The sequence below is a fragment of the Brassica napus genome, chromosome A6 (assembly GCF_020379485.1).
Source record: "Brassica napus cultivar Da-Ae chromosome A6, Da-Ae, whole genome shotgun sequence".
Lineage (NCBI taxonomy): Eukaryota > Viridiplantae > Streptophyta > Magnoliopsida > Brassicales > Brassicaceae > Brassica > Brassica napus.
Window position 1 is genome coordinate 15,842,055 of NC_063439.1, and position 72,089 is coordinate 15,914,143.

Sequence of the window (72,089 nt, forward strand, 5' to 3'; positions counted from 1 at the left end):
CGCGGATACGTCCGCTTCTGGAGTGTGGAGATTGGTGCCACTGCCTCCGTTAAGAGGAGTCTGCACTTATCCGCGTCGTTAGTTGACATGTCTGATTGAGCGTGATGTGGCTTTTGCGGGTTAGATTGATCCGTATCCCCCTCCTTCTAGCGCTAAACTGTGGGAACCGAAATTCGCACTGTCGATTTTCGTTTAAATAAGGAATCTAGGAAAACCCTAATTTCCCAGAGGACCCGGATATCTGCTAATACCACACGTCAAGCAATCAGAACACGAGAATAACAACGATAAAAATAAGAAATCGAAAAAAGAGAGCAAAGAAGATCTTATTCCGAATTTGCGTATAAGCGTTTACAACGACGTATAAGCCTGGGATCGAGAGCTGTCGGCGAGATTCCTAGTTCTAGCAACCCTAAGACGGCTAAACCTAATTGAGTCGCAGCTCGAAATAACAAAAACGGAAAATTGCCTAAATTGCTCTAAGTTCTAAGTTTTCTCTGAAAAATCGTCTCTCCACGCTCCTCGCCTAGGACTCCTTATATACTAGCTCCAAGGTCGGTTTACGCTTTTACTCTTCTGCCCTTAAGCCGTCATAGCATAAAAATGGAGATATTCCATTTTCCCGATCTTCACAATTATCTTCAAAACTTCCGTATTTATCCACGGAAATTTGACATTTATCCTTCCTTGTGGACCAAGCGTAAACCGTGCTGTGGTTTACGGGTTTTGGTTAAGAAATCATAGGATGGGCCTCGAGTCGTGTTTTAGGTCCCTTTGGACCGTCTTCCGACTCGAAGCGTTTACTACGATTTCTTTCGATAAGGAACGAACTTTCCACGGTATTAATCCGCAAAGTTTGATCGATGATTTAGAATAGCGGAAAAACTAGACTGAGCTCGCTATGGTCTTCAGGAGATAGCATTGAAGGTTTGACGAGAATACATGGACTGGTGTCGTCTCGACGTTTCGGAAGAGCTCGGTCGCTATGCAGCACCGAACTTTGGCTCGAGCCCGGTTGCTACGTAGCTATCGAGCGGGACGAACGTTCGGTCGCTACGTAGCGACCGAGCGGGACGTAGCGACCGAGCGAGACGGACGCTCGGTCGCTACGTAGGGACCGAGCTTTGGCTCGAGCTCGGTGGCTATGTAGCGACCGAGCGGGATGATAAAAACTTCGTATTGGTTATTTTTTTTACGAAAAATTATATTTTTCTTTTTATTATCTTTTTCGAAAATGCGATTTCTGAGGGTTTTCAGGTGATAATTCCGTCGTGACCGTTTTTGACCCCAACAGAAATGTGGTTTGCATATATGGATGATGCAGGTTTTTGATGTACTTAACGGTAGTTTATGCAATTTCACATATGGGTTTGGAGGATATGATGACTATGAAAAGATTAATGTGATACCTTTCTGTAGCTTACAATCCAACCATAATCTGAGATTTACTAAAAACCGACAAGGGGGTGTTAGAGGGATCCATGTCATAAGTGACGGTTCGAACCTTTGTACGGGGAGTTTTCCCATGGTTAATTTTTTTTCCAGCTTGGTTTATTGATGGTAACTTGGATGGAAGTCAATTATCGCACAAAACTAATAGAGGAAGGTTATAAAAATTAAATAAAATTTTGTTATGAAAATTCTAAGTTGGAATTGTCGTGGAATGGGGAGCAAGTATATAATTAGTTATTTGAGGGAAATTTGGCACAAACATAGACCTGCGTTTCTCTTTTTATCGGAAACAAAACAATGCTTTAACTTTGTTCAGAATTTTCAGTTTCATTTCGGGTACAAATATTTGCACACAGTGGATCCTAATGGAAGAAGTGGTGGATTGGCTCTTTATCATAGTCATGACTCTCCGGTTACAATACTTTATTCGAGCAATCGGGTTATAGATATTGAAACAAGTTATAAAGGAAAACATATTTTTATTTCTTTTGTATATGGGGAGCCGGTTCAGGGTCTGCACGATTATGTTTGGGAACGCCTTACAAGAATTGGTATAACCAGAGTGGAGCCATGGTTTGTTATTGGAGATCTCAATGAAATAACGGGTAACCATGAGAAGGATGGGGGAGCGATTCGCCATGCATCAACCTTTCTTCAATTTAATAATATGATCGAAAATTGTGGTCTCCTGGAATTTCCTTCAAAAGGAAATACTTTATCATGGAGTGGCAAGAGACAAGGACAAACGGTTCGGTGTAGATTAGATCGGGCTTTAGGAAATGTCGAATGGCATAATTTGTTCCTGTCATCTTTTGTGGAATACTTAGGAATGATTGGTTCTGATCACAGGCCCATTGTTGCAAGTTTAGATGAGAAATTAATCAAAACAAGGAAGCAATTCCGCTTTGATAAGCAATGGATTGGGATGGACGGGCTTATGGATTCCATTGCACAGGGGTGGTCCATGGAAAATCCACGGTATAATTCGGGTAGTTAATTGTCTACACGAAATATCAGTTTGGAGGAAAAATAATCCTCCATAAGGTAAGGAAAAAGTAAATTCGTTGCAGAAGGCTTTGGAGGAAATTCAGGGTGACAATACTAAAACGTATGAGGAGGTACTAGAGGTATACAGGAAATTAAAAGAAGCTTATAGGGATGAAGAACTTTATTGGGAACAGAAAAGAAGAACGACTTGGCATGCCAAAGGGGATCGTAATACTAAATTTTACCATGCGCTTACTAAACAGAGGCAAATACAGAATAAAATTGTGGGATTACATAATAGTGGGGGTGACTGGGTTACATCGGAAGAGGAAATAGAAGGAGTTGCGGTTGATTATTTTAACGATTTGTTCTCAACGACATCACCAGTGGGTTATGAAGAATTTTTAAATGCGGTACCTACTCTGATCACAGAGAATCAGAATATAATTTTAACTTCCTGGGCATCAGAGGAGGAAGTGAGATCAGCTTTATTCATGATGCACCCAGAGAATGCCCCTGGACCGGATGGTATGACAGCATTGTTCTTTCAACAGGCATGGTCGATTATCAAAAAAGATATTATTGATATGGTTAATGAGTTTTTCAGGACTGGATTTCTGGATGAAAGAATAAATATGACCAATATTTATCTTATTCCAAAGACTTTGCGGCCAAGTAGAATGACGGAACTACGACCCATCAGTTTATGTAATGTAGGGTATAAAATTATTTCGAAGGTGTTGTGTCAAAGGTTGAAGGGTTTATTACCTCACCTGATCTCGGAAACACAATCTGCTTTTGTTTCTGGGAGATTGATCTCTGATAATATTTTAATTGCACAAGAGATGTTTCATGGGTTGAAAACAAATAATTCATGTAAAGAGAAATTTCTGGCTATAAAAACGGATATGAGTAAGGCATATGATAGAGTTGAATGGCCTTTCATTGAGGCTGTTTTACTAAAGCTGGGTTTTGCACAACGATGGGTTTCTCGGATAATGTCTTGCATTTCTTCGGTACAGTACAAAGTTTTGATCAATGGTCAACCAAAAGGACATATTATACCAAATAGAGGTTTGAGACAAGGGGATCCTTTGTCGCCTTATTTATTTATTTTGTGTACTGAAGCATTGATTGCAAATATTAGAAAGAAAGAAGAGGAAAAATTACTCACTGGGTTAAAAATTGCACGTGGAAGTCCGACAATCTCTCATTTATTATTTGCGGATGACAGTCTATTTTTCTGTAAAGCAGATAGGCAAAAGTGTGAGGTCATTCTACAGATTTTGAAAGACTATGAATGTGCATCATGACAACAGATTAATTTTTCGAAATCATCCATACAGTTTGGACATAAGGTCCCTGAAGTAGCACGGCTGGAGGTACAACATATATTGGGTATAACTACACAAGGTGGTATGGGAACATATTTGGGATTCCAGAGAGTCTTGGTGGCTCTAAAATACAGATTTTTGGTTTTCTTAATGAAAGGGTTAATAATAAGGTTAACCATTGGACTCTTCGATTCATCACTAAGGGTTGCAAGGAGGTTTTAATTAAATCAGTGGCATCTCCTATGCCAACCCATGTGATGTCTTGTTTTCGTTTACCGAAAACGGTGACGAAGAAAATTACGAGTACAGTTGCTCATTTTTGGTGGGGTGGCAGCGGCAATTCCAAAGGTATGCATTTGTTTTCGTGGGAAAAGTTGTGTAAGGATAAAGCTGAAGGGGACATCGGTTTTAGAGATATTCAAAATTTTAATACGGCTTTTTGCAAGAGTTTTCAAAGGACGATATTATCGGAAGTCCGATCCTTTGCATCCAATCAGATCATACTCTCCCTCGTATGGGTGGAGAAGTATTACATCCGCTAGATCTCTGGTTAATAAAGGGCTAATGAAAAGAGTGGGAACAGGTTCAAGCATTTCAGTATGGAATGATCATTGGATCTCCGCTCCTCTCCCGAGGTCAGCAACCTCAAAATTTTCAAATCAATTCCTGAATCCATTACTTAAGGTGGAGGATCTCATTAATCGAGTTGATCTATCTTGGAACCTGGATTTACTCAATGCATATGTCCGCCAGGACGATGTGAGTACTATACTGAGTTTAGCTATCAGTAGGAATCCTAAGCCAGATTCTTATGGTTGGCATTTTACGGACCATGGTAGATATACAGTGTAATCTGGATATCGTACTGCGAAATCATATCCTGACATGGGTGAACCAATTAATGATATGGGACCAAATACCAAACCTTTATTGGCACAGTCTTGAAAACTGCAGTGTTCACCAAAATTGCAACACTTTGTCTGGCAAATAATTTCCGGTTGCTTACCAGTGTATAAGAATCTACACTCACGTAGTATTAATTGTGATACCCAATGTCAGTTGTGTGGAGCTGAAGTAGAATCTATTAATCATGTCTTTTTTGAATGCCCTTTCGCACTTCAAATTTGGGCGTTGTCTAATGTTTTGTCTTGCCCAGGGATTTTCCCGACCTCATCTATTTTTACAAATATGGATTATCTATTTTGGCGGCTACCAAAAGAACCAGATTCGAGCTGCTTTCCCTGGATTTTATGGTTTATTTGGAAAAACCGGAATGGAAAAATTTATAAGAATCAGACAAGGGATCCTTTTGAGCTCCTCCGAACTGCGGAAATAGAAAGTGTTATGTGGGCGGATTCACAGACCAAGGAATCTCCAAATGAGGGGTCGTCATATATGATATAAGTAGGTGTCATATAGATGGAGCATGGAGGGCACAAGACGTGTGCACAGGACAACGATGGGTTTATAAAACAGGTGGATCAACTGATACTATGATGGGTGCCATGTCTATTCGCAAAATTTTATCACATTTACATGCTGAATGTGAAGCGTTGATATGGGCGATGGAGTGCATGAAGACCCTACGAATATCAGAAGTGGTGTTTGCAACCGACTGCTCTCAACTGGTGAAGATGGTGTCTACACCAACAGAATGGCCGGCGTTCACTACACATATGGAGGAGTTTCTGCGATGTAAGGAATTTTTTCATCCCTTTACTATTCAGCATATTCCGAGGGCACAAAACACAATGGCAGACAAGCTAGCACGAGGTGCTAGAAATCAGCCTGCAGCTATGGTTTATGTTGATTCGATTCCCCCGAGGTGGCTCTTGGATCAGGAATCTACTTAGTTTCTCTTTAGCCTTTTGTTGTAAAAAAAAAAACTAAAAAAAATTTGATAGTGATATTCAACATATAAATATATGCAAAAATACCCTTGTAAACATCCGATTAACCTTTTTTTTTTCTTTTCTTCTTTCTCCTTCCTCACAAGTCCATGCTCTGTTATGACGAACAAATAAATCCGTGTTTTTCCTTTTGCTTATATTTTTGCCACTAATATTTCTGTGTTATCATCTTCTCCAATGGTGTTTATCTGATCGTAACAGTTCTATGAAAGCCAAAGAGCAATTACCTTCATATTTTGTGAAGTAGTGTTTCAGCTGTTGGAAAGCTTTTTTGCATTCTTCGGTCCACTCGAATTTCTTATTCCCCTTCAATTTGTCGTAGAAAGGTAAACACTTATCCGTTGACCGCGAGATAAAGCGATTGATCGTCGCGACTCTCCCGGTCAATCTTTGTACCTCTCGCTTCGTTCTCGGGGATGCCATCTTGATCAGCGCGGTGATTTGTTTAGGATTGGTCTCGATTCCTCGTAAAGTAACGAGATACCCTAGGAATTCTCCCGATGTTACTGCAAACCGACATTTTACGGGATTAAGTTTCATATTATGCAGGTTTAGCCTTTCGAAGCATTCTTGGAGGTGAGTGATATGATCCTGCACTTTGACGGATTTCACGAGCATGTCATCAATATACACAGCCATTGTTTTTCCGAGTTATTCGGAGAACATACGGTTGACGAGTCATTGATAAGTCGTGCCAGCACTCTTAAGACCGAACGACATTACCCTGTAGCAGTAAGTGTTGCGGTCAGTAATAAATGCAGTTTTCTCTTGATCATCAGGGTTCATCATGATTTGATTATACCCGAAGAATGCGTCCATGAAGGACATGAGTTTGTTCCCGGCCGTTGCTTCGACCAAGCGATCGAGGTGTGGCAGTGGGAAGCTATCCTTTGGACATGCCTTATTGAGATCGGTGAAGTCGACGCACACTTGCCACTTTCCATTTTTCTTTTTGACAACGACTGGGTTAGCGAGCCAGTCAGGATATCTCACCTTTGTTATGGATCCGACTTTGAGGAATTTTTTTACCTCGTCCCTAACCGCACCTGCGCGTTCGGGTCCCAACTTTCGTTTTTTTGTTTGACAGGTTTGAAAGTCGGGTCGACGTTCAGCTCGTGGCATGTTAGCTTGATGTCAATCCCCAGCATGTCTTATGCGCCCCATGCGAACGTGTGCAAGTTCTTTTCCAGACAAGCTATGAGCTCCGTTTTTACAGATTCGCTCAGGTTTGCGCCGATTTCCATGCAGCGATCTGGGAATGCTTCGTCTAAGCATACTCAGATTACGGGCTCGCATGTCAGCTCGTTTTTTGCTTCCAAAGCTTTTGCTGACCGTGATTGCCAAAAGATTTTGGTTTTATCTTATTCTAGAGCGTTGTCAACGACAGACAATTTCTTTTTCTTTTGAGGCGGAAACTCGGCCGATGAGTTTTTTCGCTTTAATTCTGCAGCGAAGCAGACTTTTGAGATTCTTTGATCTCCCCAGATGGTCTAAATCCCGCGAGGGGTTGGGAATTTGAGGTACATATGGTATGTTGACAGGACTTCTTGCATGGAATTCAGCCATGGAGTTCCTACGATCGCGTTATACGATGTGGGTCGATCAATGACCAAGAACTCCACGATTTTCGTCATGCTGCCGGCTTTAACCGAGAGGTTGATTGTGCCGAGAGTCATGGTAGCTTCCCTCGAGAGTCCTACTATCGGGTTTGGATCTTCCGCGATTTCGGAGGGATTTATTTCCACTCTTTCGAGGGTGTTTTTGAAGATGATATCAACCGAGCTTCCGGTGTCAACCAATATCTTTGCGACATCGATATTCTGTATTGTCAGCTCAGTTACGAGGAGATCGTTGAGAGGTTTAATCGGATCAATCGTTGCTCTTTCCTTGAAGGCGATGACATAGCTACCCGTTTGATTAGGCATATCGTGTCTCAGTTGTTCGGTGATTTTAGAGTTAGAGAATCCGACCCCCCACCCCTCCTTCTAGCGCCAAACTGTGGGAACCAAAATCTACACTGTCAATTTTCTGTAAAATAAGGAAAGTTAGGAAACCCCTAATTTTCCAGAGGTCCCGGATTATCTGCGAAAACACACGAAAAATGAAAGAGACAAGGACAATAGAATATTGAAAGTAAAATGCACAGAGGGGTAGAATTGATTGATAAGAACAAAGTTACAGGATTTTTGAGAGACAAGACGGACAGAGTTTTGCTAGCTAAGTCAGTCCCAGAACAAAGACGAAAAGAGTCTAAGTAAAAATCGAGCCGCCTAAATTCTAAGTTTTCTAAGCTAGCCGCGTTTTTTCTAGGTCTAAGAATCTCTCTCTCTCTCGCGCCCTTCGCCTTGGCTCCTCTTATATATGCCTTCTAAGTCGGTTTTCACTTCCTTTTCTGCCCCTAGGTCGAGTTTATCTCTTCACGAAAATATTCCTTTTCTTTCTGATCTTCATCATTATCCTGGAAACTTCACATTATCTTCCGATTTCGTGAGATTTATCTTCCTCTGCAAGTAAAGATAGGCCGTTATAGTATCGTTGGGCTTGGCTTTGTTTACGAAATCATAAGTGAGCCTTTAGCTGTGTTGTAGGCCTCTTTGGGCCGTTTTCCGACTTTAAGTATTTTTTACGATTTCTTCGAAAGAACGGTTCTTGACGCGACGTCGGTTTTCTGAAGAAGTTCACACTCCTCGTAAGTTAAACGAGTATATTGTTAAGCCAACCGTCGTCTTTTATATGAGAGCCGTAAACTTTATTCGGAAAACGAGTTCTCACGGTTCTTATTATAAAGCTCCAATGGTAACTCCGATCGATACGAAACGAATGATTGATCTAACGAGGCTCGGTAAAGGGCATGAGGTCCAGTCCACGGCAACAAGAATTGATCCAACTCGCCAAATGGGCGAACTGGATGGTGTGATGGATCCAAATCGCCCATTTGACGAGTTGAATGGTGTGATGGATCCAACTCGCCCATTTGGCGAGTTGGACGGTATGGCCGATCCAACTCTCCCATTTGGAGAGTTGGACTGCTCGTCTGATTCCGAGATCCACTTTTTCTTGATTCTTTTGCTTCGAGAACTTCTGTTGAGAGTTTGTCGAGAAAGCTTTCGTACAAGAATCCAGTTTTAGACGTTGATTTCGAGATAACCGTTTTTTACCCCAACAATAAGACTCATGAAATAAATCAATATCAGTAAACCTTCCTCCCCCCCCCCCCACACTTAAACTACATTGTCCCCAGTGTAAATTCAGTCGGAGGGATGGTAATACCTAAAGCAAATGGACTCAATTTAACAAGTAAGAACGATATACTAGACCGGAATATATGTCGATCGATATTCGTGGCAATTGTCTACTCGGATCTGTTTTTTGTTTTCTTTTACCAGAAAAAAAATTCAAAAACTAACATAAGTACTAAACTAATCAAAACCAATAAAAATTACCTAATAGTGAGTTGCCTCCCATTCATCGTTTTGTTATAGTCATTTAGCTTGACTTTGGAGGGGATTTTTCTAGTAATGTGGAAAGCATGTACTTTCTGGTAAGCAAGTCTCTATCTCTTCTATGCTCTTGTGGAACCATGTATCAGTGAAGTCACTCATTACCTTGTCTCCTATGTGCCATTTGTCTTTTATTGTTGTAGTTGTATTCTCTATCTTCTGCAATCTGTCTCCAAGACATTCAAGTTTGAACTGATGTCTTACAAGTGTGGAGTATGTTTCATCTAAGAGCTCGTCTTCATGGTTGATTGTATCAGATATATATGATGTAACTTTTGTTACTAACTTTCCTCGGTCTGTTGGTGTGGCTTCGTCAATTGATGTTCTACTGTGACTGTCGATCGATAGTTTGATGCGTATGTCAATCGATGTCGATGCCTCTGGATGACTCGCGATGCATCTCGGAATCTACACTATCTCCCTCTGCATTGGTTCTGTCTGAGAAGTCAAAGAACTGATGGTGATGTCCCAAGGGAAATAGATGTCATCACATCTCCTGTCAAGGGTGTCTTCTGATTCTCCCAGAGTCCCGTAGATTTTTTCCACCATCTGATCAATCTCTGCTATGGTGTAAAAATCAGGTTTAGACTTCGTCGGATTGATGGTGATTGGTCATCGTCGATCGACGATGAGATGTTTTTGTCGATTGATGCTGGTGTAGTTGCTTCGGCCACATAATGTGTCTGCATTCTAGCTATGTCTTGCCTCAGCTCATGCATGAATGTAGTCAACCAACTAATGTTATCATTCAATGGGTAGTAGACACCATCAAGCTTCATCTGTAAGTCATCTTCGTTCTTTCCCTAAGCTCCACAGATTCCATAAAGCATCCTTGGTGTAGATCTCTGGTAGTAGCTTGTCTGTGTGATTGACCTTGCATTCTCTGGAAGACATATGTATTTGTGCTCATCCATTGAGGCTCTTTCCATAAGATTTCTGATATCATCCTTGGATACATGGATGATGTGTCCATCTACACCTCGTGCACGTCCGTTTTTATCTCTGTAGACTCCATACTCATCCTTCTGTTCCCAGTAGAATCTCCTTATTCTATCACGGTCGTAGGCTATTTTTCCAAACTCCAGACGTTTGTCGATCGCTGGTAACTCTCATGTCGATCGATGATCGAGTATGTTGACGATACTTTGGCTTGAAACGATCATCTACTCCACCAGCTGTGTCATAGAACTCGTTTGTAACTCTCTGCTGGTGCTCTGAAGTGTTGCGTTGTTGCATGAAGAGATTTTATGCTCCGTTAGCCATCTAAAGGATGTCTGCAATGTCCTCTCTGGATATTTGTAGAAGTCGTCCATCCATTGCTCTTGCATGGCCTTCTTGGTCCCCAAACTCATCCGGTGTTCGATAGTCATTATTTTGTTTAGCTTTTTCACTTACTTTGGATGGTGGTTTTGGAAGTTGTCGATCGATGGGCGTTTAGCTCTGGTGAGGGGACGATAGAAACGAGTGCCTTTTCCACAAGCTTCTGCAGAGAGTGAATCTGTATCTGAACGTTCTCAGTGGTTGAACAGTTCCTCGGTAGTGAAGCCTTCATGCAACTCATCTGCTCGTGGCTCATGTATTATTATTTCTACTGCATAGCTCTCGTGATATTGATCATCTGCCCAACTTCCAGTTGAATAGTTTTCTTCTTGTGCATGGTCAACTCCATTGTCGATCGATGTGTAGTTGGCGATGTCGGTTGATGCTCGTGTACGGTTTCTCTGGTGATAATGAGTGTCGATCGATGTGGTTTAACCTCTGTCGATCAACGTTGCATTCCTTATCCTATAGGAATGGTGGAGAAGTCTATATTCTTCTGTAAGAAGAGCATGATACTCTATAGCTCATTCCTCCTCGTAATCCTCATCATACTCCTTTGTCTGCAGATTATCTATGTCTGACGGTGTTGCAGTGTCTACTGCAAAAAAGGGATTGTAATAGTCATTCTCCTAACTGTCAATAGAACCTTCTGGAAATCTTCTATGACATCGTCTGAACTACTATTGATCGATTCTTCGAGGTGATTGTCGATCGATTTATGATGGTTGAAACTGTCGATCGATGTTGTGGTGTGAGTCTCGATCGATTCTCAGTACGATGTTTCATACTCAGCTCCACAATGACATGCTGCTCTGAGTCATGGATCATCTTCGATTCTTCTGGAGGATTTATGTGGCTTTATAATTGGAATTGGATCATAGTAGAAGTGCGGGTCTATGAGCGTCAGGCACAACTGGTTGGTTTGGATGTTGCATACTGCTCCTACTGTTGACAAGAAATCTCTTCCAAGTAATAAAGAAGAGTTCTAGTTCAGCTTGATATCCAAGATATGGAAATCTACTGAAACTATGGCATTACCAATCTGGCACCTCAAAGTCTCTAATAATTCCTCATGAGTTCTTCTGAGAACAATCCACAAAAGTGAATGATTCCTTGGAAGGCTCTACCTTCAGACCTAGCTGGTCTGCCATAACCCTAGGTAGAATGCTGACTGATGCTCATGTGTCATATAATGCATGTGGAAACTCAATACCTTTCACCAGACATGGTATTGCAAACTTCACAGGATCACTCTTCTTCTTCAGTGTAGTCCTATTCTTCATCTTATCTTTGACCTGATGGAACATTCTGTACTCTTCAGCCTCCTTGGTCTCTCTGAAGAACATCCACAGTATGTTGGTAACGTAAGCTTCCTCGAAAGGTTTCTCCAGTAGAATCCTAAGGACTCTCTTAAGAAAACTTTCCATCTCTTTCTCATTAGCTCTCCTCTTTAGATGCTTAGCAACCTTTTCCTTTCGTTTCCTCAAGGTTCTCCCCATAGTAGCCTTATCAACTTGCATAGGTTCTGGTGCATCTTCTGAATGTGTACTGGTGGTCTCTGGTAGGTTAGCTAAAGGTTTTGGTTGTGGCCTGAGTGCATTGATTCGTGCGATGTTGATCTTTGGCAACTGCACTCGGAATGTGAGAGCCGCTCGTGATTGATGGGTGCTGAAGTTTGTCGATCTGTGGTGGTCTCTCGATTGATGGCTGCCTCATTATGCTGATTGATGTTGACATGAAAAGGGCTGGGTGGATGTGGGTGTCTTGCTGCGAACTCCTCGTGGGTCACGATGCAATCGACTTTGTAGGTTTCGTCGATCGATGCTCTGGAAAGCTTGTCGATCGGTTCTGGTTGTGAAGTCCGTCGATCGATGTTCGAAGTCTAATGTCGATCGAAGCGATCCGCCAAAACTCATCGAACTTTCTACTTCAAAATCTCCTTCTTCCAGCCTCTCATGCTTCACCACTTGCCAAAAATCATCATCTATGATGGCATTCACGTGGTGTTTCATTGCATCATCTCATGTCCCCCTTGCTAATGCTTCTTGCCACTTAACAACTTCTCATGTTTGAACAACCTGCATCTCCAGCTTCTTCACATGAGTGCTCAATGTCTCAAACTTTGTGTTCAGATTTTTGTAGAGAGAATCAATCTTCTCATTGAAATCCACCGTCAGGTTCTGCTGTCCTTCAAGGACCCGATCAATCATTGCTAATATATTGCTCTCCTGAGTTTGTGGTGGTGGTTTCTAGTAAGATGAGTTTCCATTACTTATGTTGTTGTTGCTACTGTAGTTTTGGTTGTAGGGTTTCTGGTACTGCGAACTCTGGTTGAATTTACTCATCTATCCATTTCCATAGAAGTTTTTCGTTTCCACTCTGGTTTCCAGACCTCTGGAATCCAGTTCCACTGATGAAGTTCACATCCTCCTCTACTTCTGCTTTATCCTCTGTATCTACAGCATATGCATCCTCTACTAAGCAAACCTTCTTCCTGAGAAGCTTGTGAACACTGTCCAATGTTGCTTTCACCTCGTCCATCTGCTCCTTCTCAAGGATAGCTGCAGATTTCCTTCTCTCAAAATCAGTGTTTTTGATGCTATTGATGGATGCCAAGTTCTCAATAAGTCTCACAACCTCATATGGATTCTTAGTGTTGAAGTTCCCTTCGTTAGACGCATCAAGATCCATCTGATATTGCACTGTGATGCCTCTGAAGAAAGTGCTGAGCAGCTGCACTTCATTGAATCCATGGTGTGGACAATCTCTTTGGTAAGACTTGAATCAGATCCAGGAGCTTCTGAATGACTATGTAGGCTCCTGCGTACAACATGTTCCTCATCAAAGAATTTATGCATGAATGTGTTCTTGATGTCGGCCCATGATGTAAAAGATCCAGGTGGCAACTGCTTAAGCCAATGTGAAGCCTCTCCAGCAAGTGAGTACTTGAAGAGCTTGCAGAACAGGTAGTCCTCAGGGACTCCATTGACCTTGATAGCAGATATAAGATTCTCGTACCTCTCCAGATGGGTCATAAGATGCTCGTAAGATAACCCATAGTAAGGTGTCTGTCCCACGAGTGTGTAGTATTGCGGCTTCAACTCGAAATCGCCTCTCTGGATAGCTGGAGGACGAATAGCTAATTTGTTGGCATAAAACTGATCTGGACGGTTATAATCAGCCAACGTTCTTGGTCGAGCAGCCTCATCTACAAGGATTACAGTCCCATGAGCATCTATCCTCTGGCCTGCTGCATTACGCAGATGGCCTTCATGGTCATGCAGGTCTCCATTCACATCTTGTACAAGAACAAAATTCGCAGCCATTACTCGAGGCTCGGTATCGATCGATGTTCGGGATGAAGTATCGATCAATGTCGGATGGAAGATATCGGTCGACGGAAGATTAGCTTCGGTCGATGGTGGTGAGCGAGTGTGGATCAACAAAATTTGTGTCTGGGTCGACGGTGGTTGGCAAGTGTCGATCGACAAACTATTGTTGTTGTCGATCGATGAGGAGCGTCTTCCTTTACGGATCGAACGTTGCACGCTTGCATGATCTGTTGAGAATAGTAGTGGTGTTTCTTTGTTACTTTTGGTATTGCTGGGCATACACTTGAAAGACAAGAAAAAAAATTTATGTCAGAAAGAGGTTTAAAGAAGTAACCTAGACTAAATCAGACTAGATCCATAGGCGATCAAAGCTCCCCGGCAACAGCGCCAAATTTGATCTCACTCAAATTACCCTAAGGAGTGAACTACTGTCTCAAATAATATGTTCAATTGTAGTACTTAGGGATCGAATCAAGAAGGAGCTAGGGAACCTAATAAATCTAATCAGAGTGATTAAGCTAGGTTGATTATGTTTAAATGTAAATAGCAAGCTGTGAGCAAAGTAGTTGCTCGGTTGGTTTGTTTGGGTTTTTGACACTTAAATGAAATAGCTAGACTTCGGGTTTCTATTCAGGTAATCATGATTATAATCCTACAGATGCTTAATAGTTGTATTCATGATATAATAGAGCTCAATCAGTTGAGAACAAACCGATCAGCGTTCGCTTTCTAGGTTTGTCTATTGACCAGATCTAATGGTCTCAACAGTAGGTCGGACCAATTAGAAAGTGTCGATCGATGATTCTAGAAGAATATCGATTGATATACCTTTTGCACCGTCGATCGATTATTCTATAAGAATATCGATCAACGCACTCTTAGTCAAGCTTTACGCGCGATTTGAATAGTGCTCACTAGGCTTACTAGATCAGCTTTCGCCTTACTCTAACAATCCTACCTCAACTAGGACGGATTCAGGGTGAAATTTGTACCTACAATGCCTACATCAAAGTTCTAGCTAGCTAAACCAAAAACATGCATTAATGACAATCCTATTGATGAATATCACAACTAGCAATCTATAGTTGGGGCTAATCCCTCATAACCTATTTGAACCCAAAAACCTAACAGTAGAACTACTCAGACATAGCTAAGCAATTCATAGAAACAATAAGGTATAAAAACTGCATAGATATAGAATAGATAATAATGGAATTCCAATCACAAATCTCTTTGGATCTTCTCTCCAACTATACTAAATCCTAGAAAACCTTTTGTTGTGAAAACAAGAGAACAAGAAAACACACTTTGCCTAAAAACATATTGGCAAGCTATAAATATTAGGTTAACAACTCGTCAGGAGCAATCTTGTAATTTGGTGAAGTCTTGGACTCTACGTCGGTTGTAACCAAATGGGTTTATGCGCGCTTCGCTATCAATCGATGTCACAAGACATGCATCGATCGATTATTTTCTCTGAATGTCGACCTCTGGTCTTGCTCGATGGTCAGCTTGGATGTTCAAACAATTGGTCACAGAACCAAATTATTAGGGTTTGCGCCATTAATCAAACAATTTTAGACGCTCTCTACCTATGAAAAAACAAAAGTAAAGCGCAGCTAGGTCCTAGATGAATTATATAATTTTTATGTCGTTACTATTCAAATTTGACAACAGCAAATTAAAATACTCTACCCTAATAACATCCATGTAAGTTTCTAAGAAATTGTGTTTAAGAAATTGTGTTGCCAATTTCTTGTGACTTACCTAGAAATCAAACGGCAAAGCTGGTTGGTTTGCGTCAAATCAAACCCATGATATTTTACACGTGATTTTGACTTGTATTTTTTTATTATAAATACATAGAAATTTACAGGAAACTTTCACTTGTTCTTTTAAAAATAATATTCACTAGTTCACAGAAAATACTCTTAATAATATCGACACACACTTGTCAATACTGAAAAAAATATTTCAAGTTCAACAATGGAGGCTTCTTGTCTGAATAGAACTTCAAACAAAAATTTGTCTTCTTTGAACAAAAAAAAAAATTCTCTTCTAAACAGTTAATTTTTACTTCTGTAATTCTACACAATTATTTTCTTGGTTGGTTACAATCGAGTGAACTTTTTTTTTTTTGTCAACTTATTTTCCATTAAAACCCATAAAGGGTACAATTTGGTTTGGTACAAATTGGTTTGGCTAAACCACAAACAACATAACGATATAACAAAATAGAGATGATAAGTTCGAGTTTTATCAGTTGCGTAAAGAGAATTTAGCAACTAATTTTTGTTTCTGGCTTTTTTGAATTAAAAAGAAAACTTATAAAATAAAATCAGTGAGAGATGTCGTAACATTAACGTCCATCACTTTAAGATATCTCGTCTGTAATAACATTGTTCGTTTAATTTATATTCTCCTAATGACCACGTGAAAACAAATTTTAATTGTTCGTTTAATTTCATTGTATATTACAAATTTCACACAAAAAGAAATTCTAATTTAATAAACTTATTGGTGCGTTTACTTTATGTTCGATGAATCATGCATCTTCGGTGGGTGACATGGACCATGGCGTCATATCCATGGGGTAACTTCCCAGCACCCTTAGGAAAGACGTGTACTCCTGAACCTCTGAAAGCGCGTTCTGTGCACGCGTTTCCGCCATGGACGCCTCGAAATCAACGTAGAACATATACTCAAAGTTCTTCGCCGTCCCGAAGCTCCCGTCTCCGACAACCCTGAGAGGGCGGTTGTGGTGCGGCCGCGACTCGATCTTGGTCAAGCTGATGTTTCGGAAAGCGAAGGCGGAGAGGACTTTGAAGAGGACACTGGTTCCTTTGTGTTCTTGAGCCGCAAAGACGATGCTAGTTTTGAAAGGCCTGTCTGTGCGTGGTATAATTGGTTCACGCGCCAACATCAGGAACCGCGTGACGTTTCCCGTGTCGTCTTGTATTCCGTCAGCTAAAATCTGGAGGTTGTAGAGCTCCGCGGCGCGTGTATTGAGTAATATATAAGGGACTTGGGCCAATCCACTAATCGCCAATTAGTTTTAAGTTGGAAGTCCAAGAAACTTATCATGGTATCAGAGCGGGCCCAATACCCTGACCCATTAATCCGGCCCGGACAGTGGCCCGATCATCCCATTAGCTGATGGCCCATAGAAGGCTCAGTTCCGCCGAGATCGCTAGAAAATAAAAGCATGATTTCGGAGGGGGTATGATGGATTCTGCGAGATTAATGGTTATACGCACCATTATCTCGAGGGAGGGTATTGGAGAGAAGATCCCACATCAAATATATGAAAGGGACTTGAGTAATATATAAGTGACTTGGATCAATCCACTAATTGCCAATTGGTTTTAAGTTGGAAGCCCAGGAAACTTATCATGGTATCAGAGCGGGCCCAATACCCTGACCCATTAATCCGGCCCGGACAGTGGCCCGATCATCCCATTAGCTGATGGCCCATAGAAGGCTCAGTTCCGCCGAGATCGCTAGAAAATAAAGCATGATTTCGGAGGGGGTATGATGGATTCAGCGAGATTAATGGTTATACGCACCATTATCTCGAGGGAGGGTATTGGAGAGAAGATCCCACATCGAATATATGAAAGGGACTTGAGTAATATATAAGTGACTTGGGTCAATCCACTAATTGCCAATTGGTTTTGAGTTGGAAGCCCATAATAAACCCAAATTTATCATGGTATCAGAGCAGGCCCAATACCCTGACCCATTAATCCGGCCCGGACAGTGGCCAGATCATCCCATTAGCTGATGGCCCATAGAAGGCTCAGTTCCGCCGAGATCGCTCGAAAATAAAGCATGATTTCGGAGGGGGTATGATGGATTCTGCGAGATTAATGGTTATACGCACCATTATCTCGAGGGAGGGTATTGAGTAATATATAAGGAAACTTTTTAAGACAGTTATACTCGGTCGAGCGAGTCAATTACGACCTATATACCCGGTCGGGTAGGGTTAATATTAATTAGGGGTTTAACTTATTAGGATCTGGGCTCTGATACCATGATAAATTTGGGTTTATTATGGGCTTCCAACTCAAAACCAATTGGCAATTAGTGGATTGACCCAAGTCACTTATATATTACTCAAGTCCCTTTCATATATTCGATGTGGGATCTTCTCTCCAATAGCGTGCGCTCGCCACAGCTGCAGTGTCATGGAGGTTGTTAGCGGCTATATACTCTGCTGCAGCCGCCGTATCGTGGAAGGCCTCACGTGCCGCGCGTGGGGTGAGGTTGTCGAGTGATCGTTCTGTCTGAGCCAGCGCCTGTGGGTGAGATATCACTCGCGAGACGCAGTCTGTTCGGACACCCGGAAGCGCGAGGAGACAATGGTGGACTGGAATCTGAACTTCGCCGACGATGTGGAGACGGTGACGGAGGAGGAGATCGTAATTCCTGTGGATTGAACCACCGAGTGAATTCTCCACGGGAAGAACGGCTCTATCGGCAATCCAAAGCTCCACCGCCTGAAAAGCGACGTCGAATTGGTCGCATGGAATGGCTTCGCAATTTGGATATGCTTTTCCGGCGGCTGCCTCCGAGTAAGCTCCGGGAACTCCTTGATAAGCTACTCGGAGGTTAGACCCATGCAACGGAGCCGGAGATAGATCGGTGATCGTTAACGGTTGAACCTGGGATAGTTTTCCGTTGGTTGTCTCGACGGGAACGAGGCTGAGATCGACGGAGCCGTTCTTGTGACCATTAACGACGGCGATTTTGTCAGCTAAACCACCGGGATCTTCTACAGAAGCAACTTTGCTTGATAAAATGGCGCTTGAGCTTTGCCAATCTGCTCGGCTCACGGAGACGCCGTTGCGGAAGCTGAACGGCATCGACCTGTAACCGCATAGGACATTCACGCGCTTTGACATCCCGTTGGTGGGACGTGCAGTACTAGCCGTCAGATTTGTTGATCGGAACTTGAGATCACACGACGTAGCGGCTTGCATTTTGTTAATGATGGTAAGATGATAATATGAATTTAAGAGTAAACTGACGGCGCATTAACGATATTAAGTTTTGAAGCTTTGAGTTCTTTCGTATGAAAGAGAAGCCCAAGCTGAGAGAGAGTTGAGAAGATGATTGGTGGTCTTATAACATTTAAAACTAATTGAAGAAACTTTTTTGTTTAGAAAAAAAAAGTCTTGAAGCATTGTTGAGGAAATTCCGTAAAATTCTTCACCTACCACAAGGGCTGTTTAATCGAATTGCACACCTTATCGAATTCCGTAAAATTCCTGAGAATTTTAGGCCCTGAAACCTAATTAAGGACAAGCGCGGAGGTGTGGATAAAGTTCTTGTTTCATCTCAATATTTGTTCGGGTTATTGTAGTTATGAATTTTACGTTTTGGGTTGATCATTGTTTTTCAAGTTTTTTTTATTGTTATAGGGTTAGAGTATGATGATGAACGGTGTATGCATTGTTCTTCACTTATGAAGGACTAAACTGTGTTAATAATCATGTGATTGATATAGTTCGTGATGTTGCTTGCTGTGTCACTGAGACTTATTATTTGTTTGTCTTTTTAATTTGTTTATTGTACTATTAAGAGTACATAAATTATATTAAGGTTTTTGAGAGTACCTTTTGTTAAAAAAATACATGTCAACGCATAAATAATCTTTAATTGGCCACTCATAAGCAGTCGAATATATTTCATTGCAGAAGGTCTAGGCTGCATACTTCCATAAACAATGATCACATCTCCGCTTTGTTTTTGATCCATCTGTGGAGACTACAAACACATGTTCTTCTATTTTGGAGCACCAGCAAGCAAATGAGAAGAGACGTTAGCATCTATTCTTTCAAATAGAGACCAAAACATCCCATATTTATCGTGATCCCAATAGCCTGATACTTCCTGAGTAGTGATCATGTGAGATATCTGATCAACATGTTCACGAGTAAAACCAGAATAGTTGTGAACCAATCATCTATGATCAATGCTAAATGCTAAGTTCATCATACCATCTACATATTTGGCCGACGTCGCAGATATTGTTTGCTACTACCTCGGAGAGAATCTGATGAATGATCGAAGGAGGGAGGGAAGCCAAATTCAAGTTCTCCATGTGTCTTCCTAAACTGTAATGAACAGAGAAAATAAAATGATTATTAGTGAGAGATATATAAGTTAATTTATTTGGAGGAGGTGATAAAACCTTTGATTTAGTGATCCTCTAACATACAAAACTTTTCTCCAGAACAGTCGCCTCTTTTGGAGATAATTATGATTACATTTGTCTATATCTTCTGCCTGTAATGTTTAGTCAAGTCACTAAATTTAAACTCCACTCCATTTAATCCTCTCCTTCTCTCCCATTACATATATACAGTTTGCTCTCTCCCACTAACATTTCTTTGCAAAACATAACACATAATTCACCGAAAAGCAAAGAAACGACACATAATCTCTCAGGTTTCTAACAATATGGCACACTACAATATGCTTGCTAATGTTGTGTATAACACTAGCATCACGTCATGGCATTTTAGAGTTAAAATACTCAGGATCCATTCTTTCAGATCCTATGTTTCTGGTTGTGGATCCAATTGGAGTTATATACTAGTGGATGAGGCTGTATCTGTAAAATCATTCTCTTAATTTTCTAATAAAATGCAACAATGCAAACTAAAACTTGATTATGCAGGGAACCAAGATGGAGATGACCGTTTATTCTGGTAGTGCATATAGATTTAGAGACCTAGAGAACCAAGAGGGATACTGGGTTGAAATATTCGGGTAGAAATTGATCATGTCTATCAAGGTTTCAATACAACAAACTCACGATTCAAACTATCGGCTACGCCTGATAATAAATTACACATCATCGATCCTCTGAAAAATCATCATTACATGGAATTCAAATGTATTCATGATATCCCTCATATCAAGAACATAAACTATCCCTTGGGTACTAACGCCAACTACAAAAATATATTTCAGATAATATATATGTAAGTAACATAAGCGAAAACACCTATCTTGTAGATATAATGGGAGTGGTCTTCAACACGGAAGTCCATTTCGATGACTCTGCAGGACCAAAGATGGTATTTTATATAAGGGACAACATGTAAATAGAAAGTAACATATGATCACGACCAAATTTTTACATTAGTATAATTGACATACAATGTTTTATTCATAATAGCGAGAGTGAGATAAAATGTGTGGCAACTGGCGGTCATGCTAATGCCTTCCAGGATGGGTTTGAAAACATGAGGGGTCGTGGAGAGGTGATTTTGGTCCTCAAGATGTGGAGAATCCGGAGGTTTATAAGTAAGTGTATTATATTATGTGTTTAGTTTTAATTGAATAAAAATTTTCCTAAACTTATATATACAAAATATTTTGATGATGATGATAAATGGCTTGAGACCAAAGGTAGATTATCTGACTTCAGGTTCAACCCGTGTTTGCCGGAGGTTGAGGAGTTCAGGCAATCACTACTTAACAGTGACCCTTATGTTCGGAGGCATGGGGGCTATGAGGCCTTTGTAAAACTTGTTGTTCTCTATTTTTTTTTTGTTGTGTTTTATGTGAATATATTTTTTTACACTTAAAATAAAACTATAATGAAATCTAAATCAATATCTTTGTTGGGCAGGATTTTAAATCTTATGAGATTGCATTGATTTATTTTTTGGTTCAAGGTGTATAATCATATGATATGTTATGAATAATAGTCAATGGCTCAAACATGTATTATAACATTGAACTTAGTGAGACAGAATGATACATAGAGATTGAGAGAGAATTACTACATACTTATACACTAAAAATAATACATATATATGCAATATATGAATCATGTTAATGCCCCGCACATGCGTGCATGCGGTCTACCTAGTTATCTATATATTTGGCCCAGTACTCAGAACAATTTCTAGAGTTCATGTAGTTTTTTTTAATTTTTAATTTTACAAAATTTATCCAAAATGATGTTGTTTGATAAATTAATGGATGATTAACACATTTGACGGTCAATATATATAAGAGCATGATTTTGAGAGTTCACCTAGTATTTAAAATTTGTTAATTTTAGATAATTTATCCAAAATAACGTTGTTTGATAAATTAACATATGACTAACACCCTTGACGGTCAATATATATAAGAGCACGAATTTGAGAGTATATGTAGTATTTAAATTTTTTTAACATTACATAATTTATCCAAAATAACACCGTTTGATAAATTAGCAGATGACTAACACCTTTGACGGTCAATATACATAAAAACATGACTTTAAGAGTTCACGTGGTATTTTTAATTTTTTTTAAAATTTTACTATGGAATATGCACTAATATAAAGTTTAGGAATGAAAAGACACAACGCTTAAAGTTCATGTCATATTTTTTTAAACTTTTGATTAGTTCAGTATGGCATACCCAGTACTACAAAGTTCTGGAAGCAAAAGACACGACGCGTATACTTCAAGTTAAAATACAGCTTTTTCCTGTACAAATACACACAAGTATTTGCAAAGCCTAAAAGCATTTCTACAAAAGACTCCAAACATATCTTTTCAATGCTTGTTATTTTTGTTAAATATAAAAGTAGACTTCACAAGTCACAATACCCAACTAGAGTTTATCACACAAACCTAACATGGTTTTCTTCATTCAAAAAACTAAAAAGAAAGCTTAAAGAAGAATTTTTTTTCAAAGTTCACCGTCCGTGCCCATGGAAAATCGAGTGAGTTACAAATGTAGAGTCGTTGCCTGAGGAAGAAGAGTAAGAGGACGTAGAGAAGGTGTTGGTAGTGTGAGAAGGAAGGAGGAGGTTAGATCCAATAATGAACGGAGCAAAGGACCCAATACCAGGAGAGTTTACGGAGATATCAGGCAGCTTTAGGCTTTCATTCAAGTATTGCACAACTTCTTCCATCGAAGGTCTCATTTCCGCCAAAGCATTCGTGCAAAGCAACCCAACTTTCAGTACCATTTCGACTTCCTCAGATGAGATTTCACCTCTCATTCTAAGATCTCTTGCTCCGAGCAAAGACGCCATTTTCCAGCATTGGCAGACCCACTTAACTAAATACCGTCTTTCCTCTGGCAACGCAGGGTCAACTGGTCTCCTCCCACATGTTAACTCAAGTAAAAAGGCACCAAAGCTATAAACGTCGGTTGCAGTGGAAGCTCTCACTGTAGAAAGCTCCGGGGCCATGTAGCCAATGGTTCCCACAGCGGCAGTTGTAGCTGTGTCTGCCCAATCATCATGGAACCTTGCCATACCAAAGTCTCCTAACCTTCCGTTGAATTCAGCGTCTAACATAACGTTAGAAGCCTTGATATCCCGGTGGAGAACAACTTGGGGAGCTCCTGTATGCATGTAACTGAGAGCTGAAGCTATGTCCTTGATTATTGCAAATCTTCGACGCCATGAGAAGGGCGGTTTATCGTCATGGAATAAGTATTGGTCAAGACTACCATTGGGCATGTATTCAGATACCAGAAATAACTCACCTTTTCTTCTACAGTAGCCAAGAAGTGGGACAATATTCTTGTGTTTTAGATTACCCATGCTCACGATTTCAGCCACAAACTGCTTCATTCCTTCATCCGCGCTGTGGGACACTCTCTTCACAGCTATTTGTCCATTGCAAGGCAGAGTTCCTTTGTACACTTCTCCAAAACCTCCTTTTCCAAGAAGTTCATCCTCGTGAAACCCTTTGGTCGCATTGTACAGAGTTTTATAGGAGAAGCGGTGTGGACCATATTCTTCTTCCCATTCCTCTCTTACTTCAGCGTATTTCCTTCTCCTGTAGACAAAAGCTGCTACAAGAACAACCAAAACTATGACCGCCAGTAATATGAAGAGGAATATTAGCAGCTTCGATGGTCTCTCTGTTCTACATTTATGAGGAGGAACTCGAGGGAGTTTAGTAGCATCCAGGCGCTGCAATGACACACTGTTTCCACTAAAGCTCCATCCTAGTATGTATTGGTAGCTTATCAGTGTCCCTGTGGCTCCAGAGAACCCAATAAATATTTTTCTATCCGGGAAAATTTCTGAAAGGTTGATAGAGCTTGATAGAAGAGGCTGACTTGGCTTCTGATTCTTAAGAGGTGCCATCGAAACATTAAGCACGTTTCCTCTGTAGTCTACCCAGACTTGAATAGGATCTCCACTCGAAAGCTCTATGCTCTCGTTTTTACCTTTAATATCGGAAAAGTAAGCAGCGGGGGCAGATTCGATAGAGAAAAGGCTATTGACATTGATACCAACATGATTAGCATTTTTGTCATCAAACTCAGCGCTGAGGGCAGTATCTAGCTCAACAGCAACTAGGTGAGAAGAGGAGTTTCCTTGAGTCGAGATGTTAAAAAGTCCCAAGTACTGCGTAGCATCTGCATGCGAGAGATCTATGGAGGCAGATAAAACAAAGGCGATGCCATGACCACCAGATCCTGGCTTAGGAACCAGAGCACAGACAAATTGTGTTGAGAAAGAGAGTGATTCAGCTGTGAACTCAAAAGGTTTCTTGAAGAAAGCATGACCCATGCTCTGTCCGGATCCGTTGGTTAACTGCAACTGTCCTTCGGGAAGAACTTTGGCAACCCCATCAGTATAAAGCTCTGCTTGGTGAAAGCCGTTATAGATAAACCTCGTCTCCGGTTGGCTTGAGATGCAAATAAGATGAACACAAAGGATCATCCATATCATAGGCAATACGTGAGGCATGTGACAACAACAGATAATCTGACAATCTTGAACGAATCTTGTGTTCTGCAACAATGTCGCCTGATAGACTATATCTCCTACTGCAAAACAAGTTCAACTCAGATCTTCATAATATTAATTCCAATCTTTTTCACTGTAATATTTCCGAGTTGAAACAACAATTACAACGCATTTTCATTTTCTAAGAGACATCACATGTTAAAATAAATATTTACCACTAGTCCCTATGATCAATGCCAAGCCTAGTAACATGGAGTCTCTAGTTAATAAAATTTACAGGTCTAAATAAATACTTTCAACAGAGAAACATTTTGTACGAAATATTATATATATATGAATATATATGAATGGATATTTCTTTCTCATGATGTGGTCTTATGGTAATCTATTTTTTTTATTGAAATGGTTAAACTTAATGACACTTGGTAACCAATAAAATTTGTAAATAAAGGAGTTTATTTCCTAATGTTTTAACTAAAGTATAAGTGGCAAATGTTCTAGAAGAGAAAAGTGACTTGAAAGACAAGTCTAATGGAAAATGCTTAAGAGAACAAGTTCAATATATGAATCTAATGTTCTAAAACACTTCACACTTGTCTTATCCTAATGAAATGAGTCACCTTAAGCAAAACATTTGTCACTTACTCAACTTTGATGGATGGTTGAGATTAAAGGATAGACTTCCAAGAAAGTAAGAAAAACTTGGTGAAAAAGTTATCAAAACTTGATGAAGAAGCTAGGTCCCTTTCCCTACCTATAAATACATGTCTTTGCTCCATCCTAAAGCATCACAACAAAAACTAAGAGAAACACATAAAGAAAGGTGTAGGCAAGGGGAGAGAAGGCTTAACTCCAACTTAAAGATCAAGAGATCATCTTATGGAGAGAAGATCTAACTCCAACTTAAAGATCAAGCAATCATATTCCATGATCAAAACCGTTCAAGAAGATTTCCACAACAATGAATGGAGGTACTCCATAATCTCTCTTATAGTTATATTATGTGCTTAGTCTAGATGTTAAAGATCTTAGGGTTCATGTAAAATCAAGTTTACATGTGGTATCAGAGCTAATGGTTATAAACATCTAGCTAATCCGGAAAGTGTAATAGATTTATGATTTATAGAATTAAAGTAGATCTATACTTAAGTAATGAATTTTAGATCTAAATAATGTTTAAGTTTCGGTATAAAACCGATGAGATTTTTAAGAAATCTTGAACCATACATTATATGTATGTATTTTATTTCGATCTCTGAAATAAGAATTAATCAATGCATAAATATTTCTATACATCAATCGTATAGAAATTAAATTAAGTAATTTGTGCATGATTTTTATAAAATAATATTTTTCATAGAAAGAGCAAAATTAGAGTTAAAGATATCACCACAATGACTTTACTCTAAAATGATTTGAGAAATAAATCTTCAAGTAAGTATTTAATATTTTTAGTAATAAGTAGTTACCCACATGTAGATTATGTACACAAAATATGATAAAATACTTATAGAGTGTTTGTATTGTGTAGATTAAGTATATCCACATATAGCTTAATCTGAGTAATTCAATAAATCACTCGTAAATGTTATTGAATACTATGATTATTGATGAAAATATGGTTGCTACCCACAGGAGCACCATAATTTCTTGCCATAAGTATTTAATAAATATATGTGTTGATTATGTTTAAAAGCCTAATACAAACTTGAATATCTCAAAACTATAAGTTTTTTGCCTGAAAGATTGTCATATAAAGTCTTGTCTATTCTAGTCCTTAATGGTAACGACTTCTCATAATGAAAAGAGAAAGTTGAGTTCATATTGAGAGTACTATACTTGAATTTGACACTCCTCAGTGATGAGTCAAATTCACTAATAGTAGATAGTACTTCAGACGAAAATAATTTCCATAAAGTATAGGTGAAATTGAAATGACTGAGAATTATGATCTTAAGATGACAATAATTAGGAACATTAAAAAATTTCATATGACGGTTGAAAAAACTAAAAATATCTTAAATATATAGAAGAACGGTTTAAGACTGCAACCAAATCCTTAGTTGGGACACTTATGGCAAATCTTACAAACATAAATGAATAATGACATAAGGTCTATGCATGCATATTGCATTGAAATGACCTATCTTTCGGCTAAATTAAAGAATTCAGGAATGAATGTGGAAGACTAATTTCTTGTCCAGTTTATCCTGAATTTGTTCCTTCTTAGTATGAAGCATTCCCAATTAATAATAACACCATGTATGTAAGATGGATGTTGAATGAATCAGCTAATAAAATGGTTCAATAGGAGGATAAGCTTGTCCGTAAAGGTATTAAAGTTGTCTATATGTTCAAGGAGCTAGACCTAAGTAAGTCATAAAAGCCACCACCCATAATGTATATCAAGTAAATGAGAAGAAAAAGGCAAAGAAAGATGACAAATGAAAAGGTCTGAACTCTTTCAGAAAGATTGCGATAAAAGAACAAATAGTTCGAAAAAGGTAACCTCTTAAATTCCATAAGGTTTTTCGAATCTATTCTTATAATATTTCTTCTAAAACTTGGTGGATGGATAATGGTGATAATGTACATGTAATTAATTTCGTGCATGATTTATTTATTATCAAAACCCGTAATTTCAAGTGTAAACTAATTACTTATGGGAATTAGAGGCAAAGTGCTAGCTGGAACTATTTGCACTCCTCATTATGAATAGTAGATTTTGTTTGGATTTATTCCAAACACTTTATGTTCTATCTATTTTCCATAAGTTTTAGTTTCATTAAGAAAACTTGATAACTGGGTTTTAGAATTGACTTAAAGAGATGATTTTTTAATTTATTCTTGAACCCTAATTGAATAAGTTCAATAATATTAGTTGATGGCCTATATTAGCTAACACTGGCTCATCAATCTCTTAAAACATATCTGATTCTGCACATTAAAGGAAAATTAAAGTATAAAACATGTATTAATGATAAATATCTCTTGTGGTATAAAAGAGGTGAATAAATTTCTAATAAAAGAATTTAAAGGTATGTTGATCCATGTATATACCTCAAGATCAGTGGGAGTAAGCTCATATTTTTGGTTATGTATGTTGATGATAACTTATTGGCCATAAGTGATCTTGGTCTATTAAATGAGACCAAGAATTATCTCTCCTAAACTTTGCAATGAAAGATATGGACGAAGCAACTTTTGTGATTGAGATTGAAATTTTCCGTGACAGATCACTTGAAAGTTTAGAGTTGTATCAGAAAGCATATATTGACAAAGTTCTTGAGAGATATGGCATAATAATGTGTTCTTCTAGTATTGTTTTTATGCAGAAAGGTAATAAGCCTGATCTTAAGCGATGTCCGCATAATGAAGTGGAGCTTAAAGAAACGAAAAGTTTAAAATAAATTTTGAGATATCTAAAGAAAACAAGAAATCACTTGCTCACATATAAGAAATCAACACACCCACAGGTGGTTTGATTTTCAAACTCAGATTTTAATGGATACAATAGTTCTAAGCATTACAATTTTAGCAATGTGTATCTCATCAAATGAGATACCTTATTAAGGAAAGGCTTATAATTGTAATTGCTTTAAACGTCCAATAAGGCTGAGTGTGTGGCAATTTTAGGATGCTTCTATAAAGTTAATTATGATCGCATAAAAATCTTCGAGCTTGAGACTGTAAGTGTTCAACTCTTTATGTGATAATGAAATAGGCAATCATATTTGTAAGTAAGACATGATATCTAAACGATCCAAGTATGTATATGGACATTAAGATTGATATATGTCATAAAAGTAAGATTCTAAAAGAGAAAGGTTTGTCATTATGCATATATGCACTAAACTTATGGTCACAAACATATTTACGAAAGCTTTACATCCAAAGACATTAAAGAACATCTATAAATTATGGGTCTAATGGATAGCTATTAAAGTTGTTTAATTATGTTTAGCATATATTTGACAATATATGAGTTCTTAATGACTTTTGAATCTTGTAGATTCTGTTTTCAAAGTGTGTAAACACTATCGTTGTTGGACTACTGATAAAAGAAAAAGTCTTTAAACAAGACATAAAAAGGACCATTATGATAACTCCTACTTATGGTCTAACTATGATAGTAAAAAATTTAGTAGTGTATGGAAGGAATCATGTTGCAAAATAATATATGCCCGCCATGACTCTTATTGTTTGCTAGATTAGCTAAGACAATTATGATGACCAAATAAAAGCAAAGATTTAACAAATAAAATCGACCTTATGATTTTCAATAAGAAATCTTAAGAGATTTTACTAACGACCAAGTGGGAGAATGTAAGAAATTATATATATGAATGTATATGAATGAATATTTCTTTCTCATGATGTGGTCTTATAGTAATCTATTTCTTATTGAAATTGTTAAACTTAGTGACACTTGGTAACCAATAAAATTGGTAAATAAAAGAGTTTATTTCCTAATGTTTTAACTAAAGTATAAGTGGCAAATGTTCTAGAAGAGAAGAGTGACTTGAACGACAAGTCTAATGGAAGATGCTTAAGAGAACAAGTTCAATGTGTGAACCTAATGTTCTAGAACACTTTACACTTGTCTTATCCTAATGAAACGAGTCACCTTAAGCAAAGCATTTGTCAATTACTCAACTTTGATGGATGGTTGAGATTAAAGGATAAACTTGCCAAGAAAGTAAGAAAAACTTGATGAGAAAGTTATCAAAACTTGATGAAGAAGCTAGGTCCCTCTCCTCACCTATAAATACCTGTATTTGCTCCATCTAAAGCATCACAACAAAAACTAAGAGAAACACATAAAGAAAGGTGTAGGCAAGGGGAGAGAAGGCTTAACTCCAACTTAAAGATCAAGCAATCATATTCCATGATCAAAACCGTTCAAGAAGATTTCCGCAATAATGAATGGAGTTACTCCATAATCTCTCTTATAGTTATATTATATGATTAGTCTAGATGTTAAAGATCTTAGGGTTCATGTAAAATCAAGTTTACACATTTCAAAAGTTAAGGATAAAATTTCACAATGATCTATAATGGCTTTCACCAACCAACTATATTGGAGAGAAGATCCCACATCGGAAATATAAAAGGGACTTGAGTAATATATAAGAGACTTGGGCCAATCCACTAATCGCCAATTGGTTTTAAGTTGGAAGCCCAAGAAACTTATCATGGTATCAGAGCGGGCCCAATACCCTGACCCTTTAATCCGGCCCGGACAGTGGCCCGATCATCCCATTAGCTGATGACCCATAGAAGGCTCAGTTCCGCCGAGATCGCTAGAAAATAAAGCATGATTTCGGAGGGGGTATGATGGATTCTGCGAGATTAATGGTTATACGCACCATTATCTCGAGGGAGAGTATTGGAGAGAAGATCCCACATCGGAAATATAAAAGGGACTTGAGTAATATATAAGGGACTTAGGCCAATCCACTAATCGCCAATTGGTTTTAAGTTGGAAGCCCAAGAAACTTATCAAACTACTCTAGTGTTCATGAAACCAAGTAGAATTTAAGTGCAAGTTCATCATATTAATACGAACAAGAACGAACAGTCTTGATTAGATATATTGTAAAATCCTATTACTGAAGTATACTTGACATTCAGTTTTCTTCTTCGTCAAACAAAACAGTTATTAGTTATACATGGTTATAATACCGGAACTAAACGAGAAAATACCTGAATATCACGTGGAAGCAGTTCAAAAGTACAGGGCTGGTGCATCTCATTTGCTGAATTTTTGGAGAAGAACAACCATATATATATGTCGATGCAGGTCCATGAAACTGGGGAAATTCTATCAGAGTGAGGACTATTCTAACTAAGGAATTGTTCAACATGGTATATAGTCAAAGGGAATAATAGCATTTAATATTTCGAAGCAAAAAGACCTAAGCGAAGATTCCTTCGCCCCACCAGGTACGCACAATGAAGTCTAGTTGAGTGGAAATAAGCGCAGTCGCTATGCGTGGAAACAAACTGTGACATCATCTCGGACTGATTTGAATGGCAGAGATCGATTGGTGTAGTTTTCTATAGCATGTGGCTACGTTTAGTTTCATTGATTTAGGAATTTTTTTCTAAATATTTATATAATCTTCGGATAGGAAAATCAATAATAAGTGAAAGTAGACGATAACCCGTGCGCATAGGCGAATGTATTTTTTATACTAATGTTTATTCATTAAATTGTTTTAACATTTTGCAACACTATTATCTTTATCGATTAAAAATGACAAATACAAATGTTGGTCTCTTAAATGTATTATTATTGTTGAAGAGTTAACATAATACAGCTCATTTTAGTTATTTTCATTATTTCATATGCACAAAAAAAAAATTATGTTTTACGGCTGACCTGAATTACTAAAACCAGATAGGCAACATCGATTGTAAAATAACGAAGAGGGATTAGGTTTTCTTCTCTTGATTTGTTTACTATCAGTGATTTCATTTTCTACCTCTATAAAATTGTGCTTTTGTTCTTGTATTTGTTTCACCGATATGAGTTATGTTTCTTTTTTAAAAAAAATTCTTCTGTGAATTTGATGAATTACATAAGTGTTAATTTAAAAAGATGGACATTTGTAATCATTATTTCCACTCCGGATACATATTTAAAAATCAAATTTTTGAAAAAAATCACCGGCAAACTCTATTCACAGGTTAGTGTTCAAATCTAATATACCAAACTATTTTAGAATATAAGTGCATACTCGGAATATAAATGTCTGTCTATTATATATTCACAAGTTCGGTCTGAAATCATATAATTATATATCAACAAAATAAATTAGTTATTTTATTAACATACGCTTTTGAAGTTTAGTTACTTGATAGTATACCGATAAAAACTATATATAATATTTTACCATTCTAGTATATGTAAACTATGTATAAACTAAAAACTGTTTGATTTATTAAATGATAAAAGAGAAAACTGATAATAAATAGGTCAAATTTCTCATTCTTATAAACAAATATTAGACGAATTATCAAATCTCTTATTCTTCAAACAAAATCAAAAGTAGGTTATTGAAATCTTGTCATAATATTTCATTAAAAGCTTTTTAGGAAAAAATCAAGACTAAATTATTTAATCTGAATGAAAGAATATATATATATATATAGTGCTTCTAATATTAAAAATCACTTCGATTTGAAAAAGTGTATTTCTGGAATTATCAGGATAAAATAACATATTAAAAATTATTTTTATCTATAAAAGTATATACATTAGAGTAAACACATAAATCAAAACTAATGCTTTTTTTGTTTATTTACAATCATGATTTTGGTAAATAAATCAAAACTCATTTTATTTATTTTATATGGTGTATAATTAAAATTTAGTGATATGTACATATATATATAGTACATTTTAATATAAATATTTATTATTGACACTTCCTACTCATATGATTTTATTAACATTTGTGTATTCTCTGTAACAAAAATTTAAACTGTTAATTACAAAAATTTTAATGTGAGAATTTTCAAAAGAAATTTTAAAATTAAAATATTAAGATCTCAATAATTTTTCAATGCAAATTTGATATTAACATATTTTTATATAGTACAGAATTTATTTTAAATGATATATATATATATATATATATATGAATATTTATTAATGAAACTTCATATTCATACGATTTATGATCATTTTTATTTTACTTGAACAAAAAAAAGTCAAACCATCGATCAAAAAATTTTCAATGTGGCCCTTTTACCATTTATAGTAATTTAGAGTCGTTTTAAAAAAAATTCAAAAATATAACAAATAAGAAAAAATCTAATTTATTTATTATATGATTAATGTGATTGTTTAAGTACATTTGATAATATACACTAAATAAAAAAGAGAGAGAATAAAAAAATTGTTATCAAATATGTATTATCTATAATCATTAATTATCATATATATGTTAATCATATTAGATAATTTCATAGCTTTTATTTAAGGAAATAATTGAAAATATTCTTTTGTACACTTCTAATCAATTTGATAGTTAGTTTTAATAAAAAATATTAAATATATTTATATTGACCAATTTATTTTTCTAAGTATTCTAAGAATTATCTTAGTGATGACACGTGGCTACGAAATCATGTTGTAATGCTCCATGGTTAATATATAGGGGATAAGAGAGTAAAATCTAATTCCAAACCGAGAAACTTTCTTTTATTAATACTATTGAAACAAAACCACAACTTTGGACTTAACTTTGATTTTCTGTGGAATATTTTAGAAAACTATATACTAACATATTTTTGCCTACCACATAAATATTTATAATTTTAGCAAGACTTAACATATTTTGCCACTAATCACTAAAATCAGGAATCGTCTTCTCTCTTGGACAAGTTAGGCAATTTCTTACGCGGGAAGATTACAGCTCATCAAATCAGTTATCCCAAGCATCACTAACTTATGGTGTGCTGCGTTCTGCCTCCCTCAACTCTGCATTGACGAGATTGAAAGTATGTGCTCGGCGTTCTTATGGAGTGGTTCCCCAAATAACACTTCTATGTCTAAGGTTGCTTGGACTGATGTCTGCTGTCCCTTTGATGAGGGAGGTGTAGGCTTGGGGGATGTTCATGAAGTAAGTACATTATTTACACTGAAACTCATATAGTGGCTGTCTGCTCAATCCTATTCGCTGTGGGGAACTTTGGTGAGACAATACCTGCTTCGGTGAGACTTTATGGGACGTGAAGGAGACGGGGTTATGATCTTGGGTCTGGTGGAAGATCTTGAGTTTTCGGTTTCTGGATAAGCAGTTCATGCGCATTGTCATCAGGAATGGTCAACCAGTGAGTTCCTGGTTGGATCTTTGGCATCCTGCAGGGAGATTAATTGATCTTATGAGAGAAATTGGAACTCAAAAGCTAGGCATTGCAATGAATGCAAGAATCTGTGATATTTGTTAATAATTGGAGGATTCGGGTCTGTCGTAGTCGACAGTTGCAGCGTCTGTTGCAGGAGATAAATCGCTTCCCATTATTGCTGACTGTTAATGTTCCTGATGGGATCTTGTAGAAGAATGGACCCGACGACTATGGAGGCAAGTTCATATCATCTGGAACATGGCAACAAATCATGCAGCTTAAGGATAAAGTGCTCGACAGGCCTGGAACGTCGCGGGAACGTCCTCCTCTATTTGCATGCTGCGATGATTGCCAGCATTTTTTTATGGAACGTCCTCTGCTGCTACAGTAACTCCCAATTTTCTGCTACAGAGTCGATCGATTTGTTTGCTACAGTGTCGATCGATGCTACAGTGCGGTTGCTACAGTACCATCGTTACTGTTCATCCGTTTTTTTTAAACCTGAAATCATTAGAAAACAAAAAATCAATAATAAATGAAAATAAAACTAAATTTAAAACAAACCTAACAATGGGTTGCCTCCCACTCATCACTTATTTTAAGTCATTAGCTTGACTTTGGAGATCTGATTTAGTCCGGAAGAGAATGAGAACATGCTCCAAAACAAGTCTCAATGTCTGGTCTTTGAAGCTTTATCATTCTTGTGTGAAAGCCTCCTCCATAGACTTCTCTCCTTTGTCTATCATCTCAGCAAGAAGGAGTGCTCGAAGCTTTGCAAATGGATGTGAGAAGCATCTGCTGCGCACTCTGGATTTCCTGACACAATCTGAGAAGTGAGGAGTCAATGATACCTGAAGACCATCCTTGATCATTTTTCTCTTCTTCCAATTCCACATATTCTTTCCCCCAGACTTGTCTGATCGCGTGGTGGTATCTACATCCCTAAGATTTCCACACACATAGAACTCCTTATGCTCTGATACGCGTCCAGTGTCGATCGACGATAAAGCGGTCGTGTCGATCGATGTTGAAGTGGTAGTGTCAATTGATGTTTGTTCGTTGGTGTCGATCGATGGTATCCGGTTGGTGTCGATCGATACTGGTTCTGCTGGACCCTTATAGACTTCATCTCAAAATCGCAACCCTCTCTGAGAAGCTTCTATGTGCTGATGATCATCCAATATCCCACTGTAGGAATCTAGATGCACACTTCTATCTGGTGGAATAGGAGATTCAGCTTCAAATAAAGCACATGGAACCACAATCTTCACAGGATCATGTATCCTCTTCACTCTTTTGTGAAACCCAACAACTTCTTCTGTCCAAATAGGTGGTCTTTGATGTTTGGGGACAGCAAGGTGTGAGGCCTTAGACATGTACATCCTCTCCTTAATCGGTTCCATCTCAATTATGCAACCTGGCGGAACGTCTAGCAGTGGGCATCGATCGATATTATGTGGGTGGTGACGATCGATAAGTGGTTGGCGGTGTCGATCGATGTCGGGTGGGTGTAGATCGATGATGTGGGGTGGTTGTCGATTGATCTCATCAGGTTGGTGTCGATTGATGCTAGCCTTTGAAGTTTCCAGATCCTTTTCTGAAGTGTGCTGATAGTCATCAAGCTTCTTCTCCAAGTTGTGATCCAGACTCTCAGGTTGTGCCTCATCCTCTAGCTTCAAGAAATCTTCCATAGTGCTCTCTCTGTCTAAATTTGGGACAATATCACAACTTGATGTGCTCTTCTGTGGTGACCCATCGATCGATGTTGAGGTCTTGTCATCGGTCAACGTTGTGGTCGTACTGTCGATCGACATTGAGGTCGTGATATCGATCGACGTTGAGGTCGTATCTTCAGTACACGCTTCCTCTACTCTGCTCAGCCCTCCAGACACATGTTGTTCATCCCTTTTTGCAATAAAATCGTTGAGCAGCTGTACTGGAATCATATACTCAGCATCTAACGATGCCAAGAATCTGTCCCATCTATCATTTTTCTCCTTTTCTCGAGTTGCTTCAGCATCATCAAGAAATTTGTAAGGGGAGACTCTTTCAATGTCATCCCAGTTGGTTAGAGATCCTGGTTGCAGTTGACTGAACCATCTGGATGCATCCCCAAAGATAGAATAAGGGAAGATCTTGCAGAGCATGTGGTATTCAGATACTTCATTATGCTCACTCCTTAACACGAGATCCTCCAGTTCTTCGATGTGTTTTCTGGGATCTTGGTGAGGAAGACTCTGGAAGGGGTCTTGACCTACCCAATCATACCACTCTCGGCTCAGGTGAAAGTCATTCATCTCAGCAACAACAATCACATCAGTGATCACAACACCCTGAGCATTAATCAACTGTCATGCGCTGTTGCGAGTGCGACCTTCTTCATCTCTTAACATCTCGTTCTCATCAACTTTAAGTATGAGCACTTCTATCATCTCTGTCTCCCCGCAAATGGTGTTGTTTTTCACCGGATGAACAGTGTTGGGGTAAACAGTGTTGGGGTAAAAAGTGTTCGGATGAACAATGTCACGATGAACAGTGTTCAGACGAACAGTGTCGATCGACACGGGATGACCAGTCGATCGACGGGGACTGAACAGTGTCGATCGACGTCGGATGAACAGTGTCGAGGTGAACAGTACCTCGATGAACAATACCAGGATGAACAGTACCTAGATGAACAGTACCGGGATGAACAGTGTTTTTCGATACATGTTGAATAGTATCAATCGACGTAGGTTGAACAGTGTCGATCGACATCGGGTGTATAGTATCGATCGACGAGGGATGAATAGTGTCGATCGACGCTTGGATTTCTACGCTGCCAATCGCTGCTTGGAGGGTGTCGACTGCCCTCTTAGACTTATGGATCACGCGTTCCAAATCCAGTGGCTCTACTAGTAAGAGCCCTATTCCCTTGCTGCTTCTGGTACTCATATGTATGTACCTGAAACAGAAAAAAAAATTTTATCAGTTTTTTCGAACAATAGTAAAACCTAGACTAAATCTAACTAAATAAGATCTAATGGCGATCAAAGCTCTCCGGCAACGGTACCAAATTTGATATCACTCATATTACCCTAAGGAGTGATTTATACTCTCTCAAATAAGAGGTCGAGTTGTAGTACTTAGGGATCGAATTCACAGGGAGCTAGGGAACCAATTAGATTTAATAGTTTATGATTAAGCTAGGCTAATAGGTTATAAAGCAGTAAATATAGATAGCAAAGCAGTAAACAGTAAACAAGTTGAACAAGACTATTGTTCAGCTTGGCAGGGAGTTGTTTGATGGAAGGATGGTTACTAGATTTAGGGTTTCATTCATGCTATTAGAACACTAAACTATATATGCTAAGGATTGATTCTAGAACTCGATATCTAATGCAAAACACAACCAGCTCTCACTGTGAGTCTAATCTATTGACTAAGTTTAGTGTTTTAGCTCTCGCATGTTAACACAGATCAAGCGTCGGTCGATGCTATGGATTGAGTGTCGATCGATGCTACGGATTGAGTGTCGATCGATGCTATGGTATAAGCGTCGATCGACACTGCCTTAGGCAAGCGTTATCAATCTTATTGATTATGTTCAACTAGATTCCTACACCAACTCTCGTATGCGTCTAGGTATCTAATCCAGCAGGATTCGGATTCCGCTAATTAATTGCACTCTCGTGCCTCTCAATTATCCTATGATTCTAGGTTCAAGCAATTAGTCACACTCTCGTGGTTTTCCAACTACTCTAGATCCTAGTATTACAAGCTATCCTGATGTAGAGATCTTTAGATATCCTAGCAATCATATAGTTCAGAAATTCATTCAAAACCCTAGAAATTTATAAACCTCGCAGGTGGATCTACTCATGCATGATGTTTGTCATAGAAATCATAGATGAATAACATAAAATATAAATAAAACCAAAACAATGGAGTTCCAAGAGGATTCTGAAGGAGTTCTTCTCTTCTCTCCTAACCTAGAACTATGAATAAAATAAAGTTTAGCCGTCAACAATGAGTTAGAAAAAACATAAATAGGGTTTCTGGTCGTCCAAGGGTGTCTTGGTAATTTGTGGTTACTTCTGGGCTTCAGTTGTTCATAATATATGCTCGGCCCGCATTATGGGATCAGTATCGATTGATTTGCCTTTATCATCTCGACAGCTTCCTCTCGCGAGGCAGACTGACCTCTCTTCAGTAAAACGGGCATAACTTCTACTACATGATTCTGATTGACCTCAACCCGGTGGAATTGGAAAGCTAACTGAAATCTATATCTTGTTTCAAAAGATGAGCTCAATATAACAGTCGGAAGGTCTCCATCCACAGCTAGACATCTGACACGTCTGTGTAGTTCTGCACCTCAAAAGACTCCAAAATCACCATATTTCTCCAGAATGTACCTGAACCTGTAAATACTCTAGATATACTCCATATAGTAGTAAATATATATTAAAACACTTATAGACCATGGATAAAAGTGGTTAAAATCCATGGTCTATCACCCAAGCCAAAAGAGGATTAGTTAGAGGCAGAACGCAATGCATCAAAGTTTAATGCAAAGGCGTTGTCAGTAATCTTTGGAACCGTTGAAGCAGAATAGTTCAAGTTGATACAAGGGAGTACTTAGGCTAAAGAGGTGTGGGAGATCCTGCTGAATTCATTTGAAGGAAATGAGTGTCAAGAGGACACGTCTGGGTCATCTTGGGTCGCAGTTTGAGAATCTTAGGTGGTCTGATAGTGATTATGTTGCAAGCTTCAGTGCCAAACTCAGTGCTATGGTGTATGAAGCATGTGTACTTGGGAAGAAGTAAAAGGAGACGAAGCTGGTAAAGAAGTTACTACGTTTTCTTCCAGCAAAGTTTGTAGTTCACAAGTTGGTCTGAATATGACCACAAACTCGGATGAGCGCAAGTTTGACAAACTTGTGGGTATGCTGAAAGCAGAAGAGATGGAGACAGACAATAACTTGCTAAATATTTCAAATTTATACAATAAACTTGCGGCTGGCTCCATCTACGAGTATGGTGACCTGTAGAAAGTCCGTTACGGAAAGCTAACCAGATGATAAAAGCATAGCGAGGTACACCTTGGGAGAACCATATGATCTTACTCCATTGCGGAGTTGTGAAGTCAAGTTTTCCTCCGCGGATTTTCGTAGATCCGCAAAGGAGGACTGCATGGGTTCTTTCCGTTGAGGTTTTGACCTTTTTCGTCAAGGTATCCACGAGTTTGTCTTGTTCTTCCGACCTATTTTCGTAGGCAGAAAACATCTTTTTGAACTCCTCGAACGTCACAGCGTTAGCTGTTGTGTTGGCTGCAGAAACGGCAGCTTCTGGAGTGTTTTCATTGTCGTTGCTTCCTCCGTTGAGAGGAGTGCAAGTTATTCGTGTCGTTAGTTGTCTTGTCTAGTTGAGCGTATTGTGGCTGAGAGAGTTAGACTGATCTATACCCCCCGTCCTTCTAGCGCCAAACTGTAGGAATCAAAATTCACACTATCGATTTCCGTTTAAATAAAGAAAGTTAGGAAAACCCTAATTTTCCAGAGGTTCTGGATATATGCTAAACCACACGCCAAGCAATCAGAACACGAAATAAAGACGAGAAAGAGAAGAAATCGAAAAGAGAGCAAAATAGATCTTATTCCGAATTCGCGTTTGAGCGTTACAACAAGGTAAGAGCCTGGGCTACAAGAGCTGTCAGCGAGTTTCCTAGTTCTAAAACCCTAAGACTGCAAGACCTAATTGAGTCGTAGCTTGAATAACAAAAACGAAATGTTGCCTAAAATTGCTCTAAGTGCTAAGTTTGCTCTGAAAAAGTTCTCCCCATGTGCCTCTCACCTAGGACTCCTTATATACTCCTCCAAGGTCGGTTTTCGCTTTTCCCTTCCTGCCCTTAAGCCGTCTTAAGTGAAAAATGGAGATATTTCATTTTTTCCGATCTTCATGTTTATCCGCAGAAACTTAACATTTTTTCTGCGGAAACTTATCTTTATATTTGTTTTTATAAAATAAAAACATAAACCGCCACAGTATCTACGAGCTCATTCTTAAAGAATCGTAAGTGGGCTTGTAATCGCGTTTTAGACCTCGTTGGGCCGTCTTTCGACATGAAACGTTTGTTACAATTTTCTTTTCGACAAAAACAAGTTCTCGCGTTTTTTATCGTAAAGTTTCAACAGTAACTTTGATCGGAATGATGTGAGAAATGATATGGCCGTGGTACATGGGAGATAGCATTGAGAACATACGAGAATGCACGGATTTGGGTCATACCCGTTAATCGATGTCCGAGACAGTTCGATCACTATGTAGCGACCTGGTCCCACCTGGATCGGTTGCTACGTAGCGACCGAACGAACGGTTTGGTCGGTCGCTACGTAGCGACCGGCTCGTTTGTGGACCGGTTACTACGTTGCAACCTTGTTTGGATCCTTTTATGACGTTTTATGAACGTGTTCTTGGACTATGGGTGTTTAGTTTCGATGAATCAACCGAGATTAGTGCAAGATTTCACCGCAAATTTCTTCGTAAAGATTTCTTTACGAGGATTACTTTTCATAAAAGCATTCATGCTGATTTTTACGGATATTTGGATGTTAACTTCGTCGTGTTCGTTTTTGACCCCAACAGTCAGCAAGTACGTCGGGACGTACGACAAGAGTACGGCAGAAAGTTCTACAGCGCGTAGTTGTGAGTAACAAGCCGAAGGGAGTACATTAGTGCAGAAACATGAAGGTCAGACAAGAGGTTATGAATAAGGGTTGTGCAGCTGGTACAAGGAAGGAGACTGATCGGTGCATCAGCAACTGTGTCAGGCAAAACAAGAAGTAACATCGGATGTGCTGTTGGTTCTATGGGAAGTCTGGACACAAGAAGGTGGAGTGTTTTGATCGTGAGAAGAGCAGATACATGGCCAAGAAGGTGAACAAGACGTTCATTAAACCCAAGAGGGTTGAAGAGGTGCTCTTAGCCAAGAGTGGCTTACTTGATGAGGTCAAGGAAGAGACGTTAGAAGAAGGGTGCAGTTCTGTTAAGTGTGATCTTGAGGATGATCAAGAAGCATCAAATCTGGATCAAGGACACGAGGTTATTTGTGGCACAAAGGAGAAAGAGATCAAAGTGCGTCAGGAAGTGATGCGAGATGATCTTGAGGAGGGTGATAGTGAAATCACTCCAAGACAATAGCAACGAGTACAGAGTGCACTTGGTGTTGATGGGGAAGGGCTCGAGGTCAAGAAGAAGACACATGACGAAAGCCAGGTCCTCAACAGAAGCTGGTCGAATGGTAGTTCGGAAGGTGCGTCAGATCGTGACGCAGTACTTGTTATTCTGCTGCAGCAGGGGCTGTGTCATGATTATACATGAATAAACATACGGGGGGGGGGGGGAGGTCTGTAAGGCTTGACAATTTAGGCATATGTGTTTTAGCTTAGTATGCAATCAAGCAAGGGGAGAATGGTGATGTTCTGGTACAGAGAATGCATATCTCATGGGGGAGAAAAGCATGTGTGGTGCACATCTCGTGGGGGAGAAAAGCATGTGTGGTGCACATCTCGTGGGGGAGAAAAGCACATTTGGTCTGGAAGTTTCCAGGTGGGGAACGTGGTTTCCACGAGGATGCTAAACCATAAGAATGTTGTGCTTGATCGATACACAAAGCTAGAAGGGGGAGATTGAAGATGTAAGATGTCTGCCCTGAAGTAGTCGCTAACGTAGTAGCTGAAGCAGACGTTGTGTTGGTGGTTAAGACCATGTGGAGTCAAGGTGTTGAGCTGGAGTCTTGAAGACTTGGAGAGCAAGAGAGTATCTTGGAGATAAAGAAAGAGGAATAAACTTGAAGAACAAGTTTATGACTTAAAGGAAGAAGAATAAGTGCATTCCAAGAAAAAGAAAGTTGCACTTAATGTTATGGAAGATGTCCATATCCATGTTGCCTTGGAGACTAGGGTTTCAGGAACATGGAGAATATATAAGATAGCTATGGGTCATCTGTAGAGAGACATAGACACAGATGTTGATCTTATAGAGAGAGAGAAGCTCTTGGAAGTGTTATGGGTCGTTCTGAAGCAGTGGCTGAAGTACTTGCTGGGAGAGAGACATAAGCGGGTAGCCTAGAAATCCTTCAGTGTCGTGTGTTAAGGTGTTAACACTAGACGAGTAAAGCTGAATAAACAAGGTCTTGCAATAGATTGTTTAAAGGAGATTCTAATAAAGCATAGTTGTTTGCTTGTATTGTTTTGTCTCTAGTGTTATCTTCAGCAGTACTATTGTGGTGTTATTCCTGCACTAACAGATATGTCCTTTGAGCGATACTCCCAAGATATTACATGTAGTGATATTAAATTATGTGAGTCCTTGTTGTTTTAAAAAACATATTTCATTAGGAATATTCATGTTTTGCTTGAGGACAACCAAAAGGGTAAGTCTGGGGGAGTGGATATACCATGGATTTTACCAGTTTTTAGCTATGGTATATAAGTGTTGTAGAACCTATTTATTATGTTTGGAGTCTTTTTAGAGTATTTACAGGTTCATGAATGTTTTGGAGCAATGTGGTGATTTTGGAGAATTTTGGAGATAAAGTTAGAAGAAATTCGTAGTTGTCTGTCAAACCAGTCCAGAGTCAACATTCAGAGTCAAACTACGATCGACAAAAACCTCGTGTCGTCAATCGATAGCAAAGCGCGCAAGGCCCGACTTGGTTCCCAGCCGCCGAAGTTCCACAACAATTACATAAATACCCCCGGCCAACTTTAACCTAATATTTATGTGCTATGCAAATTATTTTGGGCAACAAACGCTTTCGTACTTTCATATTTTCACAGAAAACATATTTAGGTTTTTAGTAGTTTGGAGAGAAGATCCAAGACTTCTTTAGAGCTTTGTATTGGAACTCAAGTATTACTACTCTATTCTACTATATGCTTTCTATTCAAATTTATATCATGTCTTGGTTTGATTACATCTGAGTCATTCACTTGTTAGATTTAGGGTTCATTATAGTATTGAAGGATTAGCCCAAACTATATAACTGCTAAGGTGATAGACATCCTTCAAGAAATTTATTATAATGCTTGTGTTTAAAGTAGCTAACTAGAATCCTGATTTTAGGTTTGTGGACAACTACGACGATAGGTTTTGCATCAGAATAGATTCACTTGAGCAATGATTACTAGAAACAAGTGACAGCTGATTTAGTTAAGACTAGTGAACCTATAGATCAACTCGCTAAAGCTTGCCTAAGGAAACATCGATCGACGCTAATCTCATAGCATCGATCGATGTTCGATACGTATCAACAAGCGGAACCTGAGATATTGTCCTTAGTCAATAGGATTGATTCACATGCGAAAGCTGGGAATACTTTCTCATTAGAATTCTAGTTCTAAGATTGACAACCTAAGCATTCTATATCATTATAATCCTGATTACCTAAAACTCTAGATCTAGCTGCTTTCTCATAACTGTTACAACCTCAACCAATCAATCAACTGAGCAACTATCTTGTTCGCCTCTGCTGTTTATTGACTTACTCTGTTTGCCTAGCCTAATCCAAAACTGATTAGGATATATTGTGTGCCCTAGATCCTTGTGGATTTGATTCCTAAATACTACGACTTAACCTCTTATTTGAGAGAGTAAAAGTCACTCTTTGGGGTAATTTGAGTTATATCAATGCTCATGTGGAAGAACATGATATGGTGTCTGTCCCACCTGTGTAAAGTATGCAGGCTTCAGCTCGAATCGTACCTATGGAAAGTAGGATGACAAATTGCAGATCTGTTGGCGTAGTATTAATCTGGGCAGTTGTAGTCAGCCAAAGATCTGGGTAGAGAGACCTGGACATTCTCCTCAGCTACAACCTGAGCATTGGCTGCAGAATTCTCAACATCAGCAGCTTGTTGATTATCTGCTTCAGGATCAGGGATTATAGCCCTGTGATCATCTAACCTCTGACATGCTGCATTATACAGATGACCATCCTGGTCATGCAGGTCCCCATTCTCATCCCATATCAGCACTAGAGTCGCAACCATGTCTGCTCGTGAGTTGATGTCGATCGATGTTCGGGTTGAAGTGTCGATCGTCGGTCGCTCACAGGTATCCGTCGAGGTAATTGAGTTGATGTCGATCGATACCGCCCGTCTCTCTTTTCAGATTGAACGATCCAAACGTGCAGGATCTGAGAATAAAAGTGATTTTTTCCTTGTAGCTTCAAGTATTATTGGGCATGTACCTGAAACTTTAAGAAAAAAAATTCGTAAGCAAAAATAAATGAGAAAAATAACCTAGACTAAATCAAATAAATTGAGTCTAATGGCGATCTAATGCTCCTCGGAAACAGCGCCAAATTATCCAATGAGAAAATTTACTCTCTCAAATAAGAGGTTCAGTTGTAGTACTTAGGGCTAAAATCCACAGGAAACGGGGGAACACAATAAAATCAATGCAATAACGATTAAGCTAGGCAAGTAACTATAAAAGCATAAATAAAGCAGAACAAAGTAGTTGGTTGTTTGGTTTGAAAATATGAGATCAAAAAGCTAGATCTAGGGTTCCAAGCAATCTGTATTATAGTATTATAAAAGATAAGGGTGTGTGAATGAAAGTCCTAGAACTCGATGTGTCGATTGATACTATCGAATGAGTGTTGATCGACACTGCCTTAGGAAAGAGTTGCAAATCTGATCGATTTGTTCACTAGTTTCAACAGATTAGCTGTCGCTTATTTCTAGCAATCCTAACTCAGAAAAATTAGTGCAGGAAGAGAACCTATTGTCATAGTTGTCTACAATCCCTAGTTCAAGGTTCTAGTTAGCTAATCTAGAACACTGGCAATAAGAACAATTCTTATGAAAGATGTTTTATGAATGCACCCTAGCAGTTCTATATGTTTGGATAATCCATCAAAACCCTATTACAAAGGTCATGATAATAAACTGAATAGAATGCATAAAAAGAATAAGGTAAGAAAAAATAGAGTTCCATTACAAAGGTCTGAAAGAGACTTGGATCTTCTCTCCAACCCTACTAAAAATCCTTAAAGTGTTTGACATGAATGATAGAAAGTAAAAGGGTAGTGTTCTGTCCAAACAATGGCAAACACTATAAATATTAGGTCACTCGGCCAGGGGTACTCATGTAATTATGTGGACCATCTAGGCTCAAGTCGGTCTCGAACAAGACGGTCAGCCCGTCTACGCGCGTCATTGTCAAGCGACGACAGGAATTGTGTTGATCGACAGTCTATCTGAATGTCGACTCTGGCTTGTTTCTGAACGTCTACGAGTTTATTCTATCTTTAACTACAAAATGCTCCATAATCTCCACATTGCTTCAAAACATACATGGACCTGAAAAGACTCAAAAAGACTCCAAAACACATAAAATAGATTCTAAACAATTACATACAATGCTTGAAAACTGGTAAAATTCATGGCATATCAAGCACCAAGATATATGCTCCATTATATTTTCATCAGTCGGGATATCTGATAAGTTCCATACCTCAAGAATAACTTGTCTAACACATATTTATCAAAAAAAATTCTAATATAAAAATAGTGTGATTGCAACTATATATATAACTATTAATATCATCTAAATTAATTTTTCCATAAATTATTCTTTAAATTCATGGAAGAAACAAATTTTTGATCATTTCCTTAACTTATGCCTTTTCTAATGATTAATTTCAATTCTCAAACTAAATTTAGAATATTTCAAAACTAATTGAATGTAATTTGATCCATTAATAATTCTTATATGTGGGTTAAGTCATATAATTTATATATTTTTCTTTGATGTTTCTAACTATAGCTTAACTAAAATATGTAACAATATTAGAATCATTTTTGTAACTGCAGTATTACAATCATTCCCTCGATATATTGTTAAATCTTATAAAATAAATTTAGAAACATCAGAAACTTGCGATCAGTTTCATTTTGTTTTAAAATTCTCCTAATTATTCGTGAAATTTGATAATTATAGAACAATTTTCTCAGTCAAATCATCTTATATTGGATTTAGAAACGTGAATTTTGGTTAACATCTATAAATAGAATATTGGATTTTTATTTTCATTCATAACATTGAATCATTCTATAATTTTCTCTACACCTCTCCATATTTCTATGTTCTTTACAAGAATGCCTAAAAATGGTTCTCGTTCTGTTGGGTATTCTAAAGAAGAAGATAAACTTTTATGTCAAGTTTATATGAAAGTTTATCAAAATCCGATTAAAGGTTTTTATCAAACAGCCGATCATTTCTGGGATCATGTGGAAGAAGCTTTCAAGAATGGGAAACCCAAAGCTTCGAGTGAACGTTCAAAAAAGTCTCTCCAATGTCGATTTCAAACAATCGAGAGAGCAACAAAGAAACTACATGCATGCATCAAACAATGTGAAAACAAACATTCAAATGGTGTTTCAAATATTAATATTGTAAGTATTAAATTATAAACTTTAACTTCTTTGTTGTTATTTGATTATTTACTGGTTTTGTTTTAAAATTGTATATAGTTCAATCAAGCTAAAGAAATGCTAATGGAAGATCCAAAATACAAATCTGGTTGGAAATTTGATCATGTGTGGAACATTATTAAGACTTTTGAAAAGTTTGAACATGGTGTTACTTATTCTAGAAAGCTATCAGATTCTTGCGTTTTCGAGTCTACATATTCAGATTCAGAAAATCCAACAACAAATTCTGAGATACAAGCATCTCCAAGTGTATCTTCATTTTCTTTTAACTTAGGTGACAAAGATGATCTTATTGGTGGATCCTTATCTCAACAACCAATTGGTGGATCTCAACAACCTATTGGAGTAAAAAAATCTTCACTGAAAAGAAGAAGCGATGATCGAACATCGGCTATAATCAAGATTTTAAAAGAAGGAAACAGACAACTTCTTGAACATTTGAAGAAGACAAGTGCAGACATACAACATTGCATGGAGATTCAAAGTAAGAATTATGCATTAAAAAAATTCAAGGAAGAAAATATTTTTTTACTTCAAGACTTGAATTCCATACAAGATGCAAACATCCGTGCTTACGTTCAAAGTGAACAAAAAAGAATATTAAGAAAAAGGATTGATCAAAAAGAACCTTCTACATCAACTTCTATAGAGCAATAAATGCATTTGGAAGCTATCCACAAAGGAATTAGGTTACGAGTTTATGTTGTCTTAAGTTTTATTTTTGAAACAACAAATCTTTTATTTTATATTCATTGTTGGTTATTGATTATGTGGTTTTAATATATTGTTTCTTATTTTAATATATTATTTCTGATCTTTATATTGTCTAATTTAATGTATGCTATTTTCCATCTTAAAATAAACTCATCAAACAGTGATTTCGAATTTTTTTTACATTTTATTTTAGAGTATAATCTTTTTTTGATTAGATTCAAATTTATTCATCCTTTATGGGAACTAACATTTACAAAATAATATGAATCTACTTTTAACTACTATGCTATGCTGAACTATGTGTAATCTAAGAGTAGCAGAGAAAAACAAGTAGAATCATGACTACATAGTGTGGATAAACCACCGGCGCATAAGTCTAGCTTGTGTCCTGCTTTGTACTTAAGAGATGAGATGCGATTCCGAATCCCCTTGTCAATTGCCTTGCCCATAGCTTTTGCAGTCATCCAACTAGTATGGTGTCTCCTTGCATTTCGTTCTCTCCAAATATGATATATAGTCGTTTGAAAGAGCATTTTGATAAGAATAGTATCCAGTGTCCCATGTCAAAGCTCCTCCATGTAGTCAAGCTTGGGCTGCCAATCAGAATCAGTATGAGAGCCAATAATGCGATTTGCCAACCCATGTCAAACCGTAAAGGAGTATGGACACGCGAAGAACAAATGATCCCTTGTCTCATCGACTTCTCCACACAACATAGAGCCTTGGATCATCCCCCATGAGCGCATCCTATCATCAGATGATATTCTATTCTTGACTGCAAGCCAACTGCTGAGCGAGAACTGAGGTACCCCTTGTGTGAACCAAACAACTTTACTCCATCTCACTGGTTCCTTTCTCAAACAAATTTGTTCCCATGTCTTCGCAGATGAGAAGTTATCTTGATAGTTGATATCACTCAAATTACCCTAAAGAGTGTTACTCTCATCAAAAGAGGTCGAGTTATAGTACTTAGGGATCGAATCCACAAGGAGCTAGGGAACCGATTAGATCTAATAGTTATATGATTAAGCTAGGCTAATAGGTTTTAAAGCAGTAAATAAAGCAAGTAATAAATAAAGCAATAAACAAGATGAACAAGGTACTTGTTCAGCTTGGCAAGGAGTAGTTTAATGGAAGGATGGTTGCTAGATCTAGGGTTTTTATTCATGTGTTGGAGATTATAATTCCTATAGGTACCTATTTGTTGCATGCATGATATGTTAGAGCTCAACCGCTTAACTCAGTGATCAGCTATCGCATGTTTCACTGGTTAACTCGCTAGATCTCGTGTCTCAACGGTTAGTATGTTGACAACGAAAGAGTGTCGATCGATGGTCCTATTGGGACATCGACCAATATACCTTTACCTACGTCGACCGATAGTCAGTTGAGGACATCGATCGACGGGTTCTAGCCAGGCCTATGCGCGAGTATGATATGCCCTATTAAGATACTAAATTGGCGGTTAGCCCTCTCTAGCAGTCCTAATATGATAGATAGATGTCAGGATGGGATAACAAGGGTGCTTGAGTATGCAATCCTATGATCAAGTTCTAGTTAATTACTTTAAAACAAGCAATGAATACAAATCTATCATGAATATCACAACAAGGCAGATCTATAGTTTGGGGCTAATCCCACAAACCTATCTGAACCCTAAACCTAACAGGTGGATCTATTCAGACATGAAGTTTGTCACAGAAATCATAGATGAATAGATGTAAAACTGAAATAGAAATTATTAAGAAAACCAATGGAGTTCCAGGAGGACTCTGATAGGAGTGAGTTCCAGGAGGACTCTGATAGGAGTTCCTCCCTTCTCTCCTCTAAGAGAAACAATGAAAAAAAGAAAGTGTGTAGAAAGCGTTCAGAAAGCGTAGCCGTCAACAATGGCTTAGAAATGACATAAATAGGGTTTCTGGTCGTCCAAGGGGATTCTGCTAATTTGTAGCTTCTGGGCTTCATGCAGTCATAAAATATACAAGGCCCACGATCTGGGATCTCCATCGATCGACGTGCAGGGTGCTGCATCGATCGACGTGGCTTTCTCTTCTCAGCAGCTTCCTCTCGCGAGGCAGACTGACCACTCTTCAGTAAAACGGGCATAACTTCTGCTACAAGATGCTGAATGACCTGAGACCGGTGGCATTGGAAAGCTAACTCACGGCTATATCTTGTGTCAACATATGGGCTCAATCTAACGGTCGGAAGGTCTCCATTCATAGCTAAACATCTGACGCGTCTGTGCAACTCTGCACCTCCAAAGGCTCCAAAAGACTCCAAAATCACCATATTTCTCCTAAACGTCCCTGAACCTGTAAATACTCTAAATAGACTCCAAAACATAATAATTTTATCTTAAAACACTTTAAAACACTTATAGACCATGATTAAAAATGGGTAAAATATATGGTCTATCAATAGTCGTCATCTCCAACCTTCCATAGGATTACATCTCTCCCATGCTGAGCTCCAGGCTCTGGTTCAGCAGTAATGCCAGCATGAAGCTCGTGATAGTGGCGACTCCGATGTCATCAAATTGCCCATTCGTTATGTTTAACCACATCACTAACAGTGGTACGTCGTGGCAATCCAATGTAGGTAGTACCAGCTGCACATGTAACATCGATCAAACGCCCCTTATCCAGCCAATTATCAAACCAGAAGAAGGTTGATTTCCCATCCTTGACCTCGAACCTGAGAAAATCATAGGCAATATCTCAAAGTTTGATGAGTTTCCTCCACATCCAAGTTCCTTTTTGTGTGTATCTCACATCCCAGAAGGAGCTACCCTTGACCAAATAGACTTTTATCCAACAGACCCACAATGACGTATGTTGTGTAAAGAGGCGCCAAATAAGCTTTAAGGCAAATACCTTAGATGAATCCCTCAGTCTTCTTACACCCAAACCTCCCTCAGCCTTAGGGTAACAGAGATCTACTCAGCTTACCTTAGCCTTATGCGTTTGGTTGGGAGATCCAGACCAAAGAAAGGCACAACGCATACTTTCAACAGCATCGAGACATTTTGCAGGTAGAATGAATTTTGAGCTGCAAAAGTTGACAATATGATATCACTCAAATTACCCTAAAGAGTGAATTTACTCTCTCAAATAAGAGGTTCAATTGCAGTACTTAGGGATCGAATCCACAAGGAGCTAGGGAACCTAATAAATCTAATGGGATTTGTTAAGTAGGATGGTTTAATGATTAAAATGTAAAATTACAGTTTTGTTGAACAAGTATTTGCTCGATTGATTTGGTTGAGGTTTTGGTGCTTAAAAGAAAATAGCTAGACTTAGGGTTTTTATTCAGGAAACTTGGAATTATAATCCCATAGATGTCTAATGAGTTGCACGCATGATAATGTAGAGCTCAACTACTAAATAACAAGTCAATCAGCTCTCGCGTTTCTGGACTTGTCTATTAACTAGATCTAATGACCCAAACAAGCGTGTTCGAACGATAGCAAGTGTCGATCGAGGGATATCGATCGATACACCTTTCACTCTGTACATCGATTATCCAATATGGATATTGATCGACGCGCTTCTAGTTAAGCTTTATGCGCAGGTTGAATGATGCTCACTAAGCTCACTAGATCAGCTCTCGTCTTACTCTTATCAAGAATCTTAGCTCAATTAGAATGGTTTCAGGATGAGAATGAAGCTATCGCTTTTATCTAACAATCCTAGGGCAAGTTCTAGGTAGCTAATCTAGAATAAGACATTAATGACAATCCTAATGATTATTATCACAACTCAGCAATCTATAGTTGGGACTAATCCCTCATAACCTATTTAAATCCTAAAATCTAACAATGGAACTACTCAAACATGGCCAAACAATTCATAACAGCAATTAGGTAAGAAAACTTTATTAGAATAGTAAATAGATATTAATGGAGTTCCAATCACAAATATAACTTTGGATCTTCTCTCCAATCTATCAAAATCCTGAAAACCTTTTGCTGATAATAGTAAAACTAGAAACACAAGAAAAGCACAGTTTTCCTCTAACATGGTAGCAAAGCTTATATAATTAGGTTAAAACTCGTCAGGGGTAATCTTGTAAATTGGTGAAGACTTGGGCTTCAAGTCGGCTGTGGCCAAACAGGCTTTCTGCGCGCTTCGCTGTCGATCGATGTTCTAATGTGAACATCGATCGATATTTGTTCCTCAATATCGACTGATGGTCGAGCTCAATGGTCATCTCGGGTGCTTACTCCAAATATCTCTAAAATGCTCCAAAATCATCACTTATCTCCAAATTACTCCTGATCTTATAAATATAATAAATAGACTCTATAATCTAATAATTAGTTGTAAAAACACCTATAAACCATGGGTGAATGTGGGTCAAATCTATGGTCTATCAACTCTCCCAGACTTACCTTTTTTCTTGTCCTCAAGCAAAACAAACAGGCAGTCTCTCTGAAAGAAGTTTGAAAACAGGAGGGACTCGCAAATTTAAACTTAGAATCATCACCTCTACAATATTAGAATCCACATCTAAGAAGTCCTAATCACAAAAGCACATTATACCATATCCTAGCTTAGCAACCAAATTCACCTAGCTAACAACTTTGATAATTTTTTCTGACATTCCCCTCTGCCAACCTCATTTCTAAGCATAAATAAAAGTGCAGGCTTTACCTTGGGAGTATCGATCACATGATGCAAGGATTTTCAAACAAGTATCTGGACCTGCAGGTAAACGTTAGTTCCTATCCTCTCTCTCTCTACTAATTTTCTCTCTTAGTCAAAGTCTGCTTATATTTGCAAGATCATTGACCAAGATTGGACTGGCTTCCATGAATCAAACTTTAATGATGGTTGCCACCAAGTCATGTTCACTTCTTTTTGACCTATATCCTAGGATATTTGTGAAGCAAGCCTTAATGGTTGTAGCCGCCAAACTGTGGGAACCGAAATTCACACTGTCGATTTCCGTTTAAATAAGGAAACTAGGAAAACCCTAATTTCCCAGAGGACCCGGATATCTGCTAATTACCACACGTCAAGCAATCAGAACACGAGAATAACAACGATAAAGTATAAGAAATCGAAAAACAGAGCAAAGAAGATCTTATTCCGAATTTGCGTATGAGCGTTTACAACAAGGTATAAGCCTGGGCTCGAGAGCTGTCGGCGAGATTCCTAGTTCTAGTAACCCTAAGACGGCTAAACCTAATTGAGTCGCAGCTCGAAATAACAAAAACGGAAAATTGCCTAATTTGCTTTAAGTGCTAAGTTTGCTCTGAAAAAGTTCTCCCTCTTGCTCCTCGCCTAGGACTCCTTATATACTAGCTCCAAGGTCGGTTTACGCTTTTACTCTTCTGCCCTTAAGCCGTCATAGCATAAAAATGGAGATATTCCATTTTTCCCGATCTTCACAATTATCTTCAAAACTTCCGTATTTATCCGCGGAAACTTGACATTTATCCTTCCTTGTGGGCCAAGTGTAAACTATGCTGTGGTTTACGGGCTTTTGGTTAGGAAAAATCGTAGGATGGGCCTCGAGTCGTGTTTTAGGTCCCTTTGGGCCGTCCTCCGACTCGACACGTTTACTACGAGTTTTCCGCGGTTTCTAATCCGCGAAGTTTGATCGATGAATTAGAATAGCAGGAAACATGGACTGAGCTTGCTACGGTCTTCGGGAGATAGCATTCGAAGGTTTGACAAGAATGCAAGAACTGGTGTCATATCGATGTTCGGAAAGATTCAATCGCTACACAGCGACCGAACTTTGGCTCGAGCCCGGCCGCTTCGTAGCGACCGAGCGGGACGAGCGCTCGATCGCTACGTAGCGACCGAGCTTTGGCTCGAGCTCGGTCGCTACATAGCGACCGAGCTTTGGCTCGAGCTCGGTCGCTACATAGCGACCGAGCTTTGGCTCGAGCTCGGTCGCTACGTAGCGACCGAGCGGGACGATCGCTCGGTCGCTACGTAGCGATCGAGCTTGGCCGAGCTCGGTCGCTACGTAGCGACCGAGCGGGACGATCGCTCGGTCGCTACGTAGCGACCGAGTTTGGCTCGAGCTCGGTCGCTACGTAGCGACCGAGCTTTGGCTCGAGCTCGGTCGCTACGTAGCGACCGAGCGGGACGATCGCTCGGTCGCTACGTAGCGACCGAGCTCGGACAAGCTCAGTCGCTACGTAGCGACCGAGCGGGACGATCGCTCGGTCGCTACGTAGCGACCGAGCTTTGGCTCGAGCTCGGTCGCTACGTAGCGACCGAGCGGGATGAGCGCTCGGTCGCTACGAAGCGACCGAGCTTGGGGTCGAGCTCGGTCGCTACGTAGCGACCGAGCGAGACGGACGCTCGGTCGCCACGTAGCGACCGAGTTTGGCTCGGGTTTGGTTGCTGCATAGCGACCGGACAGTGTGTATGCATGGTGACCGAGCTTGATTTGTTTGGTTTGAATCTCAAAGGATACTTCTTCGTAAAAACTTCGTATTGGTTATTTTTACGGAAATTACATCTCTCCTTTTACTATCTCTTTCGGAAATACGATCTCCGAGGATTTTCGGATGGTAATTCCGTCGTAACCGTTTTTGACCCCAACACAAGTCATGTTCTAATCCTTTACCTATAGAATTCTTATGAAGCACTCCTTAATGGTTGTAGCCAACAACATAAAAAATTAATAAAAACCAAATAAATATTACCTAATAGTGGGTTGCCTCCCACTCAACGCTTTATTATAGTCATTTAGCTTCATTTTGGAGGTGATTTGGGCTAGTGATGTTGAAAGCTGGAACTTGTTGGGAAACAAGTCTCCATCTCTTCTTTGCGCTTGTTGAGCGATATACCAGTGAAGTCTCGCATTGCTTCATCTCCTCTGCGCCATTTGTCCTTCATTATTGTAGTTGCATCTTCTATCTTCTGCAATCTATCTCCGAGACTCTCAAGAGTGAACTGATGTCTCATAAGTCTGGTGTATGTGTCAGCTGAGATCTCCTCTCCACGGCTGTGTGTATCAGACATATCTGATGTCACCTTTTGTACTAGCCTCCCTCGGTTTGAAGTTTCGTCGACCGATGTTTGTCTGTGAATGTCGGTGAATTTATTGTTGCGTCTGTCGATCGATGATAATGCTTCTGGTAGACGGGCAATGTAACTCTGAATCTCCACGAATTCTACTTGAATAGCTTATATCTTGGAAGTCAAGGCACTAATGGTGAGGTCCATTGGGAAATAGATGTCATCACATCTCCTATCAAGCCCCTCTTCTGTAGTTTTCAGAGGTCTGTAGATCCCTTATACCAACTGATCTATATCTTCCCTGGTGTGAAAATCGGGTTGAGACTTCATCGTATGTGAGTGTGGTGGATAGTCGTTGCCGATGCTGGTAAGCGGTCGTTGATCGATGCTTGTCCACGCCTGTCAATCGATGTAGGGTGAGAAATATCGGTCGCACGCTGAATTTTGGCTATGTTTTGCCTTATCTCTTCCATGCAAGTAGTTAGCCAACTGATACTATCATTCAATGGATAGTATACTCCATCAAGCTTCATCTGGAAGTCTTCTTTGTTCTTCTCTTGTTCTCCGCAGACTCCATAGAACATCTCATTGATCTTGTCCTTGGTGTAGATCTTTGGTACTAGTTTGGTTTGAGTGAATGAGCTAGCATGTTTTGGAAGACAGATGTAGTTTGGATCATCTCTCGAAGCTCTTTCTAGAAATCTTCTGATATCTGTGGGAACCAAAATTTGCACTGTCAATTTCCGTTTAAATAAGGAAACTAGGAAAACCCTAATTTCCCAGAGGACCCGGATATCTGCTAATTACCACACGTCAAGCAATCAGAACACGAGAATAACAACGATAAAGTATAAGAAATTGAAAAAGAGAGCAAAGAAGATCTTATTCCGAATTTGCGTATGAGCGTTTACAACAAGGTATAAGCCTGGGCTCGAGAGCTGTCGGCGAGATTCCTAGTTCTAGCAACCCTAAGACGGCTAAACCTAATTGAGTCGCAGCTCGAAATAACAAAAACGGAAAAATGCCTAAATCGCCCTACGTGCTAAGTTTGCTCTGAAAAAGTTCTCTCCCATGCTCCTCGCCTAGGACTCCTTATAAACTAACTCCAAGGTCGGTTTACGCTTTTACTCTTCTGCCCTTATGCCGTCATAGCATAAAAATTGAGATATTCTATTTTTCCCGATCTTCACAATTATCTTCAAATCTTCCGTATTTATCCGCGGAAACTTGACATTTATCCCTCCTTGTGGACCAAGCGTAAACCGTGTTGTGGTTTACGGACTTTTGGTTAAGAAATCGTAGGATGGGCCTCGAGTCGTGTTTTAGGCCCCTTTGGGCAGTCTTCCGACTTGACACATTTACTACGATTTCTTTTGATAAAGAACGAACTTTCCGCGGTTTCTAATCCGCGAAGTTTGATCGATGAGTTAGAATAGCGGAAAACATGGACTGAGCTTGCTACGGTCTTCGGGAGATAGCATTTGAAGGCTTGACGAGAATGCATGGATTTGTGTCGTATCGATGTTCTCGGAAGAGCTCGGTCGCTACGTAGCGACCGAACTTTGGCTCGAGCCCGGTCGCTGCGTAGCGACCGAACGGGATGAGCGCTCGGTCACTACGTAGCGACCGAGCTTTGGCTTGAGCTTGGTCACTACGTAGCGACCGAGCTTTGGCTTGACCTCGGTCGCTACGTAACGACCGAGCGGGACGATTGCTCGGTCTCTACGTAGCGACCGAGCTTCGGCTCGAGCTCGGTCGCTACGTAGCGACCGAGCGGGACGAGCGCTCGGTCGCTACGTAGTGACCGACGGGACGAGCGCTCGGTCGCTACGTAGCGACCGAGCTTGGCTGAGCTCGGTCGCTACATAGCGACCGAGCGGGAAGAGCGCTCGGTCGCTACGTAGCGACCCCAAGCTCGGTCGCTACGTAGCGACCGAGCGAGACAGATACTCGGTCGCTACGTAGCGACCGAGCGGGACGGATGTTCGGTCGCTGTGTAACGACCTATTTCGAGGTTTCGTCGGACGTCTCGATTCTTTCTTCCGTAAAGCTTTTTCGTAAAAAAGAATCTATTTCGAAAAGTACTCATCGGAGAAATTCTTATTTTCTTCCTCGGACATTTTGAATGTTAAATTTGTCGCAACCGTTTTTGACCCCAACAGTTAGCCCCCCAGCCCGTTAGAGTCGTGACTCTAGCGGGTGGATAGATGATTTTGACAAGGTTAAGCGTATTGGACGAAATTCACATTTTAAACTCCGCGGACAAAAGTTATCGAGACAGTATTCCGAACTCATACTTCTATAAATAGTGAGCTCTTGTCATTCATTTTCTTCACACCTTCCCTTCTTCATTCCTTCAAAAACCTCTCTAGTTCCAAAACCTTTCCTTTCAACATGTCTTCCTCCCAAGGTGATAAGAGAGATTCCGACGTCGAGATGGGTGAGGCTACTTCTCCGGCTCCGGTTCTAACTTCTCCGGCTGAAGCGCCGTCTTGTGTTGCCGGTCATCTTTCCTTCCGAGAGAAACTAGTTCGTCGCCAAGCCGAGAAGGAACTGGCTCAAGCTGGCTCCGAGTTCCTGTCTTCTTCAGCGCAGGTCGTTGCCCCGGGTCATGGGACCGAGGTCATGGCTCCTCTTCCGCAAGCCCTACCTGCGGGATCTTCTACGACTCCGATCCTTATCGAGGACAAGGAGAAGGCCGCTGACTCTATGCCTCCTCCTCCAGCCAGGAAAGAAATCGTTCTGGCGTTGCGCGCTCCTAGCGCTGTCCCGGTTGCTCAGCCTAAGAGTCGGAAGAGGAAACTTGCCAAGAGTGGTGACGGGGAGACTTCGCAGCGAGGTGAATCGAGCTTAGCATCGGGACTTCGCGGAAAGGTTTGTCTCTTGCTTGAATTCTCGATCGTCTTTATGTGCACTCTTTCTCGAACTTAGTCTTAAGAATTTTCACTGTTTGCAGTTCATATCGTTGATCGATGGGATGATCAGCGAGTGTGGTTCTGAGACCAGTCGCCTTTCCGGGGAGTTGGTGGAGCTTCAGGGCAGATGGTCTGAAACCGAGACCATGCTGACGGCTGTCAAGGACTCTCACTCTGCGAAAGTATCGAAGCTCGAGGTCGCGATAGGAGAGCTCGAGAGGGACCTTGGGAAGACGGCGAGTTCCTTGCTTAAGGAAAAGAAGGCCAGGAAGGCCAAATCCTCGGAGGTGCGTTGGCTTCAGCGTCAAATCTAAGGTGATGCGGGACTAGGGAGCCGCGGGATCCAAGAGGCTGCGGATGCCCTTCGCTCAGAGTTTCAGGCTCGCTTGGCGAAGATTTCTGCTTCCTCGAGTGCATCCGGAGCAGGGACCTAGCTTTGGCGACGATTGAGGGCGGGATGGCCGTGGTTCGGTTGTTCCAAAGTGAGACTCCCCCGACCTTGGAGGCCGAAGAGGCCCGACTGTCCGGCTGCAAGGGAGATGTGGCGGCCGGGGATGGAGATTTCGGTCTCATCCTGGCTGACCTGAAATCCGCGTGCTTCCTTCCGACGTGTTCAGAAGACCCAGAGGGGAAAGACCCGATGGTCGGAGAAAACGGAGGTGACGCGGCTCCAGGCTCGGACGAGGCAGCGGTTGAAGAGGGGGCGTGAGTTCTGAGGATGACTTGGGTTAGATCTCTTGCGAGAGATTTTTTTTTATATGTTTTTATGTTTCGGCCTTGAATGGCCTTGTTTTGTATTTCGGGACTGGCCGTGTGTGGCTTTGAATCCCTGCCGCTCCGCGGGTTTCTTTTTAAGATAATCGAATGGCGCTTTTTATGAGTTTGTGAATAGTGGGGAGGAAGGTGATGAGTTGTCGTCTCATGTCCCTCTTCGATTGCGAAATGTTTCATTCGAGATCTGTTTCGAGAGTTCTTCCGCGAGATGTGAACTCTGCGGGGGTGCTGAAGATGTCGAACATAAACATAGAGGCATGGTTTAAGAATCTCTTATCTTTCGATATCATGCCTTGAGATGTTAGAGACCAGTGCGCTGGGTTTAGGGCAAGACCTAGGTTTACTTTCGGTTTAAGGATTGTGCGGTGACTAGCCGGCTATCGTTTTTCCTGTTGTGATTTCTTCCTGATTCGTGTCTATTTAAAGTCCGCGATAGGTTCTCGGCTTATACGACTTGTTTGATACGAATCGAGCATCTCTCCGGAGACCGGAAGTGCTAAACCAAAATTTTGGATTTCTTTTATAGCGCTATTATCCTTGTGTCGGATGTAAGAGAGTCATCTCCGTGAGATGGCTATGTCTGTTTAGGACGTTTGTGAGTTCGATGTGATCAGCATCGGACTTGGTGGCCTGTGCCGTTGTTTCGAATTTTTGCACAAAATAAGTGTTTAATGTGTGCATATATATGTCTTTTTTGTGACGGAGGTTTCGTTTGTTCGGAAGAAATAACCTTTGAGGCATCTTTTGCGACGTCTCGCGATGCTAAAGGTTGCTCCTCCTAAGCGGCCGACTAATTTCCGAAGACCTCGTTCTGATTTTACGGGTGAGGATGTTTTGATAAGTCGAAAACACCAAGAGCGTGGTAAGAAGTTTTTTCGATTTTTGGGAGTATATGAGTATTAGTACCCACTCCCCTCCTTTTGAATGAGGGGGGACAGCTGAATTTGCCTTTTGACAAACTGCCTACGTACTCCTTGCGGAGATCAAGCCGTCTCGTAGTTCAGTGATCGCGAGTTGATTTGTTTAGTGATAGTATTTTTTGAGATGCATCGCGTTCCAGGTTCTAGGAATTTTTATGCCTTGCATGTTGGCTATTACGTAAGAACCTGGTCGGATGACTTTTTCGATTTTATAGGGACCTTCCCAGTTTGCTCCGATTTTTCCCGCGTTTCGTTCAGCGGTGTTTTGGAAGACTTTGCGAAGGACCAGATCTCCCTGATTGAACCTACGATTTCGTACGTTGGAATTATAGTATTTTGCAGCGGCGTGCTGGTAATTTTGAATTCAGATGAGCGCTCGATCTTGGCGCTCGTTAATGAGGTCGAGATCATCCAAGAGCATAGCATTGTTGAGTTCCTCTCGTTCGGGTAATAACCTTCTTCGAACACCGGGGAACTCTACTTCTGCGGGAATCATGCATTCTGTGCCGTATACCAGAGCGAAGGGAGTTTCTCCCGTTGCTCGCCTTGGGGTGGTACGGTGAGACCAGAGGACTCCCTCGAGTTCGTCGGCCCACCTGCCTTTTTTGGCCTCTAAGCGTTTCTTCAGTCCGTCCATTGCACTGTGGATATCTGGGAGTTGACTTGTTGAGTCGTATCTTCCACTTTTTGCAGAATGCCTCGAACCGGGTGGAGATGAACTGAGACCCGTTATCGGTTACAATCTCGTAAGGAACTCCATGCCTACAGATGATGTTTTTCCATACGAAATTTTCGACTTGGACATCTTTTATACTTGCGTATGAGTCCGCCTCTACCCATTTTGAGAAAAAATCGGTAAGGACTAGAAGGAAATGCTTTTGCTTGGAATTATGCAGAGGTCCGACAATATCCATGGCCCAGCGCATAAAGGGGTAGGGTGACGTGATGGAGGAAAGAACTTCGGCCGGTTGTCGGATGGTTGGTGCATGCCTTTGGCATTTTTCGCATTTTCGTGCGAATTTCTCGCAATCTCCGATCATCGTTGGCCAATAATACCCATGGCGTTTGATTTTCACGGCTAGCGATCTTCCACCGGAATGATTGCCGCAGGAGCCGGAATGTATTTCCTCCATTACTTTTCTCGCTTTTTCTCCTTCCAGGCACGTCATGAGTGGTCCGGAGAATCTCCATTTGTAGATTTCGCCGTCCACTGTCACGTAGCGTGCGGCCTGTGTTCGGACCTTGCGAGCTGCCCATTTTTCGGCGGGCAGTTGTCCGTCGACAATATAGTCTCGAATCGTCTGAAGCCATGGGGTATCACAGCCGTAATCAGATTGCGCCGATGGTGGTTGTATCGTAATTTCTTCTTCCTCATCATCTTGACCCTCTATGAGATTGATGATGATTGGTGGTCCGATGCTTGGATGTTCGATGAACTCGACTGGAATTACCCTTTTAAGTCCTGGGTCGGAACTTGATGCTAGGGCCGCTAGGGCGTCTGCCTGGACGTTCTCGGAACGGGGAATTCGCGTAAGAGCAAAACAGTCGAAGTCTTGAGCTAGTCCTTGGACCAGTTTGAGGTATGCGTCCATCCGTTCGTCTCTGGCTTCGTACTCTCCGCTGAATTGACTGGCCACTAACTGGGAGTCGCAGTAAGCGTGGAGATTACGTATTTTTAAGCCGTGAGCCAATCGCAGTCCTGCGATTAATGCTTCGTATTCGGCCTCGTTGTTCGAGGCATGGAATTCCAGCCTGAACGATTGTTCTAAGATCTCGCTCGTTGGAGATGTGAGACGGATTTCGATACCCGATCCATGCTTGGATGAGGATCCGTCGACGTGGAGGAGCCAGGTGGAATTTGGTTCTTCATTGGTTATTGTTCCCGTTGGAAGTTCGACCAAGAAGTCTGCGAGCACTTGTGATTTTGCGCTCGTTCTCGGTCGGTATTCGATGTCATACTCGCTCAACTCGACCGCCCACTTAGCCAGTCGGCCTGATTGACTTGGGCTATGCAAAATTGTCCGTAAGGGAAAAGTCGTGAGGATGACGATTGTGTGGGATTGGAAATATGGTCTTAGTTTTCGGGCCGATGTTACGACCGCGCATGCCAATTTTTCCATCAATGGATACCTAGATTCGGCATCCAGCAAGGTTTTGCTTATGTAGAAAATAGGTTTCTGCTCCCTGCGTTCTTCCCTGATCAGGACTCCGCTTACGGCCATTGCCGACACAGCGATGTACAAGAATAAAGGCTCCCCTTCCACGGGTTTTGCAAGGATTGGAGGAGTAGCTAAATAACGTTTCAGCTGTTGGAAGGCGTTTTCGCACTCTTCCGACCATTCGAATTTTTTATTTCCTCGCGGGACGTCGTAGAAGGACAGGCACTTATCTGTTGATCGTGAAATAAATCGGTTAAGCGCTGCGATTCTGCCGGTTAGTCTTTGGACTTCCCGCTTATTCTTTGGTGAAGCCATCTCGATTAGTGCGTTGATCTGTTTTGGATTTGCTTCGATGCCGCGGTATGTGACCAAGTAGCCGAGGAATTCCCCTGATGCCACGGCGAATCTACATTTTGTCGAGTTGAGCTTCATGTTATGGGAATTTAATTGTGCAAAGCATTCTTCGAGATGTGACACGTGATCTTTTGCTTTGAGGGATTTGACGAGCATGTCGTCGATATAAACCTCCATCGTTTTTCCGAGTTGTTTGGTGAACATTCGGTTCACGAGTCGTTGGTAAGTTGCACCAGCGTTTTTGAGGCCGAAGGGCATTACCTTATAGCAATAAGTTCTGCGATCGGTAATGAACGCAGTCTTCTCGCGATCGTCGGGATTCATCCTAATTTGATTGTAACCTGAGAAGGCATCCATGAAGGATAAGAGTTCGTTGCCCGCTGTTGCTTCTACCAATCGATCGATATGTGGTAGAGGGAAGCTATCCTTTGGACATGCCTTGTTTAGGTCGGTAAAATCCACGCAAACTCGCCACATCCCATTCTTCTTTTTGACTACTACGGGGTTGGCGAGCCAGTCCGGGTATCTTACTTCTGTTATCGACCCAACTTTAAGCAATTTTTGGACCTCATCGTTTACTGCGGCAGCACGTTCGGGTCCTAGCTTCCGTCTTTTTTGTTTGACGGGTTTGAATGTTGGGTCAATATTCAGCTCATGACATGTTATGTTAATGTCGATTCCTGGCATATCTTCTGCAGCCCATGCGAAAGTATTGAGGTTCTTTTTAAGACAGGTTACGAGTTCTGTCCTTAAAGGCTCGCGGAGATTGGCTCCAATCTTGACGCAGCGTTCTGGGAAGGCTTCGTCGAGACAGATCGTTACCACGGGTTCGCATGTTGGCTCGCGTTTTTCATCTAGAGCTGCGATGCTGCGAGATTGCCAGAAGAATTCCGCTGAATCCTGATTTCGCGTATCTTTGCTGGAGGTCTTTTTCTCCACTTTTTTAGGAGTGATTTCGAGGATCGGTCTCTTTCGTTTTAATTCCGCGGCGAAACAAACCTGTGAAACTCTCGGATTTCCCCATATTACCTCGACTCTGTTAGGGGTCGGGAACTTGAGGCAAAGATGGTAGGTTGATGGGATTGCGCGCATGGCATTCAGCCATGGTGTTTCCATGATAACGTTGTAAGATGCGGGACGGTCAACGACTAGAAACTCTGTGATGTTCGTCACGGTTCCGGCATTGACAGCGAGACTAATTGATCCATAGGCCATGGTTGTTTCCCCCGAAAGTCCTAGCAGTGGGCTTGGGCATTTCGTGACTTCGGATTGATTGATCCCCATCTTTTCGAGAGTGTCTTTGAAGATGATATCGGCCGAGCTTCCGGTAACGATTACCACTCTAGCGACGTCGATATCTCGAATCGTCAACTCGATAACAAGGAGATCGTTTCGAGGTTTGGCTTGATCGATCGTTGCTCCCCCCTTGAATGAGATGACGTTCGCACACGTCGAATCTTGCATACCGTTCCTGATCGTTGAGTGGCTTTTGCGGGTTAGATTGATCCGTATGTCCCCTCCTTCTAGCGCCAAACTGTGGGAACCGAAATTCGCACTGTCGATTTCCGTTTAAATAAGGAAACTAGGAAAACCCTAATTGCCCAGAGGACCCGGATATCTGCTAATTACCACACGTCAAGCAATCAGAACACGAGAATAACAACGATAAAGTATAAGAAATCGAAAAAGAGAGCAACGAAGATCTTATTCCGAATTTGCGTATGAGCGTTTACAACAAGGTATAAGCCTGGGCTCGAGAGCTGTCGACGAGATTCCTAGTTCTAGCAACCCTAAGACGGCTAAACCTAATTGAGTCGCAGCTCGAAATAACAAAAATGGAAAAATGCCTAAATCGCTCTAAGTGCTAAGTATGCTCTGAAAAAGTTCTCTCCCATGCTCCTCGCCTAGGACTCCTTATATACTAGCTCCAAGGTCGGTTTATGCTTTTACTCTTCAGCCCTTAAGCCGTCATAGCATAAAAATGGAGATATTCCATTTTTCCCGATCTTCACAATTATCTTCAAAACTTCCGTATTTATCCGCGGAAACTTGACATTTATCCCTCCTTGTGGACCAAGCGTAAACCGTGCTGTGGTTTACGGGCTTTTGGTTAAGAAATCATAGGATGGGCCTCAAGTCGTGTTTTCGGCCCCTTTGGGCCGTCTTCCGACTCGACACGTTTACTACGATTTCTTTTGATAAAGAACGAACTTTCCGCAGTTTCTAATCTGCAAAGTTTGATCGATGAGTTAGAATAGCGGAAAACATGGACTGAGCTTGCTACGGTCTTCGGGTGATAGCATTTGAAGGCTTGACGAGAATGCATGGATTGGTGTCGTATCGATGTTCTCGGAAGAGCTCGGTCGCTACGTAGCGACCGAACTTTGGCTCGAGTCCGGTCGCTACGTAGCGACCGAGCGGGATGAACGCTCGGTCGCTACGTAGCGACTGAGCTTTGGCTTGAGCTCGGTCATTATGTAGCGACCGAGCGGGACGATCGCTCGGTCGCTACGTAGCAACCGAGCTTCGGCTCGAGCTTGGTCGCTACGTAGCGACCGAGCGGGACGAGTGCTCAGTCGCTACGTAGCGACCGAGCTTTGGCTCGAGCTCGGTCGCTACATAGCAACCGAGCGGGACGATCGCTCGGTCGCTACGTAGCGACCGAGCTTTGGCTCGAGCTTGGTCGCTACGTAGCGACCGAGCGGGACGAGCGCTCGTCGCTACGTAGCGACCGAGCTTGGCCGAGCTCGGTCGCTACATAGCGACCGAGCGGGACGAGCGCTCGGTCACTACGTAGCGACCGAGATTTGGCTCGAGCTCGGTCAATAGGTAGCGACCGAGCGGGATGAGTGCTCGGTCACTACGTAGCGACCGAGCGGGACGGATGTTCAGTCGCTGTGTAACGACCTATTTCGAGCTTTCGTCAGACGTCTCGATTCTTTCTTCCGTAAAGCTTTTTCGTAAAAAAGAATCTATTTCGAAAAGTACTCATCGGAGAAATTCTTATTTTCTTCCTCAGACGTTTTGAATGTTAAATTTCTCGCAACCGTTTTTGACCCCAACAATATCTTTGTTGTGAACGCGAATGGTGTGTCCATCTACGTCTTTAGCGTATCTCTGATCATGTCTGTAGATTTCATACTCATCATTCTCTTCCCATTAGAATTTCCTAGTACCAAAAATACCAAAGGCTCTTCTGCCAATATCAGGACGTCTGTCGACCGATGTTGACACGTCAACATCGATCGATGGTCGAGTAGGATGTCGAAACCTCTAGTTGAAGCTTTTATCTATGCCATCAGCTGTGTCATGGAACTCCTTTGTAACCTTCTGCTGGTGTTCTGGAAAGTTGTGTTGTTGCACGAAGAGGTTGTCTGCTCCATTAGCCGTCTGAAGGATGTCTGCAATATCCTCTCGAGATACATGCAGAGTACGTCCATCTATTGCTCTTGCGTAGCCATTTGGGTCCCTGAAAATACCAAATTCGTCTGGAGTTAGATACTGGTTATCAAATTTATCTTTTTCGCTTACAGTGGTTTTTGGTTTTGGACGGATGTCGATCGATGTTGTATGGTTGATGTCGATTGATGTTGAAGGATTGATGTCGATCGATGGAGGAATAGCTATGTCGATCGGATGGCTGAAATGTGTTATATTTCCCAAGCATCTTCTGGTCGTTTCTGATTTGTTTCATCGCGTCTTTGCATGGTGAGAAGTTCCTCATATGTGAAACCCTCATAAAGTTCATCAGCTCCTTGATCACGGTATGATGTCTCTACTGCGTAGCTCTCGTGATGGCGATCATCTGCCCAACTCCCAATTGAGTAATATCTGTCTCGGGTAGTGTCGACGTTAGTGTCGATCGATGGGTAGTAGGCGATATCGGTCGATGCTTGAAGGCGGCTTGGTTGATAAAGTTGAGTGTCGATCAATGTTGAACCGTTCCTGTCGATTGATGGCGACTTATTTTTACAAGAGGAATGATGGAGAGGTCTATCTTCCTCGTCAAGACTCGCTCTTTGCTCTATAGCTCGTTCTTCCTCATAATCTTCATCATACTCCTCCGTATGCATGATGTGTGCTGCCATAGTGGGATTATAGTAATCTTTTTTCCATTCTCCTTGATTACTCTCGACTGATTCTTCTCCTTCTGCGTCGGTCGATTTTTGCTGGGCACTGTCGATCGATGTGGCAGTGTGAGTTTGGATCGACGCCGAGTATTCTGTCTCGTACTCAGCTCCACAGTGGCATGCTGCAATGATTCCTGGATAATTGATTCTTCTGGGGTCGTCTGTGGTTTATTGACTGGAATAGGGTTGTAGTGGACATGATGATCTATGAGCGTTAGGCACAATCAGTTGGTTTTCAAGTTGCACACTGCTCCCACTGTTGACAAGAAGGCTCTCCCAAGTAATAGAAAAGAATTCCAGTTTAGCTTGATGTCCAAGACATGGAAATCAACTGGAACTAGGGCATTACCAATCTCCACCTCTAGGTCTCTCACAATCCCTCCTGAGTTCCTCTAAGAACAATTTACAAAAGTAAATAATTCCTTGGAGGGCCAGATTGTCTGCCATAATCCTAGGTAGGATGCTGACTGATGCTCCTGTGTCGCACAAGGCATGTGGGAATTAAATACCCTTCACCGTGTAAGGTATTGCAAATTGCCCAGGATCACTCTTCTTCTTCAATGTAATTCTTTCCTCATCTGTTCTCTAGCTTCACAGAATATTCTTCTAATGTCTTCTTCTGTCTCTTTAGTTTCTCTGAAGAACATCCACAATCTGTGGGTAAAATAAGCTTCATCGAATGGCTTATCTAGCGGAATCCTAAAGACTCTTTTTCGGAAACTTTTCTTTTCCTTTTCATTAGCCCCCCTTTTCAGATGTTTCACTACTTTTTCCTTTCTTCTCCTTAGGGTTCTTCCCGTAGGAACCCTATCGACTTCCATAAGATCTACTCCACCATCTGAAGGTGTCCTGACGGTCTTTGGTGAGTTTTCTGAAGGTAACTTCACAAGATCCCAAATATCATTTTTATCGAGACTTACTAACTCTTCTGTCATAGATCCAATCCATTCCTCCTTCTCAACGATAGGTGGTAGGATCATCCATCTCAACCACAAGAGAAAAATTAACCATGTCTTCAAACCGGAACCTCACTGGAGCCTTTATTGCACATTTAGTTTTCTAGATACCAAACTCTCCTCTGTTCCAAGATGAGCCTCTTTCTTCCCTACTTCCACAGACCGTTCATCACTAACTTCATCTGGTTTATCTCCACCAGACACCTCCTGAGTAACTTCAGAATTTGTACTAGTCTCAATGATCATAAGCACTCGGTCTGATATTGCCTGCTTTACCATATATTCCTCATCAAAGACCACATCTCGACTAAACACCCTCTTCCTTGCCTCAGGATCCCATAATTTGAAACATTTTACCCATTTCTCAAAGCCTAGAAAGATTCACTTCTTGGATTTTGAATCCAGCTTCGATCTTTCGTCTCCTGAAACTAGCATGTAAGCTTGACATCCAAATATCCTCAAGTTTGATAGATCAATATCTATCCCAATCCATACCTCTTCTGCGACCTTTCCCTCTAAGGAACTCCTAGACGATCTATTGATGAGATAAACTGCCATGTTTACTGCTTCCGCCCAGAACTGCTTTGGTAACCATGCATTGAACCTTAAACACCTTCCTTTCTCTGCAATCAAACGGTTCATCCTGTCACTGACACTATTTTGCTGAGGTTTTTTACGCACCGAGTAGCGCCTCTGAATACCATGCGCCTCACAGAATCTCTGAAATGCTCCATCAGTATACTCAGTGCCATTATCCAATCTCAGATACGTCACCTTTCTCTTCGTTTGATTCTCTACTTCAGCCTTCCAAATCTTGAAGTTTTCGAACACTTCAGATTTATGCTTCCTGGAGAAATCATCGATGAATAAAACGAAGTATCTTGATCCTCCCATTGACTGTTCCCGAGTTGGCCCCCACACATCAGAATGAAACCTTGGACTGTTTTCCCGTCACTCAGAACTTGCTAAAGTCCATCTTGCGATCCTTCAACCCGTCCAGAAGACCCCTTTTTAGGAGTGCTTTCATCTCGTGCTCGCCAATGTGACCCATATGCATAAACCACAAGGCTGTACACTCCGACTCAGAAAATGCAGCTGAGGCTCCACATACAACCATGTTCCCTATCAGCCGATAAACGCTTCCAGCTGTCATCTTTCCCTTAATCACCATCATAGCTCCATAAAAAACCTTCAATACTTCACCATCATCATATTTGAACTTGAAACCGTTTCTATGAAGCATCCAAAGATATATTAGATTCTTATTCATGACTGGAATATGCCTGACATCAGTTAACGTCCAGAAAGTCCTATCATACATCCGAAACTTGACCTGTCCAATGCCCACAGCACCGCACACCTTGTCATCCGCAAGTCGAACAGAGCCCACATCACTCATTGTTAGGGGTCATGTGGAATGAAGCACAAGTATCCAATATCCAAGAATCCGTGTGAACCCCTGACATAACAGCAAGCATATCTGAATCAGCTGATCCCTCTGAGTCTTCATTCTTCTGAACCACGTTTGCAGAATTCGTTCTTTCCTTCAAATTCTGACATTTTCAGGACAGTATCTTCTATAGTGGCCAGGCTTGCCACACCTATAGCAGACTACCTTCTTCCCGAACTTTGACTTTGATCTCTTCATGCTAGAACCATTCTGCTGCTTCCCCTGCTGCCTTCCTCTTTCCTGATTGACATACAATCTGTCACCTTGAGAGTTGTCAGTCATCCCAGTATTCTGCCTTCTCTCATGATGTGAGAGTAACGCGGCAATAACTTTCTCCAGCTTTATAGTCACTTTATCGACTGTTAGAGCTGTCAACACCGTCTCATCATGAGGAGGCAGAGAACAAATGAAGATCATTGCTTGATCTTCGTCCTCAATCTTCACATCCACACGCACCAAGTCCCCGATGATTTGATTGAAGTTATTGACGTGTGCAACAAGATCTCCGCTCTCAAACATATTCAAACCAAAAAATCTCTCTGTTTGAGGTATAGCTTGCTAGATAACGATCTCGACATATACATCTTTTCCAACTTATCCCACATCTCCTTACAAGTTGTGAGGTCCATCACCTGATGTGTTATGTCATCCGACAAACAGAGTCGGATCGTTGAGACAGCCTGATCATGCATCTCTTCCCAATCACCCTGACTCATGGCTTCCGGTTTCGGCTCCAACAGAGCCTTCTTCATCCCTTGTTGTGTAAGCAAATCCTTAACTCGCCGCTGCCAGAGTCTGAAGTTCCCGTTTCCATCGAACCTAGGCACATCGAACTTTAGAGAACTTCCTCTGATCATCCTTCTAGGTATTCGCAACTTGGCTCTGATACCACTTGTTGTGAACAAACGCAAATTAACTCGAAGAAAGCAAAAGAGAGCAAAAAAGTATTGAGGCAAATACCCGTTTAGGTTTTCTTATTATTATGTGAATCAATAATCTTACAAACCCTTAGATCCGTATTTATAACAGCCTCAAAACTCGATTTCTTTTTTCCCTATAGGAATACATACTTATCTAGAAAAAATAAATTTCCAACGAATGATGGGCTTTTACTGGTGCACAGAGATTTAAGACACATCCAGACGCAACAACTTGTTTTTTGAGTGTTCATTTTCTGAGGAAGTTTGGAGAGCACGATCAGGGGGCTGGATGGTACAGGTACTTCTGTTCAATGGCCTATTTTGTTGCACCGATTGGTGATAGGCTTACAAGACAGATTATCAACTTTTCTATTTTGCTATTGCTTCCAAGCGATAGTTTATACGATTTGGTATGAGAGAAACACTCGCAGAGTGGGAGAGGCTCCTCAACCTGCTGCTCGACTCCTCATCTTTTTGGACAAGTTGGCCCGCAACAGATTACTTCTTTGAGAAAGAAAGCTGGAAACAAATTTGAGAAGGCCATGGAGATATGGCTTGGGAGTAGATAATATTTTCATTTCCTTCTCTAAAAACATACTATAGGTTTTTACTTTCTACAGAAAGTAGCATTAGGTTGTAAAAAGGTTTTTCGAAGTGAATATAATTTAAAATTCTTTCAAAAAAAAAAACTTTATCTGAGATATCTTAGGATCTGATTTCATTGTCGTCATTAATCTTTTTTTTTAAAGGGTTTCTACTGAAAGGCATCAATTTAACTATACTTTCTCTTATCCCTAAGAATATTGGAGACCAAGATGGTTAAGGATTACACACCTATAGCATATTGCAATGTAATTTATAAGGTAATCTCAAAGATAATAGCGAATAGACTCAAGAAGCTCCTACCGGCCATAATTTTGGAAAATCAGTTAGCGGTTGTCCAATGTCATCTCGTTATAGAGAATGTGTTACTAGCCACTGAGCCTGTTAAGGATTATAATAGTACAACTATTTCATCTCGATTTTCTGTAAAAATTGATATCTCAAAAGCTTTTTGCTCGGTTCAATGGAACCTCTTCTTGGATACTCTCCCAGCGCTTGGTTTACCTGAATCATTCGTCCGTTGGATCAGATTGTGCATTACAGCTCCTTTATTTCAGACAAGTTAATGGAGAGCTTTCTGACTATTTTCAAAGTAAAATACGTCTGAGGCAGGGCTGTTCCCTATCCCCTTACTTATTTGTTTTATGTATGAATGTTCTATCAGCAAGACTGGATAAGGCAGCACGAGATAAGCCATTTGGGTATCATCCTTTGTGTAAGAAGATCTCTCTAACCCACCTCTCCTTTGTGGAAGGTACAAAAAATTTGGACAAAGGTGTGATCACTGTATTTGATAAGTCTGCAGTGGGTTTGGGATTGAAGATCAGTCTAGAAAAATCTACAATATACATGGCCGGTGAACCTCAGGCTACCATGGATGCAATACTTGCAAACTTTCCATTTGAACGAGGAGCTCTTCATGTGCGTTATCTTAGATTGACACTCATGACTAAGAGTATATATGCGGAAAAAAGATTATCTTCTCTTGGCAGAGTGATCAGTACTCGGTTTCAACATGGACAAGCCGGCAACTGTCTTATGCAGGGCGACTGCTAACTTATCAAATCAGTGATTATGAGTATTGTAAAACAAGAGTATGTGCCCGTATGCTCTTCAGTCTGCGATGCATACGATCTTCGGTGAGAGGAACAAACGGTTGCACAGTAAGTCACCCACTCCTATTCACATTCTACACAAGATCATGAACAAGAAGATCACGGACCATCTCAGTATGTGTTAGGTAAAAATCGGTCATGACGAAATCACCGGCTAAATCCTCTGAAAAATTATGCCTTAAGAAAATATGAACCAAATATATCAAAGAAACTACTACAGACAAGCATGTTTAAATAATGATACGAGAGGCTCCTCAACCTGATGCTCGACTCCTCATCTTTTTGGACAAGTTGGTCCGCAACAGATTCTCTTCTTTGAGAAAGAAAGCTGGTAACAAATTTGAGAAGGCCATGGAGATATGGTTTGGGAGTAGATAATATTTTCATTTCCTTCTCTAAAAACATACTATAGGTTTTTACTTTCTACAGAAAGTAGCATTAGGTTGTACAAAGGTTTTTCGAAGTGAATATAATTTAAAATTCTCTCAAAAAAAAACTTTACCTGAGATATCTTAGGATCTGATTTCATTGTCGCCATTAATCTTTTTTTTTAAAGGGTTTCTACTGAAAGGCATCAATTCAACTATACTTTCTCTTATCCCTATGAATATTGGAGACCAAGATGGTTAAGGATTACAAACCTATAGCATATTTCAATGTAATTTATAAGGTAATCTCAAAGATAATAGCGAATAGACTCAAGAAGCTCCTACCGGCCATAATTTTGGAAAATCAGTTAGCGTTTGTCCAATGTCATTTCGTTATAGAGAATGTTTTACTAGCCACTGAGCCTGTTAAGGATTATAATAGTACAACTATTTCATCTCGATTTTCTGTAAAAATTGATATCCCAAAAGCTTTTTGCTCGGTTCAATGGAACCTCTTCTTGGATACTCTCCCAGCGCTTGGTTTACCTGAATCATTCGTCCATTGGATCAGATTGTGCATTACAGCTCCTTTATTTCAGTACAAGTTAATGGAGAGCTTGCTGACTATTTTCAAAGTAAAATACGTCTGAGGCAGGGCTGTTCCCTATCCCCTTACTTATTTGTTGTATGTATGAATGTTCTATCAGCAAGGCTGGATAAGGCAGCGCGAGATAAGCCATTTGGGTATCATCCTTTGTGTAAGAAGATCTCTCTAACCCACCTCTCCTTTGTGGAAGGTGCAAAAAATTTGGACAAAGGTGGATCACTGTATTTGATAAGTCTGCAGTGGGTTTGGGATTGAAGATCAGTCTAGAAAAATCTACAATATACATGGCCGGTGAACCTCAGGCTACCATGGATGCAATACTTGCAAACTTTCCATTTGAACGAGGAGCTCTTCATGTGCGTTATCTTAGATTGACACTCATGACTAAGAGTATATATGCGGAAAAATGATTATCTTCTCTTGGCAGAGCGTATCAGTACTCGGTTTCAACATGGACAAGCCGGCAACTGTCTTATGCAGGGCGACTGCTAACTTATCAAATCAGTGATTATGAGTATTGTAAAACAAGAGTATGTGCCCGTATGCTCTTCAGTCTGCAATGCATACGATCTTCTGTGAGAGGAACAAACGGTTGCACAGTAAGTCACCCACTCCTATTCAAATTCTACACAAGATCATGAACAAGAAGATCACGGACCATCTCAGTATGTGTTAGGTAAAAATCGGTCATGACGAAATCACCGGCTAAAATCCTTCGAAAAATTATGCCTTAAGAAAATATGAACCAAATATATCAAAGAAACTACTACAGACAAGCATGTTTAAATAATGATACAAGAACAAACTTCGTATACTTTATTCTGGACAAAAGAATAGATAACTATGTCCAAACATGAGAGTATTCGGAAAACATTTTTGCAGAAGGTTTATACAAGAAAGGACTAGTTTTATAAAATTATCTTTCGTAAAATGAAATTCGGAAATTTTCCACATGAAAACTCTCGTAGGAATATCTATGAGATAATCTTCCGTGAAACAAACTTTTGGAAAACCGTTGCAGAAAAACTTACATAAAAACGAATAGTTCTGAAAGTATATGAAACGATCAATGGAGAAAATGAGAACAATATAAAGGCTTCACCACTCATGGGACCCACTTCCCTCTCTCCTTTCTTTGCCTCATCGCCTTCCAAGCATTTATTCCTTGTTTCACATCACCCTTCAAGCTTGGAATCAAGCTTCTCATC

The 72,089-nt window shown here is 40.3% G+C and overlaps 3 protein-coding genes across 4 annotated transcripts; 1 reads left to right on the forward strand and 2 right to left on the reverse strand.

Moving 5' to 3' along the window:
* Positions 1–16,261: 16,261 nt before the first annotated feature.
* Positions 16,262–19,052, reverse strand: LOC106347647 (arogenate dehydratase 4, chloroplastic). 2 transcript variants are annotated; one of them, XM_013787238.3, is made up of 2 exons: positions 18,004–19,052; positions 16,262–16,838 (listed from the first exon to the last, which is right to left on the reverse strand). In XM_013787238.3, the coding sequence occupies exons 1-2, from the start codon at positions 18,818–18,820 to the stop codon at positions 16,381–16,383; spliced, it is 1,275 nt and encodes a 424-aa protein (XP_013642692.1). In that variant the 5' UTR covers positions 18,821–19,052; the 3' UTR covers positions 16,262–16,380. The 2 variants fall into 2 exon arrangements, with proteins under 2 accessions (XP_013642692.1, XP_013642693.1); XM_013787239.3 differs by having other exon boundaries at positions 16,262–16,833; positions 17,999–19,052.
* A 3,236-nt stretch (positions 19,053–22,288) lies between these two features.
* On the reverse strand, positions 22,289–30,509 carry LOC106347646 (probable L-type lectin-domain containing receptor kinase I.6). Its single transcript, XM_013787234.3, has 2 exons — positions 30,274–30,509; positions 22,289–24,647 (listed from the first exon to the last, which is right to left on the reverse strand). The coding sequence occupies exon 2, from the start codon at positions 24,565–24,567 to the stop codon at positions 22,549–22,551; it is 2,019 nt and encodes a 672-aa protein (XP_013642688.1). The 5' UTR covers positions 24,568–24,647; positions 30,274–30,509; the 3' UTR covers positions 22,289–22,548.
* A 14,518-nt stretch (positions 30,510–45,027) lies between these two features.
* LOC106350247 lies at positions 45,028–46,784 on the forward strand. The gene is made up of 2 exons (XM_013790154.3): positions 45,028–45,871; positions 45,950–46,784. Exons 1-2 carry the CDS (start codon positions 45,560–45,562, stop codon positions 46,565–46,567), a joined length of 930 nt encoding a protein of 309 aa, XP_013645608.2. The 5' UTR covers positions 45,028–45,559; the 3' UTR covers positions 46,568–46,784.
* Positions 46,785–72,089: the final 25,305 nt, after the last annotated feature.

Coding starts and splice junctions, on each gene's coding strand:
- LOC106347647 (XM_013787238.3), bottom strand. CDS start 18,820: ATGCAAGCCGCTACGTCGTGTGATCTCAAGTTCCGATCAACAAATCTG. Junction 16,839..18,003: donor CACTGCAGCTGTGGCGAGCG/CACGCTATTGGA, acceptor TATTACTCAATA/CACGCGCCGCGGAGCTCTAC.
- LOC106347646 (XM_013787234.3), bottom strand. CDS start 24,567: ATGCCTCACGTATTGCCTATGATATGGATGATCCTTTGTGTTCATCTT.
- LOC106350247 (XM_013790154.3), top strand. CDS start 45,560: ATGTTCTTTACAAGAATGCCTAAAAATGGTTCTCGTTCTGTTGGGTAT. Junction 45,872..45,949: donor GTGTTTCAAATATTAATATT/GTAAGTATTAAA, acceptor AATTGTATATAG/TTCAATCAAGCTAAAGAAAT.